Here is a 72089-nt window from a genome sequence, read left to right as displayed (position 1 = left end):
ATAGTCTTATAAACCAGTGCAGTGCAGTTCACTGTAGTAAAGTACATAGTTCCCAAAATCTGTGCTGAGGATTTAAGTCAGGTCACCAATTAAATGGGCATGATGACAGATCATTTTTTTCACAGAAATACTATTAAGGTAACTGCAAATTTTTCTTTCAGACCGATGATGGAGAGGATGACTTGAAGAAGGGTACACAACTACTGGAAATATATGCTTTGGAAATTCAGATGTATACAGCACAGAAGAACAATAAGAAACTCAAAGCATTATATGAACAGTCACTGCACATTAAATCTGCTATCCCTCATCCCCTTATAATGGGAGTCATTCGTGGTAAGCTTACTAGAGTACAAATGTTGCTGTTGTGATTCTTCAGCATCCTAAAGATCTGATTTTTTTCCCCCAGAATATAAACTCTCTCTGTGTATATTTATTTCAATTAGATGAGGTATATAATGACAAACGGGATGTAAGGTTCCCCCTCCTGTCCCTTACCTGTCCCTCTGAACTGGCCACATGCCACAGCGGGGACCTGTCATTACGGCCTGTTTTATGGTAAGCAGGAAGGACAGAGCAGGCTTGTGGTCTACATCTTGCAGCAGATGTTTTTTTTTAATCTGGCACAATGTTCAGACCAGTGATAGAAGTGCTTGCAGCAGGGGCGTAAATATAGAGGAAACAGACCCTGCGGCTGCAGGGGGGCCCAGGAGGTAAAGGGGCCCCATGAGGCCCTAATTCATATACAATTTCAATAAATATTGGTCAACCTCTAAACATTTTGGGGGCCTGAAAAATAATTTGCTGTGGGGCCCAGTAATATCTAGTTACGCCACTGGCTTGCAGAATGAGCACGAAGTGGTGTGCTGTTGCGCACCTTCCCCCAGGCATCATAAATTATACTTTATTTCTCATTTTTAACCAGAGGTTTCCTTGCTCGAGAACTGGGGTTTTCTTTAATTAGATTTCTATGCCGTAAGGCTACGAAAAACTTTAAGCATTAAAAAAAACCCATGGTGTTGTTTTGCCTCAACAAAGATGGGTGCTATCTTAGTTATCATCAAGTGAAGAGAATTTTTTTTAATAGAGCAGCAGATCCATAAAAATGACTCTCTGTTTAAAGGACATGTAAAGTTTTTTTGTGGTGCCAGTCTGTGTGCATAGAGCACCTTACCCTGACCCCAACCGCATCATTTTCGCACCCCCATTCGGATCCTACGTCCTGCACCGTCGCTTTGTGTGTAACTGCATTAAACTTTTCACCCGGCGGCCATTTTCCCTGCCCGGCGTCATCGCTTCTGGCTTCCTCTTCTAAATGCGCATGTGCGCATAGTCCCTTCTGCACAAAAACTTGATAATGCAAGCTTCAGCTGTACTGAAGCAGAGAAGGGCGCATGCTCCCCACGCCAAACGGCAAGGAGAATTCTGAAGGGAGAGGGAGCGAGCCAGCTGCCGATATGCAGACAGATCAAGGGAACGGAGCAGCCACTCTATTAACTTCTCAGTGACCGCAGAGGCAGGTATTTAAAGATCACAGTGGGGCTTTTTACAGATAAGATTTTTTGGCTGGGGGGGGGTTAACATGTCCTTTAAATAGTAAATTATGGAAACAGCAGAGCTGTATTTATAAACTTTATGGAGCCCCAAAACAGAATACAGGAAAGAATGCTCCTAGCCAATCACATAACAGCATTCATTCAGCGAATCTCTGTTTTGATCGCTGGTTGCAATATTGTTGGTATGCATTCTTAAATTGAACATGCCACATCTAACTGCAGCAGTCATTGTTTATTACTTACTAATACATTTATAAATTGCCAACATATTTTGCAGCAATGTGCAATGAATGGGTATGTACTTTGAGCATACAGATTACATACAAAAGTACAACTGATAACCGTTACAAGAGGTAAAGCGCGCCCTGCTTAAAATCTAAAAGGAAAGATAAAGTGGTATAAGACACATGGTTAGGGGATGGGCAGGAATCAACAAGGTGTGACATTGCTTATTGTACTGTATATAATAGCATATAGTGTATATTGTTCATGTAAGGCTATGGTACACAAGCTAATTTCCATAATTTTATTGCCAACAGCAATTCGTGGCTAGGGAGGCAAGGACAAAATGCTTGATATTGTAATTGCCTGCCAAACAGGTTATTGCACTGCGCATAGATGCAGTTTCTGTAGAAGCCACAGGCTACAAAACCCTAGGGGGTAAATTTATCAAAGAGTGAGGTTCCGCCACTAGAGTGAAATTCCGCAGCTCACAATTCATTTCTATAGGATTTTGAAAGGCATATTTATCAATGGGTGAAAGTGAAAAACGCCTTTAAAAATCCCATAGAAATGAATGGAAAGTGGCCGAATTTCACTCTAGTGGCGGAACTTCACTATTAACATCACTCTTTGATAAATATACCCCCATGTGTCCAGTATGCCACTGCCTTAAGGAAACAAAGTTGCTGTTAGTTATTCACCAACATATGGCACCTTTGTGACTTAAATATTAATAATCCAACTATACTTGAAGCTGATTTCTAATTGTGTCAAAACGTTATTGTGGTGTCTTACTGAGAACACTCACCAAAAGAAGGGGTGTATATTTTATGCCATCTTTAGTCCTTAAACAGGCAATTATGGTAATAATTCTTCCATTGTAATGGAATTCAGTAACATAACAAGTATTCTTGTTTTTTCAGAATGTGGAGGAAAAATGCATTTAAGAGAAGGAGAGTTTGAAAAGGCCCACACAGATTTCTTTGAGGCTTTTAAAAACTATGATGAATCTGGCAGTCCTAGGCGAACAACCTGCTTGAAATACCTTGTCCTAGCAAACATGCTTATGAAGTCTGGAATAAACCCTTTTGACTCTCAGGAGGTACAACACGCAGTCCCATTTCTGTATGTTTTATTGTGTGATTTCCTTGTGCATTCAGTTACATCTGTATCCTTCTATGTTTAGGCTAAACCGTACAAAAATGACCCAGAAATTCTTGCAATGACAAATTTAGTAAGGTAAGCCATTATGTTCTCTCTTACTTTTATACATCTGTATATATATGTCACAGGTCACCTGTGATTACACATGTGTAGAGCTGAATCGTCAGATATACAAGTAGAAACAGTAGAATTCTTCCTGTATCTGACCATTCAGCAATAACAATGGCCGATGTTCGGGTGCCTTCAATGGCGCCTGTTGAAAATTTTCCAGCCGGCCCGATCAATGAGTTGACAGACATCCAAGTCTTCTGCCGATATCGGTCGGCTCATCTCCCTCCATACACGATATTATCTGTGCATCTATGGCCACCTTAGATCCCTTAGACATTTACAGTAGAGTAAAATCTTAGGATTCTATGCTACTGCAACATAGGAATCACTATTGCACTATTTATGTGGTATAACTGTACACATATAATTATTCCTCTGGGCTTTCTGGTGGCATTGGTAATAATTAAATTGCTTTTTTTTTTTAGCCCTGCAATGTCCAGATGAGACAGAATTTCATTATTTATTACTAAAGCAATTGGCAAAATATATTTACACCTTAAGTCCGGTTTGCTGCATTTAATTTGAACAAAATGTTGTCCATTTTATGTGTATTAGAAAGAGATGGAAAAGTTTCCACAGAAATTATTTTCTGGCGCAGCTGCTGATCTTGTTAAACAAGCAAATATGTGTATGCTCTATCATAATTTGTTTAGTGTAAATAATCATGTCTTTATTTTACAGTGCCTATCAGAATAATGACATCACTGAATTTGAAAAGATTCTGAAAACAAATCACAGCAACATCATGGATGATCCCTTTATAAGGGAACATATTGAAGGTACAACGTCCATGCAATGTATTTCTTTTCTTAGCTGGAAAACTTCAAAGAATAACCATTGTTTAGCCATTGCCATATGGAAATCAGCTTGTGCTAATACTGCTGAATATGACAACACTTCACACATTATTGTAATATAATATTCTCTTAAGGAAACCAACCTCAGTGTTTGCAGTACATTTGGAATTATTCCACTATTGGTCTTTTGGTCCTGACGGAGTAGTATAATTTCACTGGGCTTATGAGTAAATATAAACCATTTAACTGTCATAGTGACCTGAGAGGTCAAAACTTATACTATAAGTGAATGATCTGACTCAAAGATGCTTAAAGGAACAGTAACACCAAAAAAATTAGTCTTTTAAAGTGATGAAAATATAATTTACTCTCATTCTGCACTGGTAAAACTGATGTTTGCTTCAGAAAGACTACTATAGTTTACATAAATAAGCTGCTGTGTAGCCATGGGGGCAGCTATTCATGCTGGAAAAAAGGCACAGGATACAAGGCAGATAACTTAAGCTCTGTAGTATACAATGGAATTCTTTAGAAATGATCGCTTATCTACTGTGTATCCTGTGCTTGAATGGCTACCCCCATGGCTACACAGCAGCTCATTTATATAAACTATAGTAGTCTTTATGAAGCAAACACATCAGTTTTACCAGTGCTGGGCAACAATACATTATATTGTCAATCCTTTAAAACACTTGTTTTTTGGTGTTACTCTTCCTTTAAAAACCACATCTGAATTTATATAGCAATTTCAAAGGGTGTTCTTTCCTAGATGATCTGTAAAGCAGCCTTATTAGTATTGCAGTGACCTTTAAAATATTGTAAATTAGTAATTTGTTGCTTTGTTGATATTTCAGAGCTTTTGCGGAACATCCGAACACAAGTGCTTATAAAGTTAATTAAGCCTTATACAAGAATACATATTCCTTTCATTTCGAAGGTAAGACAATACAGATCATGGACATCTACAATTGTAATTATTTTAATTCACAATTTCAAACTAGACGTTTTACATTTACTTTCAATACATGAATCATCAGCTGGTGTCATGTGAGAAGTTTACGTTTCCAGACAATGGTTTGTGTACATTTGTCACTGAAACCAAGAGTGACATCAGTTGTGCGAGAGTGAGTAGCTGTCATCACGTGTAGGAATGCTACACGACTGCTTTTAAATGTAAATCACATGAGGACCTTGGAATTATCAATATCATTTGTTCAATGCAGGCTTATTCTATCAAATGTGGTAAAACCTGTTTTAGCAGATCAAAATTAGGTTTCTTACTGGGAAGAGAGAAGTATTATGTGTACAAAAACTTTTTTTTTTGTATCTCATTATCACTCATTAAAGAAAAAGTTGGGTTAAGATTTAGGATTAATGTTGTTCTATATTCCCTGAAAATCTGTTGTTATCCTTTATTTATATTGTTTTGACATTTTGCAACACTTTACAAACATTATATAATATAATTTAGCCCTGCCCTATGGAGCTTACAATCTAAGTAGCAGAGAAAATATTAGCCTATGCCAGCCGGGGCAGTGGCGGCACCCAGTAGGATAGGAACCAATCAGCAGCCAGACTTACCTGATAAGGAACTAAAGCCTGTCTTTGCTTGTGTGAATGCAATGCTGTGATTGGCTATTCCCCTCCTACTGTGCTTCTGCCTGGGACTGTAAGGACACACCCACCCCTCATTGTGAGTGAGGTCACTTTTTGTAACTGGTTCACAAAGAGATAAAAATAACCATATATTTTAGGTTTATTTCTGAAGTATTCCTAGGGTGTGTTAAAGCCTTGGAGTAATTAGCAGTTTCTATTTATAAAATGAAACGTAATCTGTCACTTTAGGCAAACAAACTTTTCCACTTCCTTGGTTTCAGTACTGTACATATTGTGAAATCCTGCAACAATGGCTGTAACATACAGTCTCTGAGAGTTAAATATAGCCTGGCCTTTATGCAATGAAAAGGAACATGATGTCATTGAGTAGAGGAGAAGTCGCATTCCCCAGTGTTGAATTCCCTTCTCATAACAGTTTGACACATATCATATAGCCATAATACAGTCCTATCACGTAAGGATTAACGTTATCTAGACTGCAGGAGAGTTTTATAAGCATTATTGCTTTCTTTTATCCTTCCCACATGACTTTAATATGCCTTTGTTGCCTTTCTCTTATCTAATCTAGCCCATTTGACTTTCAAAGTTCTTTCGCTTAAGGGCGTGATTGAGCCAAGTCTGAGATTTTGTTCAAAGCCGACATTAATATTTATTCACAGAGTACAGTACTTAATGTAAGCCAAGGTTATTGGGAAACTGTATCCATAACTACGTAAGTGCAGGCATGTATTCATTTACGAACGGGGTGAAGAGGTTTTTCATTGTAAGCTGAGTCTTTGTCCTCTTGTTAAACTGAATTTATCTGATCCAATACATATACAGTACATCAGGGGTGTCCAAACTTTTGACTCGCCGGGCCACATTGAAAAAAGAAAAATTGTCTGGGGCCACACATGAAATACACAAACACGTTTGATTTGTAAAAGTAAAGGAAATACACAGAAAAGAACTACAATACCAGTTGGATAACCAGATGGAGCTATACACTGGAATATGGGACAGCTGGATATTAAATATACTTATTATTATATTATTACTAAATGGGCAATGGGCAGAGTTCCCCCTCCTCCTATATCCTTTGCAACATGACGTTTCCTAGGGAACCAAACTGGGCCGCATTCATATGCATCCTGGGCCGCATGTGGCCCTCGGGCCGAAGTCTGGACACCCCTGCAGTACATGATACAGAGATACCGTCATGCAAGAACAAAACATAAGTGAACCTGCCCTTTAGGGTAAGGGTACACGGGCAGATTCAGGGAGATTAGTCACCCTGGAGACAAATCGCCGCCTTCGGGGCGACAATCTCTCCGAACTGCCTTCCCGCCAGCGGAAGCATCGCGAGTACCCTCCTGCTTGAGATTTTTCTTTATAGCCGGCGGGGAGGCAGTTCGTGGAGATTGTCGCCACGAAGAAGAGGTGATTTATCGCCGGGGCGACTGATCTCCCAGAATCTGCCCATGTGCCCTTACCCTAAACAAAACCGGGATTGCTTGTCCATACATTGCAATAAAATTAAGATGGCCAAATACGTCAAAGTCATCCCATTTATGGTCAGTCCTACACTCAACTTGTATCTGATTCATTAAGAATTCAATTGCTTAATTATACATTTTATAAAGAGACTGCAACTTAAGGTGCCCATACACTGAGAGATCCGCTTGTTTGGCAATGTAGCCAAACGAGCGGATCTCCCTCCGATATGCCCACCTTGAGGTGGGCAATATCGGGCTGATCCGATCGTGGGCCCTAGGGCCCAACAACGATGCCTTAACGGGCGGTCGGATCGCGGGACCGCATCAACGAATAGATGCGGCCGCGATCCAACGGGATTTTCTGTCCCATCCGATCTAGATCTGGCCGACTTTCGGACAGATCTCAATCGGTGAAGCCCGTCGGGGGGCCCCATACACGGGCCAATAAGCTGCCGACACGGTCTGTCGGCAGCTTTTATCGGCCCGTGTACGGCCACCTTTACTTGCTGCTTTCAAAGTAAAACTCCCAAACTTGGTTGCCCTTTTATTAGCCACCGGTGGGATCGCCTGACTATAGCTGGGTAGGGTGGGAGCTACAACATGGAGCTGGTCACTGCTCTTGTATAAACTATAACAAACAAGGGAAAGTTGTGCTCACCGCTAATTTTTAAAACAATTAGGCGGGGGTGCAATGAGGCTGTGACCACAAAATACATATAGACAAATACAAGAGTCCTCTGCACTCAACCCATTATCAATATATTTAAGACATTGAGACATTTTGTGCATACTGCTACTGAAAAATACCTTACCCTTAAAACAAAACAGGGATTGTTTGTCCATATATTGCAATATATTTAAGCTGGCCAACTACGTCAAGCAAGAACAATGTTCTTATCTTTTGAGTATAAGAGGCAGCTACCTAACTACTTTGTATCCGTTTTATCTTTATTACAGACACATGGTTCTTTTTAGCACTTTTAAGGGATTGAATGCCCTGGCACAATTGGACTTTTTCACAGAATTTTTGGTGTTTTAAACATGTTTTTATGTAATATTTTGTAATGCTTTTTAAAGTTTTTTTAAAAAAAACTTTTCTCCACATGTTATAAGGTCATTGGTTGAGAACTTTGTCTTTCAAACTGAATGTTGGCAATTATGTATGCTAATTATTTTAATTGGTCACTCTTTTTATATGGTTTGCACTTTGGTCAGTTTGTATGCTTGATAAAGGGGGTCACCCCGAAACGTTGCACGTCTGCACAAGAAATAAAAGCAAGGGGGAACCCTGCATTTCACTTACCTCGAGTGCCAGAGTTTTTCTCGTTCTATCAACTACATCAAAGCCATCCCATATCTGGCCAGTCCTACACTCAAATTGCATCTGATTCATTAAGAATTCTATTGCTTCATTATACATTTTACAAAGGGACTAAGTTTTACCTGCAACTTACTTGCTGCTTTCAAAGTAAAACTCCCAAACTTGGTTGCCTTTTTATTAGCCACCAGTGGGATCACCTATATATATAGTAGAGTAGATATCAGCACTCACGAAATAAGATCCAGATTCTCGTGCCTGGGTGCAGTCCTTGACAGGGAAGGATAGAAGAAGCCGCACTCACAGTTCTTAAGTTGCGAAAAAGTTTTTTTATTCTTGTCACAACTAACGTTTCGGCTGAACCGGATATACAAACACCAGTTTAAATACTCAATCAGGATTACTTCAGCGCACAGCCCAGTAGTATATGCAGCGGTGCTTCTTTCCTCATAGACATTACCACAAGTCTACGACATAAATCCAAGTAGAATAGTGAGGAGAGCGACCCAGGGCAGAAGATCTGCAACAATGTGATTTATTAGCTGCTACAAACACACAACATGTTTCGGGCCTCAAACGCCCTTTACCAGTTTAAATACATTGTGTTGCGGGAATCCAACCAAGCCCCATCCCGATTTTATTCAACGTTTTGTTCCCACATGGAGATCTTTTTCAAGGATATAGTGCATTGTGAGTGTAACAGCTGAAATACCCTCCCCACATGTGAATTATGGCATCAAGTGACGTCATCAGTCCACTTGGCGCCATAAAAAAGTTGGAACCAGCAAAAGTTGTACATTTGTTTTTGTGTATGTTGCAGTAAAAGTGCAACACATTAACATTAACCTTTTCTTTCTTTCTTTCTTTCTTTCTTTCTTTCTTTCTTTCTTTCTTAGGAGCTAAATATAGATGTAGCCGATGTTGAGAGTTTGCTGGTGCAGTGTATACTGGATAAGTATGTTGTTTTTGTTTTTCCTCCTTATTTGACTTCATATAGGGGTGTATTTATGTTTCTTAGCATGGACCTTCTTTACTTGAATTACTAGAGGCGCCTTAAAGGGATTCTGCCATGAGTTGTATGATGTAGTTTTTATTTCTAAATTACACTGTTTACACTGCAAATAATTCACTCTACAATATTTCATTCCAACATTCAACCAACAGTATTTTTTTTAATTTATAATATTGGTGTGTAGGCAGCCATTTCAAGTCATTTTGCCTGGGCATGTGCTTTCAGAAAGAGCCAGTGCTGCACTATGGAACTGCTTTCTGACAGGCTGTTGTTTCTCAACTCAATGTAACAGAATGTGTTGCAGTGGGACTTGGATTTTTACTATTGAGTGCTGTTCTTAGATCTACCAGGGAGCTGTTATCTGGTTACCTTCCCATTGTTCTGTTGTGCTGTGAGCACAAGTCACATGACTGGAGGCAGCTGGGAAACTGACAATATGTCTAGCCACATGTCAGAATTCAAAATTAAATATAAAAAAATCTGTTTGCTTTTTTGAGAAACTGATTTCAGTGCTGAAGTCTGCTGGAGCAGCACTATTAACTGATGCGTTTTCCCATGACAGTATCCCTTTAAAGGGGTTGTTCAGCTTTTCGTTAACTTTTATTATGATGTAGAGCATGATTTTTTGAGACAATTTGCAATTGTTTTTAATTTTTTTTAATTATTTTTGGTTTTTGAGTTATTGAGCTTTTTATTAAGCAGCTCACCAGTTTGCAATTTCAACAGTCAACAGCAATAACAAAAACTCTGAAGCATTTGTTTTTTTAGATGAGGACAGTGACACCCATTTAAAAGCTGGAAAGAATCAGAAGAAGGCAGAAAATATAGAAACTAAATAATGAAGACCAATTGAAAATTTGTTTAGAATTGGCCATTATATAACATACTAAAAGGCGAACCATACCATTAAACATGTTATACTTTGGCTGCTGCTAAATTGATTAACTTTGTATCCCTGACTGTTGATATATGTTGTTTGAAACAGCTGGAGGGCCACGTGTATGATTTCAACTGTGTAACAGAGTTGTCATGGCTGATATGAAACAGACTTCAGTCTCTGTTATACCTCCCTACAAACATGAATGGAAATGAATACAATTTAAGCTACACCCTTTATCTGGGGTTGAGCCAACCACACCCCTGATCTGCTTGAACCCCAAGCCCTGCTTCTTTATGATCCTTTAATCAGGACTGTTCTGCCTGTTAGGAACAACCGGAGTGTAGCGATGTATGGGAACCATTAATCTGTGTCTCCCTACAGAAGGGTTAAAACTGATTGTCCAGTGCTCATTTGCAGACTTCCTATACTCCTAGTGGGATATTCTTAAAACCTCTTCTACATACTACATAACTATTTGCAGAGGGATAGAAAGTTGAATGGGAAATACCTAAATGTGTCAATAATTGCCCTTTTCAGCCAAGACTTGCACATGATTTTGAGCTGAAAAATTCTACATGTGCCACCAGCCTTATGGTAATACAGTGCCTGTGTCACTGATTTTATAAAGTCTGTGTCATGCGTGTGTTGTGTAAGATACAGAGGTCAGTTCACGATGAATGCTCCAATATCTTTCTACTAGCAGTATGGTGACATTTCTTTTATGGCTCTTAACTGCTTTTAAAATGTCATTCTATTTCAGAGAGGGGTTAAGTAGTTCATTTGTGGTGTATTTTAACCCGTCCCCTACAGTACTGCTTGGAAGAAACTGAGGATAAGAAAGAGAAGGAGCTGAAGGGTTTTAGTATGACCTGCTTTTACTTATTGTGTCCTTCCAGCTGCTATGTATATCTATATTAGTTATGTTTGAAAAGGAGGACACATATCCATTAGGCTGTTGTTGAGCTGAAGGGCCCAGTGTGATATCAGCTGCACAGTTCAATTGAGATATACTGTTTAGGATTGCTCAAAAGTATTCTTACTGATTCCTACAGAGTATATTGTCCTTTGCAGTGTTTATATGGTCCATTGCATATGTCATAGCTAATCTGCCATGCAATAACCCTGCAATAAACGGACATTATTTGCTTGATATTTACAGTAAAGAAAAACAATCTGTCAACTCTCAACGAGCTGCTGAAACCTCCGAGTTCAATAATGCTTCTCATTAGCAATGAGCCAAGACAAAAGCAAATGACTTATATATAAATATGGTATCACCGTGGTTCTCTTGTTCACCGGATACTTCATTTAGCCTTACAAAATCCGTCCTAGTCAGGCACATTTTTTGTCACAAGTCATATCAATAATGCTTGGTGGTGCTGCGTTTGTTAAAATAACAATATGACTAGTGAAGCACTAGTTTTATGCTATCTAAAATTATTTTCTTCTTTCTTTCCCAGCACCATTAATGGGAGAATTGATCAAGTCAACCAGCTCCTCGAACTTGACCATCAGAAGAGAGGTGGGGCACGATACACTGCGTTAGATAAATGGACCAATCAGCTGAATTCTCTCAACCAGGCTGTAGTCAGCAAGCTTGCTTAACAAAGAACAAGCTTTTACAAAATAAAAAAATAAGTACTTATGGCACCAGTGCAGTGATCTAACCCTTTAAAGGAACTGGGAATGGCAAAACTACTGTTGGTTTGGTGTGTCCTGAAAAAAAAAAAACAATTGGAGTTTTGGCAGAAGCACTTTCTGATGAGCTGGTTTGTGTTTTGCTGCTGTGTTTATCCCAAGAAAAAAAAAAAACAGCTTTAACCTCCAGAAGAAAACCAAAATGTTATGGGATATATGCTGTATTCTCATCTTGCCCTAAATAAGCAACATCCTAGTAGATTTGCCACGGGCAAATAAAGACCAGAGGGAAGATTTTGTCATGATTTTAAATATACACCGACATGTTGGCTCAATTTAAACGTTTTACCTGCAGAAAATATCTCACAGAATAACCTGCAATAACTTGAAATGCATATCCTTTTCAACACTTCTTTATTTTCTGTTTTTCTCATGTATAAAATATGTTTGCTGCATTTTGCAAAATGTCCCACCTGCCCTCAAAAAATGTGTCGGTATATATACATATATAAATATATATATATATTTCTGTACCTGCAGTGTAGTAAACCTTTAGAAGAGACCCAATAAGTATAGTGGCATACTGTCACTTAGGTTTCAAGCAGCAAAATAAACAGTGCAGCCAGAAATTAACATTGGCTTTCCTGTGTGTTTCTTGCATTGGAAAGGGAAATTGAACATACACACACAAAGCAGATTTCAGGAGCAGAGTTTAGTATTCATTTTTTTTCCCTTGAAGATTCATTTAGAACGTGATACAAAATAAATCATATTTTTTCTCCTGTTGTGTCCTGTAAACATTTTTGCATCATAAAACCAATCCAGCCCCCTGTAAGACTGAAATAGTTGCCCGTCACTTCTTTCCTTTAATGGAGAACTAAACCTCCCTTGGTACAAATGCCCCCCTCAACTGCCCTCCATCAGCCTCCCCCCATCTCTCCCTTCCTGCACAGTCTATTGCGTAAAAAGTGCCCCTGTTTGAAAACCTGAGCTAAAAACGTAGAGCAGTGCAGTAGTTTCAAGGCCCCATCTTCTGTCCATTCAGATACTCTTCAGCGGCACCGACCCTGCAGACGCATGTGCAGTTTATTCGGATTCCTGACTAGCTCCAGCTGCGCAGGCGCCTGCAGTGTCCGTGTTCACTGTGAGACACTTAGGGCCTTATTTATCAGAATCCAAATTTATCTGAATATTTGCATTAAAAAAAGTCTGACCAAACTATGATTGGAGCTTATTTATTATTAAAAAATCACAATATAATTGGATCAGGGACAAACACCAAACCTCGGCAGGTCTGAGATGTAGTATTTTTGGATTCTGACTTTTTCCATCCTCGGGGGCATAATAAATCGAGAAAAACTGGGGGTTTTTTTTCTCCACTAAAAACTCAGATTTTATAGTTAAAAAAATTGATTTTTTTTTTCGTTTTTTGGATTCTGACTTTAAATAACCCCCTAAGAGTATTGTAGTGGACAGAAGATGGTGTCTGGGTACCCTGTTGTGCTGATATGCTTCTTTATCTCAGGTTTTCAAATGAGGGCAATATTCTACGTAATAGACTGTGTGACGAGGGAGAGGTGATGGTGACCGAAGGAGGGTAGGTAAGGGGGACTGTTGTACCTAAGGGGGTTTAGTTCTCCTTTAAATGTATATTGTAGAGAGAATCCTTCGCTGCAAAAGCAATTCTTAAAGGATATGTAAAGTCACTAGGAAAGTTGCCAGAATTTAAGCCAGTGATTCTAATTGATAACCGGCTACCTCTGGTGAGCACCCCTCTTAAAATAAATGCAACCGCTCATGGAACATTCTTATTCACTGTTCCCAGACGTCCCTTGTGCCAGCTGGGTGCATGGGCAATGCAGGAAATGGCTAAGACTTCTGTACTGCACATTCACTTGCCCAGTTGTGCAGGCTATGTCTGGGAGAGAGACAAAAAAATGACAGTTTGGTGTTAAGAAGAAAGTACCTCGACCAAGTACATTTTTTTTGAAGAAGAAGAAGAAGTGGATCGCCAGTCCAGGGTAACACAGAAAAATTAGAATCACTGGGATGGGCCATAAATTGGGCACACATCAGTGGGTAGTGGGATAATGTACCCACTACTATAAATGTAAGGATTTGAGTCTGTGCTGCAGAAATCCACATTGATGCAAGCCTAATGTATTTTATTTCCTTTTGATAGAAGAATTCCCGTAGATAAATAAAGTTCCAGTCTTCTTACATTGTGGCAATATAATTTACAGGCCTTTGTTATAATTATTTTGTAGAGCATTTAGATTAGAAGCAAACAAGTGTGTCGAGCTCTAGATTTTCATCTACTAGGTACAACGACAAAAAGTTCTGTATATTATGAAGAGACTGGTCGCTGCCAAAATTTATACATGACTAATCCCAAATGTTAAGAAGGTGAATGAAGTACTTGGGTGGGCCCAACACAACAGTGAATTATGTGTGCATACAGATTTTATTCATTGTGTGCAGTCTTGTCATTAATTGAGTATTCATGCAGAAACACCGTTCAAATTTTAAGTAGAAATTGGCTGGATTCCTGCAAGCTTCAAAGTTTTTTAAAGACATGCCATGTAAATCTGCTTGTAAATCTCAAATGTACAGACATTAACCCCTAATTGTTGCTGTCACTAAAAAGTATTAACGGCTGCCTCATCATTCTAATGCCTGTCCAGTTTATATGAAGTAGCACTGGTTTTTAGTAAAATCATGGCTCCCTGACTTGGTTAGTCGGTTTCTGTGGGTGCTTTGTGTAGCACAGGGATATCTCTATATGGTTGTTGTGGGAGTAAGAATGTAATCCTATCTGCTGCCATAACAGGCCTGTTTTATTATTACACCAATACTAGAATTCTTTAGCTTTGAAGAGAATGCATTATTGAGCACCTAACAACTGTTTCATGAAGAATGAGATGAATGATGCTTCGCACCTTAAAAGTATCAGTATGTTATGCTCTATAGAGTCATTGCTCTTAGTATATAACCTTGATTAGGCTGCAGATGTTTAGGGAGTCATATAATTGTCAATTTCAAAAAAAAATTTTAAGATTCATATTCATTTTACTGGCTAATTCGATGTTCCTCCTTTTTTCCTCTGCTGATCAGATAGAGACTATTGTTTATGTATGTTACTGATCAGAGTTTCCAATCTGTGGTCTGGTCCTGCTTTGTGGGGACACTAAGTGGATCAGGGGCTCACCCACTTGCTATTCATTCCTATGGAATTCTTAGAAGTGTATTTATCAAATGACTCACTTTCATCCATTGATAAATACACTTTTAAAAATCCCATATGAATGAATAGAAGGTGGTTGAGTTTTCTGTGGTGTGCTCTAATCTCACATTTTGATAAATCCTTATAAGAAGCTATATTTCATAATCATTGATAGAGGGACACATGCCATTTAAAGGGGAACTATCACGAAAATTGAATATACGGTTCCACATAAAATAATCAATTAAATACAATCAATTAAATATTCTGCATTGTTTCTGAAATAATCAAGTTTATGTTCACGATTCCTCTCTTAGTATCTGTTTCTCTTCGTTCTGTCTTCATGCAGCAGTTGGGTGTCCGATGAATGATCCAATATATCTTATAGGGGGCTTAGAATTAGAGCTCACTCAAATAACTGATTCCAGTACAAACAAAATCTAACAAAACTGCCTTTTGCACAAACCCTGCATGTAGAGAGATATGATTTCTGGTGATTTTAATAGTGAGCTCCAATACATATTTTAGGCAAAAGGAGTCCCCCTATAAGATATTTTGGATCTAACTGTCAATGAATATCTGACTATATGAAGACAGAATGAAGAGAAACAGCTGCTGAGAGTGGGATAGTGAAGATAAACTTGATTTCAGAAACAATGCAGAATATTTATTTGATTGTATTTAGAAAGTTTCTTATTTCAGTATGCTGAAGCTAATATTACATTTTCAGTTTCGTGATAGTTCCCCTTCAAACTGCGCCTTAATGATCCCTTTGGGTATTAAAGCGATACTGAAACCGTGTCAGTATCAAGTAATTGCTGCACCCGGAGTTGTTCCCCTGAAAGCCCCCCTCAGCCGCCCCCAGCCCTGCAAACCTTTGAGCAGCTGACACAGCTAACTGATCTTCTACCTTGCTTCCGTGATGCTGGACTGGGGGCGGAGTGATCCTTCCATAGGCTGAAGTCCTGCTTTCATTCGTAATTAGCCTATGGAAGGATCGCACTGCCCCCAGCCCAGAGTCACTGAAACAGATCTTTTAACAGGGTTGGGTCAATGCAGGTTCACTGGGCTGGGGCGGTTTTGAGGGAACTATTTTGGGTGCAGCAACTTCTTGATAATGACATATTCCTATGATTTTTATAGGAACGTGTCGGTTGCTTTAATTATATATATAATGTCAACCACCCCACTTATAAACTTCTACCATTGGTAGTGAATTACATACATTGATCATCTTATTTTATTCAATTCAGTGGATGTTGTCTTGCAATCTGCACCCTTCTTTTGGCACTACTCACTTTTGATTGTAGGTAACTCACATATATATATATTCACCCAATTTTGTAGAGACTTGAAAAGTCTGAAGTACTATATAATGAACTATACACTTACAGCAGCCATTTTGCTACAGTCACAGACCACAAACTTGAAGTAATCCAATTGCTGGCCTTTTGTACCTGTTGTGGTCCCTCCCACGTCAGTCTATCCCAATAACTATGGAAATCACTCAGACCTTTGTTCTGAGCTCTACTGTGCGTCTGTCCAGGGATACCTGGGAGTGGGGGAAAAAAATGGGCCAGTTCAGGGTAAATGGGCAGTGATTCACCAAACTATGTAACTATGTAACTTTAATGGTTTGAGCCAGCAATGCACCTTTTTATAAGAAAAAAAGTTAGAAGACTTTTATCATCTGGGATAAACTGGGTTTCATTTACTAACCTGGGTGCAAACCCATGGCAACCAACCAAATATTTGCTTTCATGTTTTTGCAGCTGGGTTACAGTAATGGTGTCTTTATTTAATTGGACATGAACTCAAATTTAATGGGCTGGATAGGACATGTGTTATTAACACGGTCATGTACTAATTATGAGCAAAGGCTTGAACTTTGTCTTATTAAAATATTTATATATTTTTTTTTCCCTCTGTATTTTGATATTTAGAAACTGAGATTGAGAATTACAATTATCCCCGCATTTGAAATTAAACAAGATAGAAATAAAGAGGGGGAATAAAATTGCCTCTTTGGAAGTCATTCCAAACATACCATTCTAAAAGAACTATTTTAGTTTTTATGAGCCACATTATGAGCATATTTTCCCTGTATGCAAGCTAAAGGGAGCTGCCAAATTGCCTACCGTAAGTCATTATTCATGTTATAAACAGGACATTGCTATTTATACAAACATATATATTGGCTCAGTCATTTATATTGCATATGAATGTATACACTGGCTCACAGTCAAAGTTCTAATTCATGCCATAAGTGTTCAGTTGGGTCAAGGCTCTGGGCAAGCCAGTTCAGCACACCCATTCTCTACGGACCTTGCTTTATGCCTTGGGGCATTATTGTGTTGAAACACAGAAGGGCCTTCCCCAAACTGCTGCCAAATCCTGTCTTTTCCAACATTGGAAAATTGTGGAATACCATTTATTACTATAGAGAACATTTTTTACGTGACTTCCAGCCAACACTTGGCATTACACATGAGATATTAGGGTTGTTTGCTTCTTATCATCTACGCTTCCTATGAATTATTATTGTCATTTCTTCTGGAAACAGTTTGAGGGTTCTTGAGGATGTTCTTTTAGATGGAGTATTTGGACACTTTTGGCTACATATTTTATATATATATATATACACACACATATAATCCAAAGGGCTATCAGCACTCTCGAAAAAATCCATTTGTATGCCTGGGTGCAGAAACATCAATATTTACATCATACTTCACGAAGAATCCGCACTCTTAGAAAATATAAGAATCATTTATTAACAGGACTTCAATCTGATGTTTCTGCACTATCCAAGGCCTTTCTCAAAGTGCTGAAACATTGTAAGTATGCTTTAAATCTACACTTTTGGCGGGAAACCAACAGTGTCACAATGATGTGTCAGTTAAGTTAAAATACATTAACCCCCTTAGTTACACATACCTCAACAAACATACCCCACAAAACAATCCATCAACAATAATACATATAAAGAACATAAATGGTTAAAAACAAGGCCCAAAGTAGCATGTTTGTATCTAATCGTTAATAATAATTAACACATAAATTACAAAATACTGCTACTATGTAAAACTCTTGAGCAGATAAGTTTGATCTATTTAATATAGCTGAGGCTGACAGCTGCTCTAAAAGGCTAAATATATATATTTAGCCTTTTAGAGCAGCTGTCAGCCTCAGCTATATTTAATAGATCGAACTTATCTGCTCAAGAGTTTTACATAGTAGCAATATTTTGTAACTTATTGATAACGATTAGATAAGCTCCTCCAATCTAAACATTCCCAACTTGGCCAACTTTCCCTTTAAACTGAGACTTCCCATACCCTTTATCACCCTGGTTGCTCTTCTTTGGACTTTCTACTTTTCATTAATATCCTTTTAAAGCAATGGAGACCAAAACTGCACTGCATATTCTAGATAGGGCCTTGGGAATGGGAACGAATTACCCTCTGTTCCTGTTAATCTATTTTTTTTTTTTTTTAAATGTTTTTATTTGCACCAAAATATCCAACAGACATTACAAAGCAAACATGTTATTACATTTGTGAATAAAACTTTGCCGTTTTGAGACTGGGTCTGGTCTGCACACCCTTTTTGACCGTCACCAGTCATAATAGCATAACATGCAATTACAGTTCAATATAAGACAGAGTTTTGTTACATAATGGAATTTATGTAATTGAATATTCCCCCAGTTCCCCAAACCTTTCCCTTCTTCCAACTCAATTAGCCAGCCATTTATCGATCCCTATGTCTGACTCCCTGTGGATATTATTTGCCTCCCCGACAATTCCTCGGACATATACCATGATGTGAATCTGAATACTGAAGCTATTTCTTGTTGTCTTTGAGGGGACAATGGATATACATATTTTGACCAAGTGTTGAAGAAACTTGCTACCTGACGTTCCCTATTAAGATTAGCCTCCAGCCAGTCCATTTGAAATGCAAAATCCAGTTTCAACTTCGCAAGGTGAAGCGTTGCCGGTGTATTTGAAATCCAGCAGTTCAATATAGCTTTTCTACTCACAACTGAGACAATGCCGCTAATTTTCTATCTGCTTTTTAGAACTTTGTTACATCACCAAATATTGCCCATGTGAAAGTAAGTGGTATGTTGATCAATAAATTAGTTTTACAATACAGCATCACTTCATTCCAAAACTGTTGAATAAGTGGACATGTCCACAAGCAGTGATAGATATCTGCAACAGGGGCTGAACATTTTGACAACAATCTGTATCCGACCAGCCTACCTTCTTTCTGAGTTCTGGGGAGAAATAACCCCTGTGCAGTATTTTAAAGAACATTTCATGAAACTGGCTGGATCGGAGAAGCGCTAACCATTTTACATGTAAGGATAACAATTTGTCTTTTGACAGTTCTGGAATTTGGTGTGTCCACCTACCTATTCCTCTCTCAAACTCCCTCCCTGCCAACGATGTTCTCAATATTTTATATAATAGGGAGATGGAAGGTTTCACTGTATTGGAGCAGAGAATGCTATCTATTGGGTTGTTGTTGTCCTGAGTGGAAAGAGTTCGAACAACAGATTGAGCGTAATGTCTGGCCTGCAAATATGAAAACATATCCCATGACACGTGTGTAATAGATGTCGCACCTGTGTTACCCCTTGTGCTGCCCACTCAAGGAATGGACGGCCTCTATAATTATTTAGAAAATGAGGGTTACTCACAAAGGGTTGAAAGAGGCCGAAAGAGACAATCTGCGACGTGCCATCCGCCAGGCCCTGATCGTAATGTGTAATAAAGGATTGTCTTTTACCTGCGATGGGAGTTGAACCTATATTTCTTTTAATACAAGACAGTATATTGCTGCCCTGTCCTGCTGCTAACTAGCAACCTGTTATTATACCTCTAGGTTGTTATGAAGGATTTGCCCAATTTATCAAAACTTAATTTTGGTGAATTTACATTTAAAACTGTATAAATTAATATAAGGTTCATTAATGTTAAATTACAGTGACCAATATAAGATTTGGTTTTCCATTTTTTCTCATTTAGTAAAACAATGGTATTTTACTGATAAAGTCAACATTTTACCCGTTTCACCCCAAACTAAGTGCAGGTGAAAATAGGCAGTTATCGGAAGCTGAAAAACGAGTATTTCTAGTATCAGGCTGTGGGTTCCACACATTCCTTTGGTAACTGGAAATGCAGGAAATGATGTTTGCAAAGAATAGAGGTACAATGTTTTCAAAAAAGCAGCATGTTATTTGTACATGCATTTGGATACATATATAAAATGTATATGCAAACAAATCTACTTTATTCCATCTTGTCCACCACACGTATACTGAGCTGCCATGCTATTTATTTCAGTCCCATAAATCTATTACTCTTTTTCTTATTACCCCAACCCTGTAAATGGAGTTGTACATAATACATATTGTACCATTTTTTGTTGGACAGTCACACATATTAAACCTGAAAATGGGTGGGGTTTCATTGGTAAGTGGGTGGAGCCTGGGCATTTCAGGGTAATGTCATGTTAAATGGGGTCAGGGTTAAAACGGAACAGGTCACAGTTTCATTTGTCTCTCATTTGATAATTCAAATGTTGGGAGGACTGACATATTCATAATCTGGTCCCAAAAAGCCCTACCTTAATAACTAACAGTTTTAAATAAAATATCATGCTTTCTAGAAAAAACACAGAGTGTGCATTAATCGGCCTATATCATGCTGTGCATAAAAACTGATACCAAATACACCTACATACGGCACAAAAATATTGTTTATTTATATGGTAAATATGATTTATCAGACTACTAATTCATTTTAAGCAATCACATGGCTCTGTGTAAAATTATGGTGTAACAAGCAACGCCCACTTGACATGTTAAAAATGACATTTATTCATTTACTCTTTTTACATATTTGTTTTTTAGACTAATTTAAAGTGGAATTTACTTGCTGCCTGGGTTATGCCATATAAATAATGGTTTAATATAATAATACAATACAATGTTTGATGTGATAAAAGAAAATATAAAGCTCTACAAATACGCCATTAATTATACATAGTGATTCTGACATAAATCATTTTACGCAGCTTGATAACTAGGCCCACAAATCTGTAAATAAGTTTTTATTTTCAGGTATTACTGGTCCTTTGATCTGGCAAGGAACCAGCTTTGGTAAATGATTATTCAATGTTCAAGGTCCTGTGGCCTCTTGTTTTATGGCAGACATCATGTGCTGAAAGGATTAAATTGTGTGATTTTTGGTCTACAACTTTAACTTGCCCTTTAACACAGCATTTGTTCACATTTTGCATTTTTTACAGCGTGTGTATTAGTATAGGATTTCAAACTGTGATTTAAGATTAAAAAATGCTCCCTGTGTTTATAGTGGAAGTGTGGTGCTTTAGCTAGTGGTTCCATAGTTTACAGAAGCCTAAAATTAAAATAAACGCAACATTGTTAGGGAAGCAAGAAATGAGCCATTGTCTTAGGAACAATGCTATAACATACTGGGGGTTTCACAGCTTAATGACTGGGAGGCAAGTGGGAAAACTCAAGATGTGGATGAATTTTTATTTCCATCATTAAGCCATGGAATTAGGAGATGAATGTGCACAGTGAGCAGAATACGACAGTGGGTGTCTCTTAACCTCCTCGTTGCCTCAAGGAAAAGCTCTAGTCAGACTCCAGCAACAGAGATGCACTAGTGATTTGAAGAATAAAGAAATATTGATTGCTTTTTTATTTAGCTGATTTTGTTTGAGAATAGATTTATATCATGCTTATTAGCATTTAGGGGCAACTTTGCTGCAACTTTACTAGAGAACAAAGGTCTGCACTTATATAGTTGAAAGGTCAAAGGCCTGGTTACCATCCCTTGTCACTAGCACATGCCGAATCCATCTCAGATTCCCAGGTACATCCTGGACCGAGAACAAATAAAAATAAATATTAGCCAAACAGACCATAGCAAGGGCCTGGAAAACACACTCACTTGATCTCCAGGTTTGATAATAAATTAGTGATGGAAAGACTTACCTCTGTAGCCAAGGGCTAACTAGATATTTTCAATAAGATATGGGATCCCTGGATCCATTATAGGTTAGATAACTTGGGAATGCAGAACTAGCTGCCGAACCTGATAAACACTTGACCGCCTGATCTCACAGTGGCCCTTTTATTTTTTATTTTATGTTATTTGCAAAATAATAATTATATAAAAAAATAAATATATATTAAAATTTAGGAAGAATTAAAAAAAAAGCTAGATGGGTCTCTGATCACACTGGACCCCTAGGCTAGGTAAGTCTGTGCATTTATCCAGCCCTGCACTCAAGGAATAGTAGCCTAGGCTGTTGCACTTGTTAGTGAATAAGGGTTAGCTAGACCAGGATTTAAGGTAAGCAATTACATTCATTAGTGCTGCCACACACACACCACATCCTATTAAACTTCTAAATGATGAGCAACATAGGATGACTAAGTCCCTTCTGCCCACATTGAAGGTCTGCAATTGTTTTCCATCAGTTTTGTGATCACAAAGAGTTGCAGCATTTGGTTATGAAGCCAAGCCTTGGTGGTCAATTCATTTTGAATTATATATCATAACTCAGAACACAACTATCACAATGTCACTATGTTGCAATGATCACTGTGCAACCTTACAGCTACTTTATTGTACTACATCTGGGTATTATATCTGGTTATGTATATTGTTTACTTCATTAATTGCCTTTCTATGACCCTTTTGTGGTCTACAAATTTAGAAACGATTACATATTTACAGTTTGCAACATAAACGTGGCATTGGACCAAGGATTGTCACTGAGTGTTCTACAAAATGTCACAGCACAGAGGTTGCCTTTGGTGTAGAATGTTGTACATGCAGAAGTGCATTCCTCCAATCTCATTCTCTTATCCATTACAAAGAGGCATTTGTTTTAAGACAGAAACAATGGGCTATAGAGTTAGCCTTTTACATAAAGTTCTCCCACGTATTCTTTTTTTATGAGGTTATGTCAAGAAGACAGTTTGAGTGTTTGCACTACAAATAATGCAGAAATTACTGTACATATACGCTGACATGCTGTCACCCTGTATAACAATTCCAAGAACAGAATGTGATTGGACAAGACCATTGTATAAATAGGCACAAGGAACAAATAGCCCCTTCCCTAAGCATTTTATATGACCCTTCACTTCTAGAGGTCTGTCTTATTCTAATTATTTGCTGTAGGACCAGTAACATAATACAATTTTTTACAACAAATTTATATGGGAAAGTTTTTCATTCTATAATTTTCTGGAAAAACAGTGAATGATATTTGACTCCTGTTTATCTAGCAGGTTAAGTCCAACAACTATTGTATTCTACACAGTTTATCTATTGCATGCTATGCAAATTGTCTATAGTCCTGCTCAACTTGAATGGCTGCCCCATGACTACTGATTTATATAAACAATATTTGAGTTTCTGAAACATCATATCGTGTGTAAACCCTTTTATTTTTTCTAGTGTTACAGGTCCTTTCATTTCACTCATCACCTGTGCACTAATGTATTGACACAGTTTCAGAGCTTAAAGGGATAGTTCATATGCCTTTTCTCTCAGCTAAGCTTTGCTATCTCGTCTCCTCTCATTGTCAAATTAGACACAGGCCATCCAACTGTCTTGAGCAAATAGCTTTGTGCTTTGACCCCATAGATGGTCCACTTTATGTTTAATTAACACACAAATAAGGGATATGCACATGGTATCTCACTAACCTAAATGGTAAAATATCAGCCAAGGCCAGGGCTGCCATTACAAACAGGTCTGGGAACTGGGATTCAAAATAGGCCCTGGCATGTCGCGTACACAGAGGCCCAAACAGCTCCCCACCCTTCCATTAAATAGTGACTGTCAATGGCATCTTACAGTAGCCCTTTTGGCATTTGCCAGAATCCATAGATTGCCAGTAGGGTTGCCACCTGGCAGGTATTTTACTGGCCTGGCTGGTAAAAATTATGGTTGATCCCAATGTTATTAATAGGGAAAAAAGATAAATATAAAGGAAGGCCGGTATTTTTTTTCCAGAAAAGGTTGCAACCCTAATTGCCAGTCTGGGCCTGATTACACATTACCAGCAAAACCCACCCTGGGCCCACTTCCCTCTGTCTTCCTGACAGCTCTGTAACCCGGGCTACTCACCCAATCCCAACCCAGACCACCCCCTCTAAATCACAATGAGTGGTGACACCCCTAGTTGGTATCAGGGTGGGTCTATGACAAACTTGTACAAAAGCTGTGTTTTGTACAATAGTATTATTACTGGCTTAAGTGCCATCACCCATAGAATCTACAGCACTGGCATAAACATACCATTAGTGCCAACTTCATAAATTCGACAGTTCAGAGTATAATTTTGATCCATGGCATGATGAATGGCTGCTGGGAACATGTTGCACACAAACAAATCAGCCAGAAGGCAACCTAATCAACAGTGAACTGCAATAATTGACTGCAACTTGCTCCAGGTTTAGTAACCAAGAGCAACCAATTGCTACTGATTGCTTACTAGACCACGCTATATATAGTTTGTGTCTAGGGATTGTTCACCTTTACATTAACTTTTAAGCTCCCCATAGACGCTACGACTCTTCTTGCCGAACGACCGATTTTAGGGAAGTCCGACCAATCCTTCGAAATTATCGTGGGATTCGAACGATTGAACATCTTATGATTTTTCGGCCGACATCTGTCAGGAAATTGATCGGCCAGGTCAAAAATTCTTTATTGGTCCCAGTGCAATGTATCTATGTTTGCAGGGCCAAGCAGGCAGCTCTCCTTTGTTTTCCTGACAAATTGGTCTCTTTAGTTGATGGTCAATTTGTACGATCGTACGATGAGGATCGGATCTTTTAAAAATCTCAACATCTATGGCCAGTTTTAGTATGATGTAGAGAATGATATTCTGAGACAATCTGCAATTGGTTTTCATTTTGTTGTTATTGGTGGTTTTTGATTTATTTAGCTTTTTATTCAGCAGCTCTCCAGTATTGTAATTTCAGCTACCTAGTTGCTAGGGTCAAAACTATCCTAGCAGCCATGCATTAATTTGAATAATAGACTGGAATATGAATAGGCGAGGGCATGAATAGATGATGAGTAACAAAAAGTAGCAATAAAAATAAATGTGTGTAGCCTAAAGCTGGCCATAGACGCAAAGATTTGATCATGTTAATCTCAGTTTCGTACTATTTTTGGGCCTTGTGTGGAGTGTGCCGACATTTTTTGTGCCATGGTGATCGGTCATCAGACGATACAACAGGCTAGAAAATTTCTGTCGGCTACCGATGATATCTCTACATGTATTGCCGATCTGATGATATCAGTGGGAGACTTTCAACAGCTTTTGTTGGACATAAACTTTGGTGGGATTGCTGTCAGGGGCAGAACATCGTCTGATCTGTTCTTTTACTACTATTTGATCTGAATGGTTAGTGGCAGGTCCCGAGAACAATCATTTGTCCGATATGAAGGTAAATCTGCATGTCTATGGCTGGCTTTACAGAGCACTTGTTTTTAGATGGGGGTCAGTGACCCCCCATTGGAAAGCTGGAAAGATTCAGAAGGAGAAGGCAAACAATTCAAAATCAAAGACCAATTGAAACGTTTCTTATTCTATAACACACGGGCGTGTTTCCTAACATGGGAGGTAAATACCTGGAGATATAAACAGCCACCTATAACTTAAGGTGGCCATAGACACACAGATCCTATCGTACGAATCGAGGATTCGTACGATTTTCGGATTGTGTGTGGCGTGTGCCGCCATCTTTCGTTTGGCGGAGATCGGTCGTTTGGTCGATCAGTCAGGTTTGATTTTGACCCGACCGATCCCACCAGAGCCCACGGCACATCATAATCGGATCGTTCGGACATACGGCTGAACAATCAGATTATAGCCATGTTTGTTAATGGCATATCGGGGAAAGATCCGCTCGTATGCCGATGTGGCCAAATGAGCGGATCTTTGCATCTATGGCCACCTTTAGAAAACAAAAGAAAAGATCTGATTGGTTGCTATGGGCAACATCTCCAGAAATCTCCAGATATTTATCTCCAATGTTAGTGAATATGCCCAACCCTTTAATGATATTTAGTTATCCTAATAATATGTGCACAATGTAGTATTGAAACTGAAATCCAGAATCCGTGACTTTAGATTTAAATAACGTTACAGTCAGGGTGAAATCTGTTGAGCCTTAATTCCACATAGCGACGCATTTATTGGTCACTGCCTCGTTTCTCTCCCGTCTACTGAATGGATGACAGCTGATGGCGCAATCCACTCATATTGAGCTTCCGCGGCTTCCGTCGCAGCTGACTCTCTGTCAGAGAAGAGATCGCTCCGCCCAGAGGCGACGATACGGCGCGGGTTACGTAGCTGGGCGGCCCGGGGTGTGGATAGAGGCAGAAGGAAGGGGGGAAATAACAAGAGCAAGAGAGAAGGGAAGTGGAAAATGGACGAACCTGGGTTTGTCATCTCGTACTGCCGGGCCCAGTGACACAGACGCGCTCCCGGGCAACGAGTGTAGGTGGAGTCGTCAGAGTTAGGCCCCGAAATCATGGAGATGAACGAGCAGGTAAGAGTAAAGAAGCAGAGCAAAGGTACAGAGAGTCGTCTGATCCCTGAGTATTAGCCCTGCTTGGCATGTACACACTGTGCTCTCATCACTCAGCACTTACTGGGACAACATTGGACTTTGATACTTCTTAGATTAGCTGCATTCTAACTCCCAGCATTCCCCAATCTCTGAGGAGCTTTTTACAGCTGCTGAGCCCAACTTCTCTTCCCTGGGGCATTGTTTTCAAACATTTGTTTTTTAAAGTTCGAAATCATGTGATTTTATTTTGTTGTCATTGTTGGGCACTTCTTGATTTTATATTCAGTAAATATATAATAATGTGTTTCTATATCCTCGAAACTTACTAATACTATGGGTCCTTACAGGCTCTGGGGGACGAGTCACAAAAGTGCAGTAAAGTAAAACTGGAGTACGTTTTTTTTTCTTTTGGAAGGGGGGGTTGTTATGTAGTGGTTAAGGGTTGGGGAGACGGGCAGATTCGGGGAGATTTAGTCGCCTGGCGACTAATCACCTCTTTTGCGTGGAAAACTGCGAGGAAACTTCGGGCGACTGCGGAAATCGAAGCGCCACGAGTGTATTAGCGCAGGCGATAATTTATTCAAGCAGGCGGAAGGCAGTTCGGGGAGATTGTCGCCACACAGAAGAGGCGATAAGTCGCCAGGCGACTAAATCTCCCCAAATCTGCCCGTCTGCCCCAATCCTAAAAGAACATCGGAGATTTCAGAAGTCTTAAAGGGGGAGTTCACCTTTAAGTCAACTTTTAGTATGTTATAGAATGGCTATTTCTAAGCAACTTTTCAATTGGTCTTCATTATTTATTTTAGTTTTTGTATAATTTGCCTCCTCCTTCTGACTGTTTCCAGCTTTCAAATGGGGGGTCACTGACCCCATCTAAAAAACAAATGCTCTGAATGTATTGTTACTTTTTATTACTCATCTTTTTATTCAGACCCTCTCCTATTCATATTCCAGTCTCTTTTTCAAGTTAATGCATAGTTGCTAGGGTAGTTTGGGCCCTAGCAACCAGATGGCTGAAATTGCAAACTGGAGAGCTGCTGAATAAAAATTAAAAAGCTAAATAACTCAAAAACCACAAATAATAAAAAATGAAAACCAACTGCAAATTGTCTCAGTATATCGCTGTCTACATCATAGGAAAAGTTAATCTAAAGGTGAACAACCCCTTTAATGCAGTTTGTGAATAAGGTGGTGTTGTATGGTTTGCAGATAAATGATCATTCCAGACAGTGAGTTATTAAACTTGAGTCCCAAATCACGAGGGAGATGCTGAGACTGGTTTTCAGACTGCAAAATGGGGAGGCAGGGGATGAACATTCCCATTGAAACGTGTGTGGGGTGGTTCACCTTTCAGTTAACTTTTAGTATGTTCTAGAATTGCCAATTTAAAGCAACTTTTCAAATGCTCTTCATTTATTTTTTTTAGTTTTGTTAATTATTTGCATTCTTCTTCTGACTTTTTTCAGCTTTTTAATAGGGGTCACTGACCCCATCTAAAAACAAATGCTCTGTAAGTCTACACATTTATTGCTACTTTTTATTACTCATCTTTCTATTTAGACCCTCTCCTATTCATATTCCACTCTCTTATTCAAATCAGTGCATGGTTGCTAGGGTAATTTGGACTAGAGATGCACCGAATCCAGGATTCGGTTCGGGATTCAGCCTTTTTCAGCAGGATTCGGACTTCGGCCAAATCCTTATGCCCGGCCAAACCAAATCCAAATCCTAATTTGCATATTCAAATTATGGGTGGGGAGGGAAATCGTGTGACTTGTCACAAAACAAGGAAGTAAAAAATGTTTCACCTTCCCACCCCTAATTTGCATATACAAATTAGGATTCGGGTCGGTATTTGACCGAATCCCTAATTTAGACCCTAGCAACCAGATTGCTGAAATTACAAACTGGAGAGCTGCTAAATAAAAACTTAAATATCTCAAAATCCACAAATAATAAAAAATTAAAACCAATTGTACATTTTCTCAGAATATCACTCTATATCATACTAAAAGTTGGATTAAAGGTGAACAATCCCTTTTATAGAACTCCTGGCATACTCTGACTGTCAAAGATTTAGTTTTTAGTGTAGTTAATTGGCTGGAAATAGTTGTTGTAGTATCATGAGTTTTAATATGTCTGTATTCCGACTGTCCTGGATCTGCTTATAGGCTGCAAGCTACCTTTGGGACACTAAAATAAAAGATACCCTAGGATGAGGGGGGATCCGGCCTTTTTCAGCAAGATTCGGCTGAATCCTTGTGCCTGGCTGAACTGAATTATAATTTGCATATGTAAATTAGGGGAGGGGAGGGAAATCGCGTCAAAAAAGAAGATTGTTTTCCACTTTTTCCTTTCCTGCCCCTAGTTTGCATATGCAGATTAGGATTCAGTTCGGTATTCGGCCAAATCTTTCACCAAGGATTCGGGGATTCAGCCGAATCCCAAATAGTGGATTCGGTGCATCCCTAAAAGTAAGTGGTGTTTTTAAAGGGGTTTAAATAATAATTATAAAAAAACAGCTGACATACGCCAGCATTGCCGATGTAGCCCTGGTCTTCCGTATTTATGAGCTGTGTGATGAGTTCTGTCTGTGTAGCAAGGTGTAAAATCCTGGCATCAATGGCGTTGGCTTGTAAAAGCTGTGTTGATCCCTATGAAAGTGTACACCATCATTTACTGTGTTTGCTGTTTAACTCTGTCCCACTGAATTAAATGGCCTTCAACAGGTCTGAGGTCCAGTAAAACAAGGGTTTATTTAACACTGTTAGTGCAGTGACACAAATTACACGTCTTTATAAATATCGCTCTTAGCTCATTGTAATGGACTATTTCTGTGGTTAAAATGTATGGCTTTAATTTATGCCTTAGGACAACAACAGAGGTTATATTTGATTTTACCAGCTTCTCATTATGCAAATTGTTTCCCTCTCATTATGCAAATAACAAGGGCATTGCAGCACCAGTGCATATGAAGAGTTATGTCTGTAGAGAGGATACAAATACCCTGTACCAGTAAATTCTGGGCAATGAACAGAGAACTCTAGGGGCTCATCTCTGAGTGCACAGGGCTTGTGTTTGTGGGGGACTGTGTGACCACAACTGCATTGTGGGTGCAGCTAAGCAAATAAGATGTTCTACCACTCGTCACAAAATGTCATGTTATTGCTGATAAAATCTTGAAGCATTGATGAACAATAAGGACGTACAAAGGTTTAGATAAATTACACTGAATGAATGCATACGTTTCCATGTTAACTGTGTTCAAATTGAAGCTACAAAGACATAAAGAAAAGTAAAAATGTTTTGTGTAAAGCAGCTCTATAAAAACATTTCTGCTGCAAATTACTTGACTGAAAGCAGAGTAGATGAACTAGGTGGTTTTCCTGGAGCCTTTGCTTCCTGATGCTTGAGATTTCTGCACTTGTGACTCACTTAGGACAGAATCTGAAAACTTTATACTGTAGTTCTGTGAGTCTGTCACTGCAAAAAATAGCCATTTCCTTCTAAGCTTTCTAATGTAAATCTAAAGCTATTGGCATGTGATCATTTACAATTTTTTTTTATGTGGGAAACGCATGTCTCTGTCTTGATACATTGGAAGCATTCACTTCTATTGGGTGCAATTTCAGTCCAGTAGCTGCTTTCCGACCAGCTTAAAAATGCAACAGCCGAAACACTGCATTCTATTGCATTCTAGTAGTGTAATATTTAGCTACCACATGCTATAAGCAGCTTAGTTGCAGCTCTGTGGCACAGAGTGCCTCTTTCTGGAACACATTCTTTACAACCAGAGAGTACACTTGGTTTCATGATAACTTACATTTAATAGTGCCAGACAGAGCTGTTTCTTGGCCTGCTCCCTGAGCCACTGTATCAGTATAGGTGCAGACACACGGAGCAGATTTTGTTGCTGAAACAAGTGAGATTTTGGCACCAACATCCGCTCTGTGTCTGCACCCGGCCTGATGCAGTGGCTCGGAGTGCAAACGTGCAACTGAGCTTATGGCCACGGATCAGCTAATCCTTAGCATGGGCATATGTGTAGGCCAGGAATCAGCCCTGTGTGGCATTAGCCTAAGCATTAAATAACTGTATACCAGTTTAATGTGCTAAGTCTCGTCATAATGAGTTATTACTAGCCCACATATGTAATAAAAAGCACTTATTTTTCCCAGGTGCAGTAACCCATAACAACTGATTTTGTTGTTGTTTTCTGGTGGCTAGTAAATGTTTCCTGTTTTCATTGCTATAGGTTTCTAAGAATGTTTTCTAATTTAGTGTCTTTTATTAGGTAACCCCATAAGAATCAAAAATAAACACTGGCATGTCATCCGCCTCTCTATGCACACACAGGGCAGATTTCGAAATAAAACTCCAAACTAAAAAAATAATTCACATGAATTTGAAATTCCACCTTTGATAAATGGGCCTCTTGGTATTATGCAGGCATGAGTATTCTAAGATAATTTGCATTTAATTTTTGATGATTGCTAGGCATCTGTTATGGATTTCAGTGTAGAATATGCTGGAGCGGCACTATTAACTAATGCGTTTTGAAAAAACATTTGTTCCCATGACAGTATCCCTTTAAAAAATACAACAATTAATGGAAAAATTGGGGTTCCTCGGTGACATAATAAAATGTAGTGTACAGGTGAACATTCTATTTAACCTTTGTTAAAGTATTGTATGCTGACTGTGGCAAAATCTGGGTGGGCCAGTACTGTGAGGTTATTTTCCTGCTGTGTAGCAGTGGGACACAAAATAACAAGTGGCTAGAATGGCTTCAGATGCTGAAACAATATAAGTATTTGTTGATTTGTATCAGCATGAATTTGTCTTTATTATTCCACAACCATATGTTCAGTGTTACAAAGTTATTTCATTTTGATAGTTTGTGATTAAATGTATATCCAACCATAGTTAAGGCACAGTCTTGTTTCATTCTAACAACATAAATCTTGATATGATTTCCTAATGGAAATCCTACATAAACATGTCCTGCAGGTTCTAGCAGGGATATTTCTTGTGGCTTCTGACTTGTGTGACTGCATGGTTGCCATTCTTTCTTGGACATATGCAGACTGCACTAAGGTTCGCAAAACAAACATTTATTGTATTTTTATGAGTGATGTCATTATTAATAAAGGAATATGAAATTATTTAAATACTGTTTTGCTAAACACTATCATTAAATTTTATATTGAATCTGTTTTTAATTGAGGCTTCTGCTATAGCAGGGTAGGTAACCTACAGTGGCCCAGCCACAGCCTGCATCAACCCCTTATCTGCTGCAAAGCTAATTTCAATAGAAACGCACATTCCAAAGGACTCGGGTATATCTGTTTAAAAATAAAATACATTTATTTTCAGTTCAGATAGTGTTTATGGACCTTTTCTACATAAGTAATCATTGAACAACAATTGTCCCATAGCCCATTATTCGTAAAAGTTTATTCAATTAACATAAAGTCATATTAAAAATCTTAGTACATTCTGGCCCCATACAATCCACCTTTCGCGTTTCGTATCCTCCGGTACTTAATCATAGTTAGTTAAGCCCAAGTGAACGGGCTCAGGTCAAAATGAGGAGTATATTTGCCCTTTAACTGCTGCATCTATGCCTGCTTGTGTTCAAACAGAAGCCCTGTATACTGTTTATTTTACCATAGAAAAAGTCATAGGAATGGTGCGGTATAACACTTGAATCCAGTTTACAATATAGACAACTACATTGGAGGATATTAGTTTCATGTGATGGGCAGCATCTAAGCTACCAATTATAATGAGTGAATAACAACAAACACAAGCATTTTATTTGATATACAGTAACCAACCATGGCAAAATTATACCAGTCTGTTCCTGCTAGTGTCATCTTCTCTGTGCTCCTGCTTTACATAAAGACAAAGACATTTCAGTTTGGGTTCTGTGTGGAGGTTAATTCATAGTAACTTAAACAGATTTTCTCTTCAGGGTTAAATTACTCAAGCTACAGACACCACATCCAAAAAACTGTATTTCAATGCAGTATTGTGTTGTATTGTGGACAATTGCAAGTTTGAATTCACACCAAGCAACATGTAGAATCTCTCCTGTGACTGTGTCAGATAAAGCAGAACTGAATGGCAGATCACTCCTATGTGAAGCCACTTTGCTAATCCAATAGCTAGAAATGGTGTCGGGGTGCTGGGTGCCCACATGTTGTGGCACTCTCAAAGTCACCCCTGGCTGTACAATATTTTGAAATGGGCATAATAGCAAGTATACTTTTTTCTAATCATAAATCTATTTCATGGGTATCTTTTTGCACTTTTCAGTATATTTCCTTCCTGTGCTATGCTCTTTAGTTATTTAATAATTATTTTTTTTCAATCTGTTTCAATGGCAATTTTTATTGCCTTGATTTGTTTGCTTTTCTTATCTCTGTTTGCTATGTAATTTATACTGACCTTTCAGTTTCTACTTAAGTCTGTAAAGACTGTTTCCTAGATACATGAAGTTCAGGACTAAAAGCAATGCAAACTACAGAATAATGAAACATCAATCATTTTACATACTTGACTTTAAATGGTATCTGAAGTCCTGCCCCCTCTTTAACCAGAGGGGGCAGGACAAACTAAGGGTCTGGACAAACTAGCAGATTCGGGGAGAATAGTCGCCCCAGCGACTAATCTCCTCTTCTTCGGGGTGACAATCGCCCCGAACTGCCTTCCCCCTGCCCTCAGCCGGCTAAAATGTAAATAGCCTGTGGAAATGCACACACGGCGCTTCGTTCTCCGCAGTTTCCTCTTGAGGCGACTTCGGAAAACGATTTTCATTTGAGCCGTCAGAGGGCAGGTGGAAGGCAGTTCGGGGCGATTGTCGCCCTGAAGAAGAGGAGATTTGTCGCTGGGGTGACTTATCTCCCCGAATCTGCTCATGTGGCCAGACCCTACACTGGTTGAATTTCATCCACTGGCATATTTTTGCCAAAGTAAAGTGCTCAAAACTGTCCCTACTGCATTGCCTTCATGGCCTAACAACTCAAGTACTGGAGATTTCCAGCTCAAAAAAACCTTTACTAGAACATCTTTAATGTAAAAAGTACCAGTACGGTCGCTGTTGGATGTTTCCCAATGCCACTGAACTAGAGTAGGCAGCAGTGGTTTCAGCTGTGTGGCATCCAACTGGACAGAGTATGGATTTACAGAAGGATTATGCTGATGATGAGGGATTGGGCTAATAGAACAGTTACATTCAAGTTAATTGGTACCAAACACCAAGGTTTAAAAAAACACAACACCTTTATTAACCCTTTCCCTGCCAGCCGTTTTGTCCTAGATGCGAACATCTACTGCCAAGCAGTTTTTAGATATTTTGCACTCTTTCACTTTAAGGGCCTTTCCTGGGGTGGTCTTTTAGTTAACCCAGGAAAACAATGTATTGTTTTTTTCAGGACAACCTGAACTTTCACAATATGCAAGAATTTTGGTGTAATTCTACTTCTCTAATAAAATATTGGATTCTAAGTGTCAAATAAAATGAAAAAAATCATGTTGCACGAAGAACAATCACATATATCAGAAACATCATTCATTTTATGTACGAGAACACAGCCGATTTAGAAAGGTCTATGTCTCCTGAACGCGACAATACCAAATATATATAGTTTTATGGAGATTTCTCACTTGTATAGCTCAAAATCTACAAGCAGTACACAACCAAATTTCCAAAGCAACACTTCCCAAACGGCATACTTTTGATTTCAAGGCCAAACATTCCGCTAACAGTAGGTTTACCCTAGAAAACTACCCATTACTAGAAAGAACAGATTCTGGTGAATCAAAAATGGGTAGAAATATCTTTGTACTCCAAACCACCAAGTTGCAATTGTTTCCTAAAGTTATAATGTTTTATAGAAATTGGTGAATTTTTTGAAAAATGACCTCAAAGCTTCCACTCTACAGCAACATATCTCCCACACATCATTAGGTATCAATGTAAAACACCCCAAATATAAAATCCTGGGTCCACTGAACAGTTTGATGCCCAATATGAATAGATGTACCCAAGCACGTGGCATAGGAGGCCCCAAAAGGAAGACCCCCCATTTGTTCTGTCATTTCAGATACTGCAAAATCAACACATTTACATCGTTTTGGGGGGCGGCAAAGGTAGAAAAAAGTATGTTCACCCCAGAAAACCATATATTTTCGGAAAGTACACATTCCCCTGAATCCAAATTGGGTATGCATGTCTTTCTACACCAAAGTACCAAGCGGCAAACCATTACTAAAGTTGGTGATTTTGGCGACATTTCCAAAAATCACTTAAAAATTTCTACCCTGCAGCATCGTATTACCCACATACTTTTAGGTATCAAGACAAATCACCCCAAATATGAAAGCCTAGGGTCCTCTGAACAGTTTGATGCCCAATATGTATAGGTGTACCCAAGCAAGTGGCATATAGAGGCCTGAAAAGGAAGACCCCATATGGTCTGTCATTTCAGATACTGCAAAATCAACACATTTACATCGTTTTGGGGGGCGGCAAAGGTAGAAAAAAGTAAGTTCACCCCAGAAAACCATATATTTTCGGAAAGTACACATTGCCACGAATCTAAATTGGGTATGCATGTCTTTGTACTACAAAGTACCAAGCCGCAAATCATTCCTAAATTTGGTGATTTTGGTGACATTTCCAAAAATCACTTAAAAATGTCTACCCTGCAGCATCGTATTTCCCACATACTTTTAGGTATCAAGAGAAATCACCCCAAATATGAAAGCCTAGGGTCCTCTGAACAGTTTGATGCCCAATATATATAGGTGTACCCAAGCACGTGGCATATAGGGGCCCCAAAAGGAAGACTCCCATATGGTCTGTCATTTGAGGTACTGCAAAATCAACACATTTACATCGTTTTGGGGGGGGGCAAAAGTAGAAAACAGTAAGTTCACCCCAGAAAACCATATATTTTCGGAAAGTACACATTCCAACGAATCCAAATTGGGTATGCATGTCTTTCTACGCCAAAGTACCAAGCCGCAAATCATTCCTAAATTTGGTGATTTAGGTGACATTTCCAAAAATCACCTCAAAATATCTACCCTGCAGCATCGTATTACCCACATACTTTTAGGTATCAAGACAAATCACCCCAAATATGAAAGCCTAGGGTCCTCTGAACAGTTTGATGCCCAATATGTATAGGTGTACCGAAGCATGTGGCATATAGGGGCCCTAAAAGGAAGACCCCCATATAGTCTGACATTTCAGGTACTGCAAAATCAACACATTTACATTGTTTTGGGGGGGCAAAAGTAGAAAACAGTAAGTTCACCCCAGAAAACCATATATTTTCGGAAAGTACACATTCCCACGAATTCAAATTGGGTATGCATGTCTTTCTACGCCAAAGTACCAAGCCGCAAATCATTCCTAAATTTGGTGATTTAGGTGACATTTCCAAAAATCACCTCAAAATATCTACCCTGCAGCATCGTATTACCCACATACTTTTAGGTATCAAGACAAATCACCCCAAATATGAAAGCCTAGGGTCCTCTGAACAGTTTGATGCCCGATATGTATAGGTGTACCCAAGCACGTGGCATACAGGGGCCCCAAAAGGAAGACCCCCATATAGTCTGTCATTTCAGATACTGCAAAATCAACACATTTACATCGTTTTGGGGGGGGGCAAAAGTAGAAAACAGTAAGTTCACCCCAGAAAACCATATATTTTCGGAAAGTACACATTCCAACGAATCCAAATTGGGTATGCATGTCTTTCTACGCCAAAGTACCAAGCCGCAAATCATTCCTAAATTTGGTGATTTAGGTGACATTTCCAAAAATCACCTCAAAATATCTACCCTGCAGCATCGTATTACCCACATACTTTTAGGTATCAAGAGAAATCACCCCAAATATGAAAGCCTAGGGTCCTCTGAACAGTTTGATGCCCGATATGTATAGTTGTACCCAAGCACGTGGCATACAGGGGCCCCAAAAGGAAGACCCCATATAGTCTGTCATTTCAGGTACTGCAAAATCAACACATTTACATCGTTTTGGGGGGGGGCAAAAGTAGAAAACAGTAAGTTCACCCCAGAAAACCATATATTTTCGGAAAGTACACATTCCAATGAATCCAAATTGGGTATGCATGTCTTTCTACGCCAAAGTACCAAGCCGCAAATCATTCCTAAATTTGGTGATTTAGGTGACATTTCCAAAAATCACCTCAAAATATCTACCCTGCAGCATCGTATTACCCACATACTTTTAGGTATCAAGAGAAATCACCCCCAAATATGAAAGCCTAGGGTCCTCTGAACAGTTTGATGCCCGATATGTATAGGTGTACCCCAGCACGTGGCATACAGGGGCCCCAAAAGGAAGACCCCCATATAGTCTGTCATTTCAGGTACTGCAAAATCAACACATTTACATCGTTTTGGGGGGGGGGCAAAAGTAGAAAACAGTAAGTTCACCCCAGAAAACCATATATTTTCGGAAAGTACACATTCCAACGAATCCAAATTGGGTATGCATGTCTTTCTACGCCAAAGTACCAAGCCGCAAATCATTCCTAAATCTGGTGATTTTGGTGACATTTCCAAAAATGACCTCAAAATATCTACTCTGCAGCATCGTATTACCCACATACTTTTAGGTATCAAGAGAAATCACCCCAAATATGAAAGCCTAGGGTCCTCTGAACAGTTTGATGCCCGATATGTATAGGTGTACCCAAGCACGTGGCATATAGGGGCCCTAAAATGAAGACCCCTCCTTGTATGTTCTGTCATTTCAGGTACTGCAAAATCAACACATTTACATCGTTTTGGGGGGGGCAAAGGTAGAAAAAAGTAAGTTCACCCCAGAAAACCATATATTTTCGGAAAGTACACATTCCCACGAATCTAAATTGGGTATGCATGTCTTTCTACTACAAAGTACCAAGCCGCAAACCATTCCTAAATTTGGTGATTTTGGGGACATTTCCAAAAATGACTTCAAAATTTCGACCCTGCAGCATCGTATTACCCACATACTTTTAGGTATCAAGACAAATCACCCCAAATATGAAAGCCTGGGGTCCTCTGAACAGTTTGATGCCCAATATGTATAGGTGTACCCAAGCACGTGGCGTATAGGGGCCGCAAAACGAAGACCCCCATATGGTCTGTCATTTCAGGTACTGCAAAATCAACACATTTACATTGTTTTGAGGGGGGCAAATGTAGAAAAAAGTAAGTTCACCCCAGAAAACCATATATTTTTGGAAAGTACACATTCCCACGAATTCAAATTGGGTATGCATGTCTTTCTACGCCAAAGTACCAAGCCGCAAATCATTCCTAAATTTGGTGATTTAGGTGACATTTCCAAAAATCACCTCAAAATATCTACCCTGAAGCATCGTATTACCCACATACTTTTAGGTATCAAGAGAAATCACCCCAAATATGAAAGCCTAGGGTGCTCTGAACAGTTTGATGCCCGATATGTATAGGTGTACCCAAGCACGTGGCATACAGGGGCCCCAAAAGGAAGACCCCCATATAGTTGTCATTTCAGGTACTGCAAAATCAACACATTTACATCGTTTTGGGGGGGGCAAAAGTAGAAAACAGTAAGTTCACCCCAGAAAACCATATATTTTCGGAAAGTACACATTCCAACGAATCCAAATTGGGTATGCATGTCTTTCTACGCCAAAGTACCAAGCCACAAATCATTCCTAAATTTGGTGATTTAGGTGACATTTCCAAAAATCACCTCAAAATATCTACCCTGCAGCATCGTATTACCCACATACTTTTAGGTATCAAGACAAATCACCCCAAATATGAAAGCCTAGGGTCCTCTGAACAGTTTGATGCCCAATATGTATAGATGTACCCAAGCACGTGGCATATAGGGGCCCCAAAAGGAAGACCCCCATATGGTCTGTCATTTCAGGTACTGCAAAATCAACACATATACATAGTTTTGGGGGGAGCAAAGGTAAAAAAAAGTGCATTCACCCCAGAAAACCATATATTTTCGGAAAGTACACATTCCCACGAATCCAAATTGGGTATGCATGTCCTTGTACTCCAAAGTACCAAGCTGCAAGCCTTTCCTAAATTTGGCGATAAAAGCAACAGTTTTTACATTTTTGAAAATTGCCTAAAAATATTGCAATTGGCCGCATTTATCTCACCCAATTTCTTACATACAATTCTAAAACACCATAAATACTGATGCCAAGGGTCAATTGAACCGTTTGATGCCCAATATGCATTGATATACCAAGGCAGCTGGCATGTGCGGACCCAAAATGAAAATAGTGCATATGATTTTTCTCTGCTGCCGATTCGCCTTCTGTGAACATAGACCCTTGACTTCATATTATATGCCTCAAGACCCTCCTAACAGCAAAGACCCCCCCAAAACCATATATTTTTGGAAAGTACACATTCTGACGAATCCAAAAAAGATAAAGACGTCTTTCTACACCAAACTGCAAAGCTTTTCTAAACGCAGAGGTTTTTACATTTCTGAAAATCGCCTAAAATTGTTGCAGTTTGCCGCATTTATCACACACACTGTTTTACGTATAAAGAAAAATCACCCTAAATATGGACGTCAGAGGTCTACTAAATAGTTTGATGCCCAATATGCATAGATTTACCAAAGTATGTGGCGTGTACAGACCCCAAATGAAAAACATGCCTATGAATTTTCACGCTAGCCAACTAAGCTGCAGAAAAGAGAGCCCCAACTGTGCGTTATGTGCCATAAGACCCCAAAACTGTAAAAAGACCCCCAGAAACCCATATATTTTTGGAAAGCATATATTCTGGCGAATCAAACTAAGTAAAATAAATCTTTCTATACCAAAGCACCAAACAGCAAAACTATACTAAAGATACATAAGGAACAATAATGCATGGATAAAATTGCAATAAAACCACAAAAATAGCGTAAATCAATGAAATAACAAAATAATTGATCCGGCAGCGTAATTAGTGGCCGAAATCGATTATCCAATAGTCACGCTGTCAAAATAACATGCTTTTAGGCAAAACAAACAGTACAATGAATAAGTAAAAAAAAAAAAAAAAAACCCTGTTTGTGAGTTTTTGTGTATACATATTTGTGCACTAATAAAAGTTGTCTGAGTGTGCAAATACATGTAATTAAGTGTAAATAAGTGTACAAAATCGACTAAGTGTGCTAAAATAAAAAAATAAAAAATAAAAAAACACAAATTTTTACTAAAATGTTCATGTAAGTGTATAAATGTACTGTAGGTATGTGTAAGTGCAGGTAAGTGTGTAAAAAAAAGTGCACTTACCGTTTTTGTAGCAGGAGGATCGCTGGAACCGAAGGACGACTCCTGGCAGCGTGTCTGCAGAGTTACTGCGCAGCAGGAAGTGACTGGGCGCGTGGTGCGACGAGGAGGAGGTAAGCCAGCAGCAGCAGCGCTTACATTGCGCTTCTGCTACTTTGAAGTCGGATCTGCGACAATCGCGTCGCAGATCCGACTTGACAGCCCCCCAGCCACGTTGCCCAGGGGGCTGTCTACCCTCCTGACTCTCTGCAGAGGCGGCAAAAGCCGCCGATGCAGAGAGAAGGGCTCAGCTGCAAAAGAACGTACGAGGTACGTTCTTGGCAGCCTGAGCCCTGAACCGCCAGCACGTACGCCGTACGTGCTTGGCGGTTAAAGGGTTAATAGGGTATACTTTTACCTAATAAGGATGAATAGGTCCAAAACTCATCTAAGTCAGGAGCAAGCTCAGGTGCGCAACCCCAATGTACAAGCCAGAAGAGGCCTTGCATGTTTTGTGTTATACGAACACTTAGGGGCCTACTAATCATACTGTGTGAAGTGATGCATTGTCAGCGATGTTGCCCACAGCAACCAATCGGCAATTCAATTTCAACAGTTCAAAAACAAAAGCAACGGTCTGATTTGTTGCTATGAGCAACATCACCTGTAATCTGTCACTCTTCTTTTTACACAGCATTATAAATAGACCCCTCAATCATAGGCTCTCTGACTGAGAGTTAGTATAACACGAAGCACATCAGACCACCTGTGTCTAGTACCTCAGTAAACTTTTCATACGCCTGCTCTTGTACACACATTTATATCTTCCCCAAATTTTTGTTAAAAAGACTGTACCTACTAGGTTATACTTCTTAGCTTGTTGTTAGGCTAAGAAGTTATGGTTATGGCTGGTGAAAAGGAATGTTGTGGCTAGTAACCACAAAATGCTTCAGATCTGGATGGAAAAACTATAATTGAAGCCCAGTAGTAACTTTTGTTGTTTTGGGGGGAAATATTTTTCCTGATGATCATGTGTCGACATGGCTTACTTTCTGTAACAATTATCAACCCTGTCCTCTAGGTTTAGAATTTAGATTATATTTACTGAAAAACTGTACTTTCTAAAGGTAGATCAGATTTTGGTGTGCTCACAGCACAGTTTATGGTCCATAATGCCAGACCAGATTATTATTCGGCATGTGTGTGGTGATCACTGGCAAACCTACACCATGATGGACCTGAATTTCAACCTACAGATTCGCGGGAAATTGATTGATCAAAACATTTTGACCATCCATATAAGTAAGCTGATTAACCAATCGGCAGGATATCCTGAGAATTTAGAAACCCAATATTCAGAAAGCTCAGAATTACGGAAAGGCTGTCTCCCTTAGACTCCATTTTATCCAAATAATACAGATTACCTTTTTCTCTGTAATACTTAAACAGTACCTTGTACTTGATCCCAACTAAAATATAATGAATCCTTACTGGAAGCAAGAAAAAAAAGAAAATGAGTTTAAAGTCAAAACTTATGCATTCTAGTGATTTCAAATATAGTTCCACCCCTCAGAATTATTGAGTTTAAGGTTTTAAAAACCTTTTTGATCTATGCAGTATGTTTCTGGAGCAGTTTTTTTTGAATACTTATTCTCATTTCTTCATGCGTAATCTTTTTCTCAGAAACTGTTTTTCACCAAATTACCTTCTGTAATGAAATACGTTTTCTCTAATCCTTCTAGTGATGTAGGAAAATGGAAAAATGTGATCAAGGTTTGAGATGAGCTATTGCTGTTTAATGTAGCTGTATAGCTGTAATTTCAATGACCCATTTTCTTCCTATGAAGTTTCAGTAGGTGCCAAGCTTTTGGCATTGTTTGTAGGCATATACTGTATGATTAATACCTGTTTGAGAGACACTGTAATCTATATTTTAGTAACTCCATATCCTTGCCTACGCTAACGTAGTTAGACATGTTATAGGCCAGTATTACAACCTAAATGGGGAGGAGATTGTGGAAGGCAGCATTTAGCATGCTAGCTAACTTCATTCCATGTTTTATTAGTATTAGATTAGCTCTGCTGATCATAATGGCTAATACCTGGAATGGGTGGTTTGGCATTGACATCAAAGGGAAGATTTTTGGTAATCCTAATCCATGAGATAAGAATTCATGTGGTTTTGGGCAAATTGTTTCCTTTGCTGGCAGTGGGAAGGGATCTATGGTGGGCAGAAGATGGTTTGAATTAGTGATATATATGTATGTTGACACATATCACAGAAATGCAATGAATAAAATTAGCCTATATATGCACAAAGTTACATAAATACCCAAACTATAAGCATTGACATAAAACAATGTTTCTAAAAAGATGATATCTAGACAGGAATCGCCTATAGTTATGTCATTAGGTATGTTTATATTAAGAGTCATTACTGCCCCTCAATCAACATGTTTAGGTCCTTTTTCTTCATTCACCACTTCTGGTATATTGAAAAGTTGAACTTCGGGGGGGGGGGGTGAATCCCAGAGCATTTTAGGACCCTCTCACCCATCACAAGTGCATTATCTGGGTGCCATCTATCAGGTGAATAATGCATTGTACTACATGACTTGGAATAATCCCAGTGGCATCAGTATTTGACCTAATAGTAGCATAGTACATTTGTTTATTATTTTCACTTTATATATGCTAAATGGGAACATTAAGAGTTGAGTGTATATGTTTTCTGTATTTTCTTTTGAATTCATATGAATATGTTGCCACCTTAGCAGTTTTAGTTAGACTGGTGCATTTAGAACTTTTCTTTTAAAAATGATTCTGTTAATATGCTGAGGGAATATGGATATAGTATGAATAGTTTATATGCAGATATTGCATATATGTCTATAAATGTAGTGTGTGTTTATGTACAATTGTGCCAATGCCTGTGTTTGCATGACTGAAATGTATCATCTGTACAATTGTTTTACTGATTTTTTTTTTTTTTACATTTTAGAATGGGAAATTATCTGCTGAAGTAGAGCCCTTTGTCCCTCAAAAGAAGGGGGCAGAAGCAATACCCATGGCCCTTCCTAGTGACGGTGGGAGTGTAGGTGGACTGGAAGCCACGCCCATCCCGAGTTACCTTATAACTTGCTATCCATTTGTTCAAGAAAACCAGTCCAATAGGTAATTCACTCTGTAATCAATAAAACCAGCAAGTAAACAGAGATATGATCTCCTTTTGTTTTCTGGTCCGTTCTATAAATAGATATTATTGTGCGTACATGTCATCAGGAATTTAACATCAGCTGAACTTTTCTTATTGTCCTTGTGCAAATATATTACTTGTATAGCATGTCAACCCTACTGAATTATTATTATGTCATGGCAACAGAGGGCATATTGGAAGATTAATATGCTGGATAAGTCTTAAAGGAATTCCTCCATACTGTATATAAAGGATTTACTACCATTTTGGTCCAAGCTGCAGCTTTGTTTCTTTTTTAAATCTATAGATGGCTCCAAGGCCATGCACTGTGCAATGTAGATTCCTCTCTGCTGGGACTATTTTCTTACACATAGACGTCAGAGCAATCTTGAATGGCATAATGCCAACTAGCACAGTACATTCTCTACTTATATATGTATGACTGAATTATTATGAGCTATTATATTACATGAGGTTAGTCATTTCATAGCAGTTTACCAAAATTGGTGGAATAAATGGTGGCTGAAACAAATGTATATATTTTTTTGTTTTGCAGACAATTTCCTCCATATAATAATGATATTCGGTGGCAGCAGTCCAACTCAAGCCCAGCTGGGCCCTACCTTGCTTATCCCATTATATCTACTCAACCTCCTGTGTCTCAAGAATACATGTACTATCAGTTGATGCCAGCACCATGTGCTCAAGTCATGGGATTCTATCACCCGTTTCCAACTCCCTACACCACTCCTCTGCAAGGAACTAATGCACTAAATGCAGTTTCTGTAGACTGTAGTGAACGGGCAAACCAGCAGAGCCAGATAAATGTCCTGACTAGTCAAAGAAACAGGAATATCAGAGCACCACTTATTCACAAAGTATGTATCTCAGTGGAATATCGCACTCATCTGTTTCTCAATGTCTTCCTGAGGAATTGTGATGTTTCCTTCCATCATGTTACACTTTATATAAGGTTATAAGGAAAAAAATAAAATAAAATCTAGATTACACTCAATTTTGTTATGAAACAGGAACCCACAATATCTTTCCCAAAACTTGCATTGCTCATGCCACATTTTTATTACTGTCATGGTGATTTTATTCTTACAATAGAATATCTGTATATTCCAGCCAGAGAGTCACCGATTTTGCACTAACTGGTTTTGGTTTGTGGTTAAACTGTTGTTTTGCATAAAATACCTAATGTAATGACAAAGCCAGCTGAAAGATATTCTAGCAACCCATAACATCTCCTGGTACCTGAGCATAAAGGAGTTATAATTAGAAAATCTGACCTACATAGATGTCATATTATTTTCTTATCTAGATTGCTTGAAATACTCAATGTGGATCTGGAGTTGTGTTAATGTTTAGATGTAACATTTTGAATTTCCAAAACAGCCACAGCAGGTATTACCACAACCCAAGTGCAAGAGACCTCCCATGAAGAGCGTGGCCATTCAGAAAGAAACCTGTGCGTCAGGCCCCGATGCAAGATCCAAAATAATTCTCTTAATGGATGCCTGTCAACAAACAGGTAAAGAATGCCAAGGTATAATACGTTTCAATTTCACATTTTCACTGTCTACATGTGTAAAAAGGGAGATTAAGTGATAAATCAATGGTAAAAATGTTTTAGAAATAGTGCGCTAGTGCTGTTGACCATAGTAACCAATCAGACCTTTGCTTTAATCGTTAGTAGACTGATCAAAACTAATCCTTGATTGGTTGCTATGGGCATTTTTACTTGTGCTATTTAGCACCTATGTTTGTAAATGAGCCCTACAGTCTTGAGATTGCATGCTGTTTTAGATACCTTAGGAGAGGATCCCATAGTGGTAGTAGACTTTTAAAAGGTCTTTATCATTATGCTAGTGTCTAATTGAAGTTTAAGTTTAGTGAATAGCCTCCATGTTGTAATGTCATTAAAATGTTACTGCATACCAAATTAATCATTTGCTTTTAGATTTCCCACATGAAATAGCTAACAAGACTCTCTGTGAAAGTGTCGGAGCAACACCCTGGAAGTCAAAGGGCAGACGCAGAAGGTTGTCCCACCCTGCTGCAGAGTCATCAAGTGAACAGGGAGCCAGTGAAGCAGATATCGACAGTGACAGCGGCTATTGTAGTCCTAAGCATTGCCAAGCTGCAGCAATGTGTACAAGACATGCAGATTGTGGTGCAGTCAGTGTACGTACTTTGAATATCCTGGGCTATAATGTTGCTCTGAGAGTCAAATACAATGTGATTACATTTTTTTTCAAAACCCATCAGTTTATAGTGCTGCTCCACTATATTTAATTTATAGGGGCTAGACATTGTTGTTTTCCTGGTTCCCCCAGTCATGTGACTTGTGCTCTGATAAAATTCAGTAATTTTTACTGCTGCACTCCAAGGGGTATATTTATCAAATATTTATTTATAAAAGAGTTAGATTGCCACAGTCTGCTAGAGTGAAATTCCGCCACTCTCCATTCATTTCTATGGGATTTTGAAAGGCGTATTTATCAAAGGATGAACTTTCACCCATCGATAAATCCCATAGAAATGAATGGAGAGTGCCGGAATTTCACTCGAGGACGGTGGTGATCTCTAACTTCACTCTTTGATAAATATACCCCTAAGTTGGAGTGATGTCACCCCCTCCCCCCAGCAGCCCATCAGCAGTCTAATAACATAACATAACAATGGGCAGCTAACCAGATAGCAGCTCCCTGACACCTCTGCTGAAGGATTCAGGTGCCTGAACTGATGGTGCCTGCATGGGCTAATAGCACTGCTGCTACTTTCCTGAATTTTAAGTGGGTGAACAGGGAAAAATGCCTATACCGCCTCCCAGTAATTTAGGGTAGTTTCAGGCATTTCATTGCCAGATAAAATACACTATGGAAAAAATGTCCCATCTCCCATTAGCTTTAATTAGCTTGTACAGTAAAGGATATATAGATATACACAGTATGCACTTGTAAACAATGGTACATTGGCTTCTATAAACAATAACTCCAGATCCTAAATACATTATACAATGAGGGGAAGAAATAGTGGCACCCAAAATACACTAAATACAACAGGAAGCAGTGGGAACTTTAGCCCCATAAACAATAAATACACTGAGAGGCAGCGGGAACTTTAGGCCCATATACATTAAATACAATGAGAGGTAATGATTTCTGACATCTCAGATCCCCTTACACCTCCAAAAAGCAGGTTTCCTGAAAGCTTGAGATGATTTGAGCTTAGTAGAGTTCAAAATGAAGTCAGAAATTGTTTGCATAGCTAAAAGTGCTAGGCTACCACCTAGTGGTAAACCTGAGAATAGTACAGAGCAGAAGAATTCCTGTTTGCTATTACACAGCCTGGGTCGTATTGAAGTACAATGAGAAGGGGAGAAACAATGGTTGCCCCAGAGCAGTTCCAGCCTGAAGTGCTGGCTCCTTCTCAAAGCTCAGAATTAGGCACAAAGCACTGAGATAGCTGCTCCACACCAATATTACAGCTAAAAAAAATAATTTGTTGTTTCAAGAATACAATTTTAAATAGTAGAGTGTTTGCATTATAAACAGTGTAATTTAGAAATAATAAGTAAACCATAAAAATCATGGCAGTTTCCCTTTAACAAATAAGTTAATGCTGAACGGTGTGATGAGATGTGCAGTTTTTGTAATACAATTAACTGTGTGCAGATGACAGATAGCTATCCAATCCTTGCCTTGAGCTGTCCACATATAGGCCAGATGGTTTTTACACAATTCATACATTTGTGGTCAAACTGTTTGATTATATTTCTTGTTAAGACCACCCTTTTGATTGTGACCTTTAGTATTGATTTAGCCAATGCTATACTGACTCACATTCCCAAATTGACATTTTCAAAACCACTACATATAGATCATACAAGTCAACCCATGAATCAGTAGTTGGATCAGAGGAATTTGGCCAATTTTTATTAGGGTCAGTGGCAAAGGCAAATCGGTTGGCAGTCCTGTATGTGGCCAGCTTTGTTCACTTATCATTAATTAACCAGATTAAGTCGGTGCCCCAAGTTACATGGCAGAGTTTAAAAGAACAGTAATAAACCATTGAGTTTATGTCTGGGGAACAAGAAAACTCTTTAGGTCTGATTATTGATAAACTCATGCAGCAAGCATATCTGTGCACTGGACAGGATAAGCTAAACGATACACTTGTTGGACTTTTTTCAACTTCAACTATTTAATATTTATATGATTGTATGTGTGTTTTGTATGTCAGGTTTTCATTATTTGTATATTTATTTTTCAGATTTCAGATCCAGCAGTATCTGCAGGTATAGTATTTACCCCTATTTTCCTTTTTTACTTATATCTGTACAGGTATTTGATTCTGAAACCTGTTAAAAAGTTTTTTCCGAAAACCAGCAATGCCATCCCTCTACTTTTTTTTTTATTTCTGTCTGATTTTGTTGTGCCTCTGTAATACTACAACCATGCTTTACAATCAATGTAATACATAGTCCGACATTAATCCAAAAGGAGACGAAAACAAGCTTATTGGTTTCTTAGTGTTATATTTTTGGCATACCAAATTATGCAAATCCCCCAGCCCTAATTAGAACATTTTAAATATAAGTAATCGGTAAAACTGCAATGAAGTGTAGTAGTTGCAATTATTGCATGCAGTTATTTGTTATTTGTTGATATAATACATAATGGGCATTGTGTTTCTTTATTTTAATGACTTAATATAAGAATGACAATTTTTCTACTTAAGCTGGTGGTAGCTGGGCCAGTGTAGCTTCTCAGGCAACTCAGAAAAGACCTTGGAATGAAAAAGTACAGACATTTTCTAGAGGAGGAAGACAGACTGAAATACGAAACAATGCACAGGTAACTCACTGTCATAGGGTTTTGCAATCACACTTCTTTTCCCCTTAACTATTTTAAGATAAATTAATTCTTGCTTTGCCTCGTGGATCAAAACTAACAACCTGTATGTCAGTGTGCCAGATTACTGGGAACATGTTGATATTCTAGCAAGCACCAATGGGCAATCTTCTGTTTAACACAGCAGTCTTGCTCACGTCATGTCTGTGCTCCCATTAATCTTCACTGAATGAAAATAACAAACGTGTATGTGGGGTTAAACAAATATACTTACGTATGTATACACCTCCCCCATTAGAACTTGTATCCTTGATGACTTCTTTTTTTACAACTACAGCTTGAATATCGCTTAAGGGGGCAGAGTACTTCTTCAGAGAGAAGGCATAATTTGCAAAGGAAACAGGAAAACAAGACAGGAACTACAACTCCACTTAACAAATCTGGACAAAGTCCAGATCATCTTTATTTTGAGGTAAATGTTCCTTCTGGGAAACCTTTGTTTAATACCTACAAATGTAATGGTTTCAGTTAGTCGTCTAATGTAGGCTACTGTCTTTTATCACCATTTTGATCTGAGAATGATGGTTGGAACCAAGTTCTAACTGGTGACCTTTAGAACATTACATCTCTGACCTCACTGTCCAAGGCTCATTGGGTTCAATGTGTTTGTATTTATATAATGGGCTTTGAGGACCATGGGAGAAAAGTGATTCAAAATGATTATTCATAAATAATTATAATGTCATTTCAGTGCTAGAAATGTAGGATTTTCTGGCTGAGAATAAAGGGGCATTTAATTTTAAACTGCTGAAGGACCAACTGTATTAGAACGTATAGAGAACATGGCGCACCATTCGTTTCATTGGGGGGGGGTATTGCTGTTTATGATTAACGCTTCAGTTTAACCTGATACACCTACATTCAGCTTAAGTTAAATAAATTACAAAATTTAATATGTTTTTAGTAAAACACTAACAGGTCATTATGTTTGTGCTAAATATAATTACCATTTAGCTTAACTTCTCCCTTTTTCCATCATTAGGACGAGGATGAATTTCCAGAGCTTAACAGCAGTAATGGTGCTAGAAATGACAATGCACAGACAAAGATACCAACTAAAGGGGTAAACTATAGTTTTTTTTCATTCTGCCTTTGTTATAGTAGGTGAATGCTGTATTCTAAGAGAATTAATGTCAGAAATAATGCACATTGTTCAATTAAACTAAGACTAAATCTGCTCTTCACAGTTGAAGGGGTTGCCTGAAAATTCCCCAATTAATATTGTTCAGACACCAATCCCAATCACCACTTCTGTACCAAAGAGAGCCAAAAGTCAGAAGAAAAAGGCTCTTGCAGCTGCACTGGCCACTGCACAGGAATACTCCGAAATTAGTATGGAACAGAAAAAGCTCCAGGTTTGTTTTCCGGTTGTTTGTTTTTAAGCCTGTGATTCTTGATTAGCATCTGTATTTGTTATTCAAGGGTTATGTTTTTCTCCCAGTATATGGGATTGACCTGGACATAGCATTTGAACATAGTACTTTGCATCCTTATAAGTAACTCTCTATTTTACGTAGCTTTATACATATAGTCCTAAATTGTGTCAAGGTTTGCATGCTAGAAGTTACTTTCACATATCAATAACCTTCTGTACATTATGTTGCATTGTTATAGATTGTGTGTTTGGAGCAAATATTTGTCTTTATCACAGGAAGCCTTGTCCAAGGCATCAGGAAAGAAGAGCAAGACTCCTGTGCAGCTGGACCTGGGAGATATGCTAGCAGAACTGGAGAGACAGCAACAAGCAATGAAAGCTCGTCAGATCACCAATACCAGGCCTTTATCTTATACGGGTTAGTATGCTTGGCTGTCCCAGGTAACCCTGCTAAATATTGCACTCTTTACAAAATAAAGACGTTGTTAGTACCAGATAACAGAGTTTATTTTACTGCTGTAGTGCTTTCTTACAGTTTGTAGGTTAAGGGCACATAGGCAGATTCGTGGAGATTAGTCGCCCGGCGACAAATCTCCTCTTCTTTGGGGCGACTAATCTCCCTGTACTGCCTCCCCGATGGCTAAAATGTAAATTGCCTGAGGATGGCACTCGAATCGATCAATTTTCCGAAGTCGTCCGAAGTTGCCTGACGAGTAAACTTTGGGCGACTTTGGAAAACAAATCACTGCCATCCCACTGGTGATTTATGTTTTAGCTGTCGGGGAGGCAGTTCAGGGAAATAAGTCACCCCGAAGAAGAGGAGATTTGTCGCCGGGCGACTGATCTCCCCCGAATCTGCCTGACCCTTATAGTTGCATTACTACTCTTACTTTTGTATGTCATAACACTTAAGACAAAAATACTGCCCCATCTATACATATATATATATATACTTAAGATCACAAGGATGACTGATCCTCTATCAAAAGCTACCCACTGGCAGCCCCACATCCCGGAAAGTGCCCTCTAAAAGTTTTTTATGAGCCCACAGCCCGTTTAGAGTTTATATTTTTTTTCTATTTTGCTTTGTAGGGTAAATATATATTTCTGTTAAAATTAGGGTTTTTAAATTGCATTATGAATCATATAGTTATTTATTTTTAATCCTTTCATTGTACAGTTGGTAGCGCTGTCCCATTTCACATCAAAGAGCATACAAACAGAAATGTGTTCACAAATGCCCAGTCAGTGATGAGTTCACCTAACCCTTTGGATTCCACTGCTCCTCGAGTCAAAAGGGGAAAAGAAAAGGAAATCCCAAAGTTGAAACGCCCCACTGCACTTAAAAAGGTAAGGTATCAAAAATGAAAAAAGATTTAACTGACCAGAAGATGCTCAGCAAGAAGTTTATGCATTTGCTCTTTTGGATGCTGTAATTTTGTCTTTGCTTACAACTGCTGTGCCAATGCACCTCCTGTACGAGTCCTAAAGTTATGAAAGTTTTAATTGCTGAACCATGATAACTTTAAATTGGAATAAGTGCTCTCCCATTGACTTACCGTATACAGGACCTTGACAGGTCTGAGAGGGCGGCTTTCTGGGTCATTTTTTTTCCACTAAAAATCTGAGTTTTTGCCAGAAAAAAAAGCTACCTCAAAAAAATTTGAAGTTTAGTAAATAACCTCCTAAATGTCTGACTGAGCTAATTCACATTATCCTGTAGATCATACTTAAAGAAAGAGAAGAAAAGAAAGGCCGTGTGCCTGTAGATCCGAGTGTCTTGGGGTCAGAGGAGCAAAAAGATGCTTTAAGTTTTGCTGATGAGCAGTCAGAGGAACTAGCCTCACAAGAAGGTAAAATGCTAATTTTTATTTTTACACACAGAAAGTTACAAGTATGTTAATTGTACCTGTTTTGTGCCATGGTGGGTCTTTATTGAGTCCATTGAGTCTTTATTCTTTATAATACTAGTTGTATTTCTTATTAGAAGCAGGTCTGAGTGCTCAAAGTGATACCTCCCTATCTCCAGCAAGTCAAAACTCCCCCTACTGTATGACTCCGGTATCTCAAGGCTCACCAGCCAGTTCAGGCATAGGCAGCCCCATGGCAACTTCAACCTTAACCAAAATTCACAGCAAGAGATTCAGAGAGTAAGTATACAGCATGGCATATATATTATTATTATTATTATTTTTTTTTCCTAAAGAATCAACATTATTATATTACTTTCAATAATGTGTTTCCTTCCAAAAGGAACATTGTTAAGCTGTATTTTCAACCCTATACTTGCAAATGGCAAATGTTAAACTATAAATGGGAATTGCCGATTATCCACTGTATGAATGTGAATCTTGCGTATGTTCTCCGACTACTTAATAAAGAGAGATTCAGAAAGTGACGCACAGATATTGAAAATGAATTCAAAACACACGGGAGATATTGCTGATAACCAAATGCTATATGAGAAATAAAATGAAAACAAGACAAGTGACTTCTTGAACTACATAGTTTTTTAAACTGATTTGATGTGACACTGGAAAGGACAACCACATATATACAAGTGTATTCTATTTTCTGACAAACTTTTATAATTAACCATGATACTATGCATAACCTAACCTGTAATACAAGTTCCTGTACTGTGATTTAAATAGCTTAACCTGTTTAATGTGAAGAGCATATGATTGTAAAGTGACATTTGCTGCATGTCTAGTGATGTAAAACTAGCAGTATATGTGATGTATAAAGAACAGCATATGTAAATTGATCTCATTCTCTTTCAGTTCTCACTTAATTAAGATCAGGCAGTAAAAGTGTTTGCCCCACTTATAAAAACAATACATTCTGTTGTGTTTTTTATCTTATTCCACAGTTCTATAATGTTGGAATATGAACAGACGTGATAAAAATGGTTAAAAGAAAACTCTTCATTAATGCATTTTACAGTGAAAAATATAAACAATGTATATTTCCATATTTGACTATTTATTTTAAATTCATTACAGGTATTGCAACCAAGTTTTGAGTAAAGAAATAGACGAATGCGTAACGGTGTTATTGCAAGAACTTGTCAGCTTTCAAGAGCGTGTTTACCAAAATGATCCAGTGAAAGCAAAATCAAAGAGGCGACTTGTTATGGGATTACGAGAAGTTACTAAACACATGAAATTGAATAAAATAAAATGTGTGATCATTTCACCAAACTGTGAGAAAATTCAGTCAAAAGGTGAGTTTCTCCACTAAAGCTGTTATTAATCTTACATATCAAAGGAAGCGTAGAGGTGGCTAAGTGTGGGTCAAATATAGGCTCAATTCTGCAGTACACACCCCTGCCACAGGTGTAATAGCAATATGCATTTAGGAAAAAGGAACTGTGAATGAGCCAGTAAGCAGTACTTGCTGCAAATGTGTTTATTCCAACGACATGTTTCGGGCACACAGGCCCTTTATCAAGTATAAAGGGCCTGTGTGCCCGAAACATGTCGTTGGAATAAACACATTTGCAGCAAGTACTGCTTACTGGCTCATTCACAGTTCCTTTTTCCTAAATGCATATTACACAATTGAGAGAGTATGGGAAATGAAGCAGATATGGCTCAGACCTTGTGACCTGTTACTGAAATTTGAGTTGCCTGAGCAACTTCTGAGGTTTCATTAATGTTTCTGCGACACACAGTTTTTTGACCACCATGATGCTCTCAGGAAACTGAAAATATCAAATTCTTTCTGCAGCCACTCCAATTTAAATGAAAGCAGTGGTTCACCTTAGGAAAATCTCCAAAGTGCAACACATGCCATTGTTTGCCCAGTATCTCTAACATCCCTGCACCCTAACCTTTCTTATAAATGTGGCCCCTCCAATAAATGAATTGTCCTCATATTCGAAGTCACCTCTGAGTTTCATGACCTGTATAAAGCCTTACAAGCCTACAGCCCTGTGCTTTTATACGGTCATGGAATTTTTCTGTGACTTATAAATTATATCTTTATAATACACAAAAGCCATGAATATCCTGTAAATTATATCCTTATAAACGGTGAGTAGTGATGTCATCAGTTATAAACGGTGAGTAGTGATGTAATTTCTGTCACATGACTCACTAAAATTTGTGTATTATAATAAATAAAGTACCCCCAGTTGTAAAATATGAGGATATTAGAAGTTACCTCGGAGTTCCATGACCTGTATAAAAACACTCGGCCTTCGGCCTCGTGTTTTTATATGGTCATGAAACTCCTCGGTAACTAATAATATCCTTATATTTTACAAGAGGGGGTACTTTATTCACTATATAATCTACAGATCAGCTAATTCCCTATGGGCCAGACTGTAATTTATATCCTAATAAATGGTGCTTTGTGATGTCATCTGTCATAATCAGAGTTTAGTGGAATAGTGGAATTTCTGTCACATGACTCACTGAAACTTGTGTATTATAATAAATAATAAAATGAAAAACCACAAGGAGAATGAAAGGAGAATAGACTGAAGTCTGGCATTGTGTAGAATAAATAGAGCAGAGGCAGAGAACTATTTGAAGACGCGGCACATAGAAACACTGTCGATTATAATGAATAATGCTCCCCTACTGTAATAAAGTCACCTGGGAGTTACTTGACCTGTATATGGTCATGTAACTCCTCTGTGACTTCTAATATCTTTATAAATTACAGTAGGGGGTGCATTATTCACTATATAGTTTACAATAGGGGTACTGAATGCAAAAGCACCAACACTGGTACTATACCACCACCGCCATAGAATTTACAGTATATGGTACTTAAAGTGTTCATGCATTGTACATATATGTTTAAGGTGTCTCCATTCAGATGTGCCCTTAATTATATACTTTCTTGTTTTTTTTTTTTTTTAGGTGGACTGGATGAAGCACTGTATAATGTTATTGCTATGGCCAGGGAACAAGAAATTCCTTTTGTTTTTGCTCTTGGTAGAAAAGCATTAGGGCGATGTGTAAACAAATTGGTTCCTGTTAGTGTTGTTGGAATCTTCAGTTATTCTGGTGCCGAGGTAAGGTTTTTTTCAAATAACAGACATATTCATTTCCAAAATGAAATTCTGTGAGAAGGCATACCTGCCAACATTTGAAAAAGCAGGCCCAGCTTAATCATCTTTTACCATGTCCCCCTTTGCTCTAACTCAAGCTCTTTGATAAATCCAAATCTTTTTTTTACAGCAGATCCCATGGGGTTGATGGTTAAAAAGGCCCATACAGTCAAATAAACTGCTCTACGCACACAAAGAAACCTGATATACTTTTATTGTTATATACTTGTGAATGCCATTAAGTGCTAGAAAGGGCTGACTTATCATATACTCCCACACACATGTTTATGAAAAGACCTGAGTAGATTTTTATTCCACAAATATGTAAAAAGTTAAGATGAGTTTAGTGCACCCAACAAACACCTATCTTGGCAAAAGACGTTGGACATTATTTAATTACTGTAGTTGCAGTCCGTTGCATGAAAAAAATCACTTGTGTCAACCTGCGCTCCTTCTATTCTATACAGTTCTTTTTGTCTACACCTTTCTATTGCAGAACTTTTTCCATAATCTGGTGTCGCTGACTGAGGAAGCCAGGAAAGCATACAAGGATATGGTTGCTTCAATGGAGCAAGAACAAGCTGAAGAAGCTTTGAAGAACATTAAAAAGGTTCCTCACATGGGCCACTCTCGCAATCCATCTGCAGCAAGTGCAATTTCCTTCTGCAGTGTTATCTCTGAGCCTATTTCAGAGGTGAATGAGAAGGATTACGGTAGGTTTTTTTTTTTTTTTTTCTTTTAGCGATACAAAACATATGAGATGTCACTTTGCATTTTTAAATAGTAGCATGCTGTTTTTTTGCTGTCCAACTGCCAGCACCTCACCCTCTAAAGAGCATTCTTCAGGTTTGGGTGCTGGAAATTGTTTAGCAACAGCTTGAGGGTTGTCGGACATCTCTATTTTAGTTCACTTGTTTTCTCTGCTCTAGTTGGAGCTTATTTTACAGCATTTTTCAAACAAACACCCATTTTTATGGCATAGTCACACCCTATTTCACAACCTTCTATGATTTATGCATAGTTCCCTGACATAAGAGTGGCAACGCATAGTGTATAATAAATATGTTCTTTATATAGTTTACCTTATTGACCTTAGCCTATCCTATCCTTAATTAGAAACATTTCAAAATCTCCATTTCTGTAAGTGGTTTAATAATGCTGAGTGAATGGCCGACATGGCAGGGCATGAAAACATAACCTGGATACCTCAATAATGGACATGTTCATTAGAACTTTTAACCTGTGTATGAATATTGGTAGGACTCATAAGTGTCATCGTGTTGAACTGTGCTGCAGGCAGTTCTTAAGTTATTTATTGCAAAATGGATAAAGAAATAATACAGGTATGGGAAACCTGTTATCCAGAAAGCTCCAAATTACCGGAAGGCCATGTCCTGTAGACTCAATTTTAATCAAATTTTAGTAGACTGAGTATATGGAGATCTAAATAACAAAAAATAACTCTTATCAAGAAAACCCTAGTACCCATGCATTCTCAATAACAGGTCCCATACCTGTACTTCAAAAAAACATTAGGATGAGTTTTAGAGTTGAGAGCATTCACACACTTTTTTTTTGGGTCACAGAAACTAACTGGCGAAGAATGATGGAAACATCTGATGGCCTTGAGACTTCAGAAAATGAAGAATGCTCAATCAGAACTACAGGGTCAGAGCAAGCAGCCAGCGCACCATCGGAGCAAAATGACTTACAAAAGCAACAACCGAAAACTACAAGTAGTACTACCTCATCAGCTACCCTTGAGAAGCCTGCTCCTGTCGACAAGGAAGAGGTAAAACAAGATGACAATCTTGAATGGGCCTCACAGCAGAGCACTGAAACGGGATCATGGGATGGGAGTGGCAGAGATGTTCTCAATTCATCTATGACTAGCACAGCAAGCACATTGGTACCAGAGATGCTTGAGGAAGATGATGACGATGAAGAAGAGGATGATGACGAGTATCCCCAAGAACCTAATTCAGTGAGCAGAATAGAATCTTGGGTCTCTGAAACTCAGCGAACGATGGAATCCCTCCAGCTTGTAAACTCTAACAGCCCTGAGGAGGATAATATTGAACCTAGTGAAGAGAATGATGTAGGGCAATGTAAACAGTCAGAACTCGCTGACTGCAAAGAAAGGACAGCGGAAATACATGCCAGAAATGGATCACACACTCAGAGTGGTCAAAAGTCTTCACTAAAAGAAAGAGCTAACTCCGGTTTTATGTAGAGCAAAAAAAAAAAAAAAACTCAGGAACTATTCCACTGGCAAAAAAGAAGCAAGCTGTTCTAGTGAGAAAGTTGCAGCCATTCCCATACAAGTTTCATCTCAATGTTTTGCACAGTTTATATGTTTAATATATATATGTAATTCCAAGCAAATCTACAGCCGTTTTTTAAATGAAATACTTGTTCACCGATTTCCAATAACAACTGCTATTCAGCAAAACTAAGAGAACCTTTCTTTCACCTTCCGTTGAGCCTTCAAAAACTATAGGTAATTGGTTTATTACGATTCCATTTCTCTCCTATTATATCATTTCCATTTGACAAATGGACTTTTTCTGATTCCTAGTCTTAAAACAGACAAAATGTTTACATTGAAACTTGATTCTGCATTCTGTTTTTTTTTTTTTTTTTTTGCTAAAGTGTGATTTCTAGTAGATTTTACATATTTCTAAGTATTTATTTAAGAAAAAATCATAAGCATAGGCAATAATGTGATTTATTGTCCATTTGTATATACTTTATGATGCAGAGTATGTGTGCTTGCTCAAATAGAGTAGTAAAAACCTCTGTTTCTGTGTTTGAGCGCAGTGCTATCCACTTGGGGTCGGATCAATTTTTATGGACCTCGCATATGGCGTCATCATTTTTATAGAATTCAGTCTGGGAACATGTAGTTATAATAATGGTTCCAATGCCTCAACTCTGGCTTAGAATATAGATTAGGCTTTGCTGGAGCTGAGCGTATGACTTCCAAGTATTAATTCTAGTAGAGAGACTATATTATGGATGCTAACATTTCAGAATTTCATTTCTTGTTAAGTAAATATTAGAGACAGATGTATAAAAAGTGTTAAGAACATTGGGCACTTTTTAGATATTCTTTGTAAACAACTCATTTTAAGAGAATATCCTACAGTCGTTAATTAAACTATAAATAATTCAGGAGGATCAACCAAACTCAGCATTAATATTGATGTTTATGTTTGACTATTTCCTGGCCACATGATAAATTTGTCTTTGTTCTCCACAGCAGACATCCTAAGGTTTGGGGAGAATCCATTTCATTGGTGTGTATATATTATATAGCCCAACATGGCTTTTGCATACTGTGTGACTAGACAGAAATATGGCAGACAGAAGCCTTTTAAGTAAAACATCTCAAAGGTAGGACAGTATTACAAAATGAAAAACATAATTTTCGAGCTTCTTCTAGGTATACATTCACTTGCATTCTGGTGCATGGGTGTCTATTAACACACACAGCTCTGAATGCTACTGGTCCAAGTGTATAAACCTACCATTGTTTTCATCAAAGAGAAGCACATAAAGTAATGCATTATGAAGGCTGGCTTTGTGCTACATTTTGTGTGTTGTAACTATTGTAATTAGTAAGATGTGTTGCCTCACACAGTATATATTAAACACAGTGCATACATATATTACTATCCTTGTTTATATGCAATGATTTGCATTTTGTATTTGAAAAAAACCCATCATCTACTGATCTATCGAGATCAGGAATGTAACAGAGATATGTATATAATAGCTTTGGCATTGATTCTGTATTAACTTGTAAATATTGTGTGAAATTGTAGCAGCATGTAATGAAAAAGGAATATTAAAGGTACATATCCATGGCAGTTGTGTTGCCATTTGCACACTATTGCTTCTATAAGGGTTGAGAATCTAGCTCACTCATCATTATGGCTAGGTACACGTAGGGAAACACCCAACAATTCTTGTGTTTTTGATGTAGAACCTTCATCTGCATCCCAGAGAATACACAGACATAGAAAAAGTTCTTCTCTGTTTCCCTTTGTACTGCCATCCATTGGGGTTAACATGTCTCACTGCAGCTTTAGGAACACAGATGTCTAACTAACGCAACTCGGGATGTGCCCAGAGAATTGTAATCTTAAATTATAGATTAACATGCTAAAAAAGAGCAGTAAAGGGAGAGCTGTAAAGCAATATTGGCATATGATTAGCTCTCAAATTAGCCTTTAGATTTTTTTGTTTGTTGTTCTGCTAAGCCCCACACAGTACCCTTTCCACATATTAGAATAGACATAGCGGCAGGCTGAAACATGAGGACGGCACAACCAAGCTGTATTTCTGTCCCCTGAATTTAGTCCTCCAATTATTAAACCTGCTTCATTATCACTTTGTCTTTCTCCCTTGTTCTGTATATTTATATATGTGGCATCACTTGTACAAATGAATGCATATAGGATCACAAGTGGTTGTAATTTCAAGTACACTTCTCTGACAAAGGGTTTACTAAAGTACAGTGTTACTTTTGAAGGCCTAATAGTCTTTGAGTCAGGTCTTAAAGGTAAAAATATAGCTACTCCTTCGGGACATCTCTCGTATAGTATCTGTTAGACAGCAGCCGCCTCCCTTCTTGTATTGAAACGTAAGTAGAAGTAGTTTGCAACCTCTGTGATTGCCCCAATATTCTTAAAGGAGAACTAAACCCTAAAATGAATGGCCATATTTTATATATTTAACTTATTGCACCAGCCTAAAGTTTCAGCTTCTCAATAGCAGCAATGATCCAGGACTTCAAACTTGTCACAGGGGGTCGCCATCTTGGAAAGTGTCTGTGACACTCACATGCTCAGTGGGCTCTGAGCAGCTGTTCAGAAGCTAAACTTAGGGGTCGTCGCAAATTATCAATGAGAAAATGAGTTTGGCCTGTAATATAAGCTGATGCTTCAGGGCTGTTTATTACATTCTAAAGCTAGTTGCACTTGTTTCTGTGCTGCCATGTAGTAATTAACTATATTAATTACTAATCAGCCCTAAATTGCGACATTTGCATTCTATGTGTACTGTATATTGTGAGTGGGTCCCTAAGCTCAGTAAGTGACAGCAGCACAGAGCATGTGCAGTGAATCAGCAGAAAAGAAGATAGGGAGCTACTGGGGCATCTTTGGAGAGACAGATCTTTACTGCTAAAGGGCTGTGGTTGCCTTGGGCTGGTACAGAAACCCAAAATATAATATACAACATTTCTAGCTACTTCTTTAGTTCTCCTTTAAGTGGGAGGAAAAAAGAAGTGGTTGATGAGTTTTTATTTAAGAACATGATCTATTTTCCCATTAATAACAAGACAACTATGCAATGTGGATACCTGCAACTAAAATACCTTTTAAAAGTAGCTGCTTTTTAAACTTTGCTATAGCTTTAAAACTTTCCACGTATTTGAAAGTACCTGTTTTTTGTCTTCAGACTATTTGAAAGCAATTGGCATTGTGCTTGGCTAGCAAATAATCCATAATCACGGCTGTGCCAGTGTTATAACCAGAGGCTTTTTAATGTATAGTTGTACCTGGAGTAGGTTGTAGTTTGCCCAGTGCTCAGGGTAAGGAATGAAGTCTTACAATGTTCAGAATACAGAGACAGACCTTACCCTTCAAGTGTTGTCGAGCTGTGACAGAATACTGAACCTAAAAAAAAAAAAAAAAGACCTACATTAAATTCAAAGAAAAGGGTCTACATTCTCTTTCTGTGGTTCAAATATTTCTTGATCTATATTTACTTAATTCTTTCTATATACATTTTTTTTTATTAATACACCTTTTTGACATGAGTGTCAAAAAAAACAGTTCCGGGACTACTTACAGTGTAAGTTAATGGGCTTTACAATGAAACCGGAAGTTATCGTTTATGGAAATTGGATTCCTGTACCATTGGTAAAAATGTCCAAGCCTGCCATGATATTTGAAAATATCAAATCGATTTTGAGTATGTTACTTTACTTCTATTGTAATCTAACTGGAGCACAAATATAGTTGGTTTGTAGTATTTATCTTCATTTATCTTTTTGTTCCATTTGGGCAGTGATCGCTGGTCATTCTAAAATGTAAGTTTCCGGAAAGGAATTGTTCAGTATAAAAATCTAAATTGGGTAAATAGATAGAATGTGCTAAATAAAAAATGTTTTCAATATAGTTAGTTAGCCAAAAATATAATGTATAAAGGCTGGAGTGACTGGATGTCAAACATAACAGAACACTACTTCCTGCTTTTTAGCTCTCTTGGTTTCCACTGATTGGTTACTGGGCAGTAACCAATCAGTGACTTGAGGGGGGGGGGACACATGGGCCATAACTGTTTGCTTTTGAATCTGAGCTGAATGCTGAGGAACAATTGCATACTCACTGAACAGTTATGTACCATGTGGCCCCCTTAAAGTTGTTGACTAACTCAGAGTTAGAGAGCTGAAAAGCAGGAAGTAATGTTCTGGCTATTATGTTACACATCCAGTCACTCCAGCCTTTATACATTAGATTTTTGGCTAACTAATTATATTAGAAACATCTTTTATTATGCACAGCCTATCTATCTACCTAGTTTTTATTTTTACACTGAACTGTTCCTTTAAAAGAAACGGCAAAGTATAACAATCAGAAATATTAAAGGAAAAGCTTTCATGACCAGTCAGAACAGGAGATTCTGGAGGCAACCTGTGTGTTTTGTGGGGTAAGCAATGGTTCCTCTGTGCACAAGTCTTCTAGCCAAGTCCTATTGTAAGACTGTTTGTACATACCAGAAAATGACTTCATAAAGAATGGAATATTGTATAGTACATTTTGTCTTGCAGTATCATTAGACCCCATTTTTATCCTAAATTGTTTGACGTCCCCTAGTTCTTTCTGGTTAAAAACACAATAATATTTTAGTAAATGCCCTTTTTTGCTCTAATCTCAAGGTCCTTTGCTACTAATTGAGCTTCATAGAGAAGACCTTTATTACAGTAAACAGTACTGTACCAGGACTGCAGGGGTCTTTTTAGATTTGTGTAGTGAGGAGCTGAACAAGCAAATGTATGGGATGCAAGCAGCTAACTGACACAAGCAAGAAAGTGTATGTAGCATTCTTACATCCCATAATAGCAAGTAAATGGGCCCACGCTAAACCAGCAACACGAAAAAGTAAAACATTAACATACTTATTCTAAACAGCAGTTTTGTAGGGTTGTTTGCCCTGCTTGAACCAATTATGATAGTTTCATTTTTGACCCTTTATTATGATTTGTAAAAATCAATTTGCCCTGTTAAAATGTCTGATTTCTCGTGTTCTGTTAGCAGAACGAAACAACTTGGCAACCAGAAGCCATATGTGTTTATATTTAAATATCAGACACTGTGTTTGGTCTTCCAGTTTCACCTTTTCATAAATGAATTATGTACGAGTACAGTTGTGTACCTTTAGGGACCTTGCCTATAATGGAAGAGCATCTGTATAGTAAGACTAAAGCTGGCCATAGACGCACACATAATATCATATGAAACAAATTTTCATACGATATTCGGTGCATGTATCATGGGAAAAGAGCCGACTGATATCGTCAGAAGACTTGGATATCGGTTGATCGGGCTGGACATGTAGAATACATGTAGAATTCTATTGTTTCTACCAGTATATCTGACGATTCAGCTCTACATGTGTGTATTGAAACGAACAATCTTTATCGGAAAGATCTTTTCCAAGAAAGCTCGTACGTCTATGGCCACTTTAAGGGGCAGATTTATTAAGGTTTGAATGGTAAAAAAATGTTTTGGTCAAACCTCACAAATTCGAATTTGAATGTGTAAATAGTTCTAATTCGATTATTCGCCACCTAAAACCTGCCGAGTTCATTTACAAGTCAATGGCAGAGGTCTGTTGAACCATTTGAATATGTTGATTGCCTTCCTGACATTCCAGGTTTTTTTTTTCGGAGCAATTGAATTTTCGGGTCGTTCATATTCGATAGAATATTAGACGTTCAAGTTTTTTTCATAAATGACCTCCCATTCGAGTTGCGAGTGAAACCAAATTTATTACAGTTAAGAAAAATTCACGTCACTTTGAAATTCGACCTTTGATAAATCTGCCTCCAAATGAAATCTGTGTAAATGCGCATTTGTCACGTTTCCATTGAGTGTTATTAATACTGGCTGAGTAAACCTTAACCCGGAGAATATTCTACATATTGTTAAGTATTCGTATCCTTTTTAAATCTACCCACTCATTTATTGTACAGAGTATAAAACTCATATCCACTCAGTACAGAAATGGGCAGAATGTGTATATTGTTTCCTTCTCCTTTTTAATGGCATCTGAACCTTTATTCTATTGGAAGATCTCCTTCCAGTATCGATGCAGTAATCGTTTTAACCCAAATGCCACTCTGTGTACATGAATGTTGTGAGCGTGTGCTTGTTTCATAATACCATGCTTATAATTATCCATTCTTGTTACTATGTTGTTGTGATTCATGCATAGGAACCAGATATTTAATGCCTAATACCACATGAAGGGTTTTTTCTTGTATGAAGGATAATTCTATTTATACTGTTCATTTTGGAGTAATAACCGCTTTTTGCACTATGTAAATACTAGTGAAATTTCTTTCTTCTCTAATAAATGAATGATTGTAGGTATGTTGTCTGTTCTTTATTTGTAGTAATTTTATTGCTGTTTTTAGTAGCCATCTGACCAACACCCTTTATTCAAGAGATGCTTTTCTCCTTGCATCTCTGTGTATTTCACCTCTCCCTGCCCTGCTGCTTGTGTTTGCAAGAAGTCTTTTGTATTTTGCTCTGCCTTAAAGGACCAGTAATGTTCAAAAAAAAAACTACTGTATACTAAGAAAAGCAACATAAGCAAATCAATTCATTCTACCAACACGGGAAGAGACGAGAGCTTTCTTGGAGAGACATACTTTCTCTTTAGAATCTTTACAGTCACTATGACTCTCTCTCGAAACCAAAATGTTGGATTGTGACGTTTTTCACCATGAATAATACATTTTATATCAATCGCAAAAAGAGTTTGATAATCCATCCACATCATTCCACTTTTTAACACTTATTAAATCTAGTTCTTTCAGAATCTTCTCAGCCACCATATCAATGGTTCCTCCTCAACCAGAGGAAAAACATTATGACTGAAAAAATAATAAACCGGGTTTCCTTCTTCAAAGGATGCTGCCGGCTCACTAACCCATAAGCTCTCTCCTCGTAAGTATCCCGACAGAATCTCTTAATTCTCAAGATGGACAGTAGTCTCCTCCATCCCACAATCCCAAGGGCAAAACCTATTGACAACACTTAAGTAACTTAAATCCCCCTAACAAAGTCCCAAAAAACGCTGGCGTCTTTTCCTTTTTTCAGGGTGATAGGCTGAAAAAGAGCGTAATTTTTTTTGGGGTAACCGGGTTCCCCCCTACATTATGGCACATAAACTATACAGTGGGCTCACGTGTAGGGTAATATAACAACTCTATTTTCTTTTATTAAGGTTTTCCAGGCTTGTGTAGTGTAATGTATTTGCTGTAACATATACGTCCATTGTACTTTAACTTCCCACCGTATGCAAATTAGCCAACGCTAGCACAACTTCGCTTCGATTGGCACAGTAACGCTAGCGCAACTTCACCAGCGTTCAGCTCCCTGGACGCAACTTTGGATTTTAGTGAATTAGCGTTGTCCTGGCAAATCTACGCCTGCTAAGTGAAGCCGTCGCTGGCGAATTTTCGGAGGTTAGTGAATTGCGCCACACAATTGATAGGCAAGTGGGCCTGTACACCCAAGCTCAGCACCCTTTAAACCCAAATACTATGAAATGGTGCAATGCTATTGGTCAGAGGAGCAGGCCCTGGGGTTAAGTGTGTAAATGGATCACACTCTGAAACATAGCATCCCTAAGTCGTGTCCCATAATACACTGCTGAATAATTATCCAATATAATTGAACGACAGACTCTGATTGGTCAGACAGGTAGGAGTATTGCTGGAACGCATCATTTAAATAGCTGTAAATTGCTAAACGTTGCAGGCAGCTTTTGTTGCTGATATCACATCAGTCTAAATGTTTCTCTCATTTGTGTCATCCTTTATAATTTCATATACATGTACAGAAACACTAGAGCTCTCATAATCCATTGTGTGGCCTTCAGCTAGAAGAAGGGCCCAACGATCAGATCCTAACTATGGGAAACGGTTGGTCGGATCGCGGGGCCGCATCAACGAACGGATGCGGCTGCGATCCAACGGGATTTTTAGTCCCGTCCGATCGACATCTGGCCAACTTTCGGCCAGCTATAGATCGGGAAAGCTCGTCGGAGAGCCCCATACATGGGCCAATAAGCTGTGACTCAGTCTGTCGGCAGCTTTTATCGGCCCGTGTATGGTCACCTTAAGTTATGAGGTCTTCACCCAGATCCTTTATCCCATATGAATGTTAGTAACTAGTCAATGCCCAAGGTAATCCCACACCATTTACAGAAGAGGGAGCCCTACTGCTTCAGCACCACAGTTAGTCAATGAACACTCCATGAATGAGAGAGGTAAAAAAGTATAGTAAATGTACAGTAAGGGAACTATTTATCCTGCTGTGTAAAAAGTGGACTGAAACATTACCGGTCATATTGCTCATAGCAACCAATCAGACCTTTGCTTTTGCTTTCTAACTGTTGAAATCTAATTGCTGATTGGTTGCTCTGGGCATCATCGCCAGGATTGCTTCTTAGGACAAAACACTGAATTAAAATCTTCATTTATTAAATCTTCATTAAAAACACCATTGAGAATTCATCAATGGTGTTTTTAATGAAGATTTAATAAATGAAGATTTTATACAGCTTTTCACTCAGCACTTCTATCCAAAATAGAATCCAACGTATGCGCCTTTAATTCAGTGTTTGCTTCACCCACGTGACCAGAGTCCATGCTCTTAGGACAAAACACCTTGCAGGTAAAAACCCGCAAAACTCCCAGCTCCAAGCAGCCTAAAACATTATAGTAAGGGTCAGACATGGTAGAATTCCCATATATTCCAGTTCTACAGAGAGTTTCACTAATATTCTCACAATTGTGTATATTTAGGGGCATATTTATCAAGGGTCGAATTTCGAATTGAAAAAACTTCAAAATTCGTATTCAAAAAGATCAACCGAAATAAATTCGAAGGTTTTGTTTGGTTGAATAGGTCGTTTTTGATCGAATAGGTCCGTATACGGCCGAATTTCAAATCTAAAGAATAGCGCATTCTATCTAATTTGATATGAAGTTTTCCCACAAAAAAACTTTGAGTCCACCAATTGACTCCAAATAGGTTCTAGGAGGTTTTAGATGGCGAATGGTCGAAGTTGAATTTTTAAAGAGACAGTACATGATAAATTTTGATTTTCTATTTTTTTTTTTTTAAATTCAAATCAAATTTGGACTATTCCCTAGTCTAAGTACATAAAAAATAGCTCGAAATTTCGGGGGGAAAATTTACGAAGGGAGGGTTAATCCCCCCCGAAACATTGATGCACAGGTGGTCACTTTAAATAAAAGGGGTAAGCTCCCCACCTCCAACATACATGGTGTTGTGCTATTCTCTTAAATCTTCTACATTGTACTGACGAGTGACGACTGTCTAGAGAGATCTGCACCACCAGGGCAGGAAGCATCGTGGAAAGGGTGAGAGGTGCGGTTCATCTACACACAGGGGTCCTTTAGAACTCATTGGCAAAGGTCCCATTTAAATTTTGAACACGTCATGGTCTGCACTGAATTTCGGCCAAAAATCTTAAAAAAGTCGGGGGGGTTTCAAGGCATTAAACTTGAAAAATTTTTTTTACAAAAACCCAAATTTTTCAAGTTTTTTTTCCTAACCAATTTTATCGAGTCTTTTCAATGATAAATAAGGTCAAATTGTGGATTCTCGTTTGGTCTACGAAAAAGGAGGGTTGTGGGTGCACTCCTAGGGCTAAGTGTATTAAAGTATAATGGAAGTGCTACTGACTTGGCTGATTAATCAGTGAATTCCCTGCTCCCTTGTCTAAGTATCTCGGTATATATGCAAGTACATACTTAAAAAAATCTGAAAAAAATTGAATTTTAATAAATAACCCCCTTAGATTATCACAATACATTTTCATGCTTTATATAACTTCACATCCAGGGTCTGGAATAAACCCAGTAGGCCCTGATCCTCATTGACCCCACCAACCCAGGTCCACTCACTCACAGCAGAATGCTCCACTCCCATTAAAGCCAGAGGAAGGAAGTAAAAGTTATGCATCATAGGGGTTATGTGGCACTGGGTGGGGGGAGGGGCAGATGGTGGGAAGAGAGCGCTTTCTTTCTTTTTCAATAATTTTTATTGGCATTTATAGTATGAACCACAAAGTAGCAAAAAAGAACAATATGAACATGCGTGATCTTATTACACACATCAGGAATTGCAAAATAAATTGCTGTTCATATTGAATTGTAATTAATACAATCAAAGATCAGTAAATAGGTTGCAGCCCCGGTGGGCCCTGGACCCCACAGTCTGACGCTGCTACATCTCTACTGTTATATAACAGGATTTAAATGGTATTTAGGGTGAAGATCCACTGAGTTTGTGGGTTCGTAAGTTCAGTGATCAATGAAACCATTGTCTCAAGCTTTGCAGCCTCAGCAACTCATCATCATCTCCCACATCTCCACTACTGTGTTAGAATTCCCTACCTAATGGGTGAGTAACAGGGGGGGGAAGTTGAATGGGATCATTAAAATGATTAAAGTTGGAAAAGCAGAAATATAAAGGACAGGCAAGGGTTTAGAGTAGCATTAAAACTTAACTTGCACCTAATAAAATCTACTGCATACAGACTGGTGCTAACAAATGATTGGAGGTGAGAAAATTGCTGCTTGGCAGTGATCTGGCAGTTTGACACAACAACAATACCTGTTCCCAACAACTGGTCTTATCCTGATGTTGCTTCCAGAGACAGTTTGGAACTCTATTTATTACATTTTCCTGAAAAAAGAAAATCAGATTTTCAAGATTTTTTCAGATTTTTCATCCAATTTTCACGACTTTTTCAGATTTTTCACCCGGGGTATTGGGGTATTGCACAAAACCCAGCGCACATCAAAAAATCATTGGGACTTCTCCCATTGACTTATATGCAACCTCAAAGGGTCTGAAATGCAGATTTTCTGATTCTGACTTTTCCATCCTTTTTAAAAAATATTGTTTAATAAATTTGTAAAATTTGTGATTTTTTAAAAGTCAGATTTTATTAAAAAAAATCACAAATTTTTCATGATTTTTGCATTCGGAATAACCCCCAAAGTGTCTGGATATTTGCAATACTGGAAACATAGTGTATCTAGTTTTAATATGAACAGTAAGGGGGAGGCTCTTTCCTGTTTGAGCATTATGATGTCCCTATGCATAAAGTGAGGTTAGTACAGTATGGATTTGAAGGGACGGGAGTGGAAGAACTAGACCAGCCAGCACAGAGCTTTGATTTCAACCCAACACCTGTGGGATATAGAACTTTGAACCAAGCCTGATCCCCCAACATCACTAATGTTCTTGTAGCTGAAGAAAATCCCACCAACGATGTTGCAACATCTGGTGGAAAGCCTGGATACTTTTGACCATAAACTGCATATAACAGAATTTAATACAATCTAACACAATCCCATAACTGACACAAAACATCATATCATACCAGGTATTAATGAATTATAGTCTATCTCTATATAGAATGTGGCTATATCTAGTATTTGTTACACTTTCTCGTGTTAATTGATCAAAAAGAAAATCTAACGTGTGTGTGACATTGCACTCTTTTACAGGTTGAAATCTGTTCAATAATTGTAACTTTCGGTTCAATAATATTTTTATGGTGAATCTGAAGTATTTTTACACCACAGTTTTTGATAAAAAATTTTATTTTAGTTTTACCTTCAAAACTGACTAGTACACCCTATGGGGCAAATTCACTAAAGGGCGAAGCGCCTAACGATAGCGCAAACTCGCCAGCGGGACGTCATTTCGTTACTTCGCCAATTTACTAACGGGTGCTGGCGTAAATTCGCTAGCGAAGTGGACCTACTCTAGTGCTACTTTGCACCCTTACGCCAGGCGAAGTTGCTACGCTAATTCACTAACTTGCGCATTTTACTGAACGTTACCTCTTGCGCCAGACTTGCCTTCGCCACTTCAGACCAGGCGAACTGCAATAGAGTAGATAGGGATTGCTTCAAAAAAAGTTTAAATTTTTTCCTTTTTTAAAGGTGATAGGCTGAAAAAGATTGGAAATTTTTTTGGGAGTACCCTCTTTCCCCCCTACATTTCCTAACACATGGTACCTAAACTATACACTGGGCACATGTATAGGACAAAATAAAAACTCTATTTTATTTTATGAAGCTTTCCCAGGCTTGTGTAATGTATTTGCTGCTACATATATGTCCATTGTACTTTAACTTGGCACCATATGCAAATTAGGCATCGCTAGCGTAACTTTGCTTTGCTTGACGAATTAACACTAGCGCAACCTAGCTACCATTCACCTCCCTGAACGCAATTTTGGATTTTAGTGAATTAGCGGCGCCCTGGCGAAACTTCGCCTGGCGAAATGCGGGGAAGCGCAACTCCACAGGTTAGTGAATTTGCCCCTATATGTTTCATGCCTTGGCCGGAAAGGTATTTGGATATATAACGAGTGTACCTCTCCTTTACTTTGTGCTTGCAGGAAATGCACCCCTTCTATAAATGAATACCAAAGGGCAATACTTATGTACTCAGGATATACTTTATAACCTTGTGCAACTGGGAAGTGCAGAAAATGGAATTGTGAAGCTTTAGCAACATCAAACCCCTACGTTTGCTTATAACCATAAAAAAGTGACACATCATGGTTACTGTAACAAATAGGAGACAAAATCCTTAATCATACTAAACTACAGTGGCAGTAATAAAGGAAGCAGAAAGACAGATGTGTATCATGAAACAAAGTCTCCTATGTAACAAAAAGGGGGTTATATCTAGTATAGGTAAATCTAAAAACAACTGGACTTGCTGAGTAATCAATGAAGACTTTTCACTACTCATCCGAGCAGCTTCTTCAGTTCAACTGACTGGTGTGGGAAGTTCTCGGCATATAAACTCTTCCACTAATCCAATCACAATGGCACACTGTAGGTTGAAGGAACCTCTGCCATTGACTTCTACACAACCTTGAAAGGGTTTAGCTGGAGTATTTTCAGATTCAAGTTATTTCCAGCTTTGGGGTATAATAAATCTCCATTTGAGTGTTTTTTTTCTAACTTGAAAATTTGAGTTTTGACTGAAAAATACCCTTGAAAACTCGAATCTTTTTAGTAAAAATCAACTTGACCTTTGATAAATAACCCCCTTAAAGTGCCTGGGACATTTCCAAATTCAACTGCTTTAAATTGTAAACTCTATGCCATCATCTGTCAAGGACCTGACCTCCGCTGCCATATATTTTACATTTCTGGGTTACTCTTTGATTTCTGCTATGCCTCTTGCTATCTGCCAACCCCCAGTAATATCAAAGGCCCCAGCAAGGAAAGGGCTAAAGGGAACACAAAGGGGCCTATTTATAATGCTTGGGAAAAACTGCATAAAAAGTGGTGTAAAATAGATAGCTCATTTATAAAGCTGTGTTTTTCTCTTTATGGGGGATTTTGCACTGTGCATTGTCCTTAACACATCCTTTAAAAAGATCTAGTAGTGGAATTCACAAAGGACGTGTTAGCACTCTGTTAGGTTAATGATGTGGCACCATTGTTAATAAAGTTAGTGGAGAAGAGGAATCCTGCAGAAATGGTAATGATAAATAAACTGCAAGTGTATAAATGTCATTTCTGAAGGCCTTCTGGTTTGATTAAAGGAGAAATAAACAAAAGTCACCCTACACAATGGCACCTACAAATAATTTCAAATACCTCTGGTGAGTCTGCATAGCTACACTTAAGTACAAAAACAAGTTCACAGCTATCGCCCCCATCCCCAGTACCTTGGCTGGATGTATGCACACAACTACCTGGCATGGTCTATGTTTAATAAGCATGCAAAGAGAAAACGTGCTGCATTTCCTTGTGACCCAAATTCCCTTTGAGCAAAGGGGATTCTTTCATTCTGCCTCTGTGCATGCTCATTTCAGGTTTCAGTGCAGAGGATGGAAGACTTCCAACATGGCAGCGTGATTGTCTTAATGGTGATTCATTGACTGAGCATTTTACACCATCACAAATTGATTTAACCCTAGCACTTCAGGAAGCAGAAGGGAAATTCTCCTTGAAAGGAGAAGGAAAGCTACGGAGGCATTTTATTGCCAATAGATTAGCTGCAATAGTGCAAGCTAGAATGTTATATTTATTCTGTAGAATGTTTTACCATACCTGAGTAAAAAGCTCTAGAAACTCTCTATTTGTTAAGGATAGGAGCTGCAGTATTAACATGGTGTGACATCACTTCCTGCCTGAGTCTCTCCCTGCTCTGGGCTCAGATTACAGCAGAGAAGGGAGGGGGGGGAGAGAGGAGCAAACTGAGCATGCTCTTGCCCAGGGCAATGAGGTTTAAGATGAAGGCAGGAAGTCTGATACAGAAGCCCATGTGTACACAATAGAAGGAAAGAAATGCAGGGTTTCTTTTGACAGGGGACTCAGAGCAGCACTACTTTGGGGGTTTACTGGTATATTTAGATGGACCTTTCTCCTTTAAGCAAAACATGTGTTTCCTCTTTTTGCCATTTTGTTCTGTTTTTGAGGCAGCTGCACCCAGTGGGGTATATTTATCAAAGAGTGACGTTAGACTCTAGACTCTCCATTCATTTCTATGGCATTTTATCAATGGGTGAAAAGTGAAAGTTCATCCTTTCATAAATACGTCTTTCACAATCCCATAGAAATGAATGGAGAGTGGCGGAATTTCACTCTAGAGGACTGTGGTGACCTCTAACTTCACTCTTTGATAAATATACCCCATTGTTTTACACCTACCTGTGCTGCCCTATAACACACCTCTGCACCATTGAGTCAGATTTGCCAAACATTCCATAGGATCGTGTGGAAAGAGCAGGGTCCTGCCGTGTCTCCTCCTACACGGCAGGAACGACCTTAGCTCAAATGCTCACTATCCCATGCCCTGCACAAATCTTTGCACCTATGGAATTAAATGAAGGACTCTGTGTCAGATAGTAGATATAGCCAATGAGTAATAGTGAACTATTTTTGCAGCTCCTCCATATGACATCGGCCAATTGCCCCCCGCTGCTGATGCCGCACTGCATGAAACGCACTTCCTCCTGGGATGGCCAGCAGCCACATGTCCCAGCTGGAGGAGTGGGTCTGGCTCAGCCATGGGGCCCACTGGGATTTTTCCCGAAGTCCCACTAGTCCAGTCCAACCATGAATATGCCCCACTATTGTTTTTATTTTCAGATTAGAAAATGTTCAATATACTTGGTCTATACATATAAACAGGTAGGGGAGCTATTATCTGGAATGCTCACAATAAGGGATT

At 38.5% G+C, this 72089-nt stretch overlaps 2 protein-coding genes across 3 annotated transcripts in view; both read left to right on the top strand.

Annotated features, from left to right (window-relative positions):
• The window catches only part of cops2.L (COP9 signalosome subunit 2 L homeolog), a 26318-nt gene extending 13746 nt beyond the window's left edge, over positions 1–12572 (top strand). Inside the window, exons 7-13 of the mRNA XM_041586789.1 lie at positions 162–336; positions 2702–2880; positions 2965–3017; positions 3735–3832; positions 4705–4787; positions 9157–9215; positions 11613–12572. Coding sequence (XP_041442723.1) covers positions 162–336; positions 2702–2880; positions 2965–3017; positions 3735–3832; positions 4705–4787; positions 9157–9215; positions 11613–11757 — 792 coding nt within the window. The 3' untranslated portion in view covers positions 11758–12572. The remainder of the gene's footprint in view (positions 1–161; positions 337–2701; positions 2881–2964; positions 3018–3734; positions 3833–4704; positions 4788–9156; positions 9216–11612) is intronic.
• Positions 12573–26381: 13809 nt separating this feature from the next.
• On the top strand, positions 26382–59261 carry secisbp2l.L (SECIS binding protein 2-like L homeolog). Of its 2 annotated transcripts, none has more exons than XM_041586788.1 (18): positions 26382–26642; positions 42981–43153; positions 43732–44053; positions 44577–44712; positions 45142–45365; positions 47457–47481; positions 47925–48040; positions 48375–48509; positions 49080–49160; positions 49285–49452; positions 49749–49890; positions 50653–50822; positions 51196–51325; positions 51460–51622; positions 52478–52698; positions 54347–54501; positions 55034–55250; positions 56124–59261. In XM_041586788.1, exons 1-18 carry the CDS (start codon positions 26625–26627, stop codon positions 56768–56770), a joined length of 3243 nt encoding a protein of 1080 aa, XP_041442722.1. In that variant the 5' UTR covers positions 26382–26624; the 3' UTR covers positions 56771–59261. The 2 variants fall into 2 exon arrangements, with proteins under 2 accessions (XP_041442722.1, XP_041442721.1); XM_041586787.1 differs by having other exon boundaries at positions 44577–44727.
• The last annotated feature ends 12828 nt before the right edge of the window (positions 59262–72089 follow it).

This window comes from Xenopus laevis, chromosome 3L (assembly GCF_017654675.1).
Source record: "Xenopus laevis strain J_2021 chromosome 3L, Xenopus_laevis_v10.1, whole genome shotgun sequence".
NCBI lineage: Eukaryota > Metazoa > Chordata > Amphibia > Anura > Pipidae > Xenopus > Xenopus laevis.
The sequence above is the reverse complement of the archived record's forward strand: the minus strand, read 5'-3'. Positions and strand labels throughout refer to the sequence as shown.

What these genes read in the sequence shown, in the direction of transcription:
- secisbp2l.L (XM_041586787.1), top strand. An exon ending in CAAAGATACCAACTAAAGGG is followed by an intron (nt 49,161 to 49,284) that starts GTAAACTATAGT and finishes TGCTCTTCACAG; the next exon opens with TTGAAGGGGTTGCCTGAAAA. An exon ending in CAGGCCTTTATCTTATACGG is followed by an intron (nt 49,891 to 50,652) that starts GTTAGTATGCTT and finishes TTCATTGTACAG; the next exon opens with TTGGTAGCGCTGTCCCATTT.